Consider the following 62,366-nt stretch of genomic DNA (forward strand, 5'->3'; position numbering starts at 1 on the left):
AAAAAGAGCAAAATCTCCCCTCAGTATGTGTGATAGTTTCTTTCCTGTAAAATCCCGTATATGCAAAAAATAAAAAACTTTGCATTTGTTGGTCAAACAGGTTTAAGGCTCAAAGGCTCAAATAATTCTAGAAGATCTGACCATACATTTTTTAATATGCAAGGCCATCCTGGGTATTACAGGACATCTGGCTGCCAGTAAATGCTGAAAATGTATCCTGCAGACCCATCACTGAGACAGGCAACATGCAATACTCATTGCTGCCCCACCCCCATCACACACACACACACACACACACACACACACACTCACATTTCCTCATGGTCCTTTGCAGGCAATAACACAGGGAGCAAGTGCCCTGAGAGGTTCAGACAACCCCCTGGCAGTCCTCACTTCCCAGCCCCCACTCTTACCCACCCTCACCCCCAGAAACACACTGGTCACAGTGCGGTTCAACCAGGTCCTAAAGGATTAGGGCTTCAAAATTTACCTATTAAAATGCAAATGTTCTTGGCTGGGCTAAGACCTCTTGTTCTTATCAGCTAACAACCTAAAGGAATTCCTTTAAGAGGAGGCTGTTTCCATTTCTTAACTGTGTAATTCTGTAAGAAAGCATAAAATAAACCTGGCCTACACTACATTTGGCTTGACTCTGCAAGACTGGGGTTTCTCTGTCCACAGCCACACCCAGGAATGATCTGAGAGCCGCTCCCCCCCGCCCCCCCCCCCCCCCCCCAGAACACAGTCTCTTAATGCAGGGAGCCCTGTGTGGGAGGCAGGCCCCACCCCACTCACACAACTGCTTCTGCGTGACCTGGTTGCATCCTTTGCAGGATGTACGGACCCACTAGTGGCTTTTCCAGCTTTGGGGTGTTTTTCCTCTGTGGGTTGACCAGGAAGTTGGGGAAGTGGTCTCTTTCTCTTCTATTTTCAAGTCCAAAGCTCTTTATAAAATAATCACAGTCACAGTAACGACTAACATACAAAGTACTAACTATTTGCCAGGCTCTGTTCTAAACGTTTCACTATATTAAATATTTTAATGTTCACAACAGATACTATTGAGACAGGCCGGTAAGCCAGGACAAGTGGAATAGGGAAACTGAGGCAGGCAGCTGAACAAGCTGGCAGAGCAGTTTAGAGGTCACCTCCCTAGAGATAACATGCGTAGGAGGATTTTAAGCGACGGTGGCAAGATTTGTAGGAGCCCTTGGAAAGGCTGCCCCACTTGAGGAGGCACTTCCCCAGCACCACTGCCCCCAGTAGACCGTGCCCAATGTCTCATCCACAACCAGGGGGTTCAGCTCCATCTCACTGCAGAAGAAGTCCAGCTTCCAAGGCTGCAAGCCCACACTTGGGCCCACCAGGCCCAAGATAGTCAACAGGGCCCTGAGCTGTATCACCCCAGCACCCAAGGCTAACCGTGGGCAAGTTACCTAACTTCCCTCTGCCTCATGGCCTATCTGCACGTCCGTCACCAAGACTCAATGACACCTGAGCCGTGGTTGGCACTGCACTCCAGCCCACGTAGCTGCCACCTGGAGGCAGGCCTTTGGCAGGCTTTCATTATATTCCCTGGAGTCAGGCCTTCTTTCAGACTATTCAGTCTCCTTCCTGGCTTTTCCCTGGCATGTGTCCTTATCCTATCTGATCTTCTCCCCAGATTTCCCTAGGTTTTTCTCCTCCCCTTTATGATCACTATTTTGGCTTCCACTGTGCTTGTGCTTAGTGAAAGACATCCTCTGTGCCATCTCTCCCTTCCCCTGTCAATGGGTGGCTGTGAAGCATCTTTCCTGCCTACTCGGATGCCTGGAGTGTCCTTTCCTAGTTAATCCGGCTGGTTCCATGTGCTCCCTTCCTTTTTGTTAACATCTAGCTAACAGCCTACTATACAAGTAGCTCTGGAAAGCCACAACAGAATTTCAGCAATCGCTGGCCATACTCGTGGACATGCATAAAAGGTATATTGTCATGATTAAGGGTTTTCCTCTAGGGTTAGATTTTTAAACGTCTGAATCCCAAATTAGCCATTTAGTATCTACCCTAAGATAAGTTGCTTAACCTCCCTTTGCTTCAGGTTTCCTACCAATAAAATGTAATGAAGGCACCTGCTTCATAGAATTATTGTGGGGAATGAATGCAACATCGCCTGTACCCCACTTTTCTAAGTTGCATTGATAGACAGTTTAAGAATGTCCTCTGACTGTGTATCTGGCCCTGTGACTGTCTTTTACTAGATTCCAGGTATGTCTATGGAGGTGGGGTGGGGAGTACGGAGGTACATATAAAATTGCCCAATCAGGCACCACTCCAAATTTTATCTCCAGGGAAGGAGGCAAACCCAGGCACAGCTGATCAGGTAACCAGATAGGACACAGAAAACACTTCCTTCTCCTTTTCGGTTTTAAGTCTATCTTAAGGCCCTAGACTTCAGCTCAGTCTGTACTTGGAGGCCCTGGGAGAGATGTCCACTTCCATGGGAGGCCCTGCCCTGCTGTGGGTGACGTTGCTGCTCTTTTGTAAGTAGAGGTTCAGTCGTCCCTCTTGCAGCAGCCAAAATGGATCTAGGAAGCAGCTGGGGTGGGATTTCTGGCTTTAGTGCTGTCTTTTCCTAGGCCATGCCCAAAGCTTGGGACATCTCCCAGGGATTCTGTAGTGGAGACAAACTGGAAAGCAGAGGAAAGAGGGCTGAGCAACATCTAAGCAAAAAGCTAGACTGAGAGCCTGGTTACTTCCAATCATTCTGGCATCTCCGGAAGATAAGGCGGGTGGGAGAGAGTAAGAGAAAAAAGAGAATCTCCTTATCTCAGGATCGAATTCCTAGGAAGATGGTTAGCCCTTAAAATTCCATGAATGTAGACGTACATCATCCTACCCCCAGGTCCCCAGTCCTCAGGAGCCTCAGAAGGCTGGGGATGGACACTAATTTATCCTCTCTGACCATTTGCAGCTCCAGATGGCATGCCAGCAGGTGAGTCCTCTGTCCTTGTTCACTCGGTGTTTCAATGTGTCTGGGCGTTGCCTCCCCACACTGTTTCCCTTCATTCCAGCATCTTTGTTTTCTAATGATGATTATAATTTTCCTAATGATTATGAATCTGCAACTCCCTGTTCAACCCACTTCCCATGTCCACCTTGCCTTGTCTTTCTTCTTTTCTCTCACTGAAAAGTATCTCACATACCAATTCATTCTTTCAAGTCACCACCTCCTCTTTTTATGTCAACAACCACTTCTTTTGAACATTTAAATGTCTCAGCTTCTCTTCCAGGCACTATTACATAATCTCATTCAATTCTTACATCATCTTTCTTAATGTTGTTATTTTAGAATTAAGGATGCTGAAGGTCAGGTTTAGTGATTTTCTGGAAGTTACACAGCAAGGAAAGGACTGGATTCTAACATAAGTGCCTTGGATTCAAATCTGGCTCTCTTCCTACTGCATCACCCTTTCTTCATCACCCCGTTACTTCCTTAGCTTCAGTTCAAATTTGTATCACATCTCTTTGTTCTTGGAAGCCTTTTAAGACTGATCCTCTTGGTCTTTCTCATTACCTTTCAGAATTGGCATATATTGTTTGCTGCATAAACACTCACAACAGAGTTATGCATCTGTTACTCACTCATTCATTCACTCCATGTGCCAGCCATTGAGTCAAGCTAGGGTTGAACATGACAGACATTGTCTCTGCCTGAAAAGAGATTGCAGTCCTCAATTACAAATTCTGAAATTGAAATCAAGAAAATTAAATGAGTTATCTTATATCACATGTTAAATTTTTGGTTTGTTTGTTTATTTATTTATTCATTCATTCATTCATTCATTCAATATCCTGCATTTTTGTCCTGTCTTTCCCCCTAAGAAGGGAGCTCCCTGGGACCACACCAGTGTTTCCTCCTTTTTAAAATCCTACCAAACAGGATAGGGTCTTATCAACATCAGTAGAGGGTAGACTGAGCATTGGTTGACTATTAGTATATCTGTATTTTGAAGCCTAGACAATTAATTTTCTATGATGTTTCTCCCTCTATATCTCTTTTCACAATTTGATCTTCTCAAAGCCACCTGGAAGTCTATGGTGTCCTTGAACCCACCCTGGAATAGAATATTTAGAGGAGACAATGTGACTTTTACATGTAACGGGAACAATTCCCTTGACGCTAACTCCACGAAGTGGACCCACAACAATACCGTGCTCGGAGTCACAACTCCAAGTTTGGACATTGTGAATGCCAAATTCCAGGACAGCGGGGAATACAGATGTCAGAGGAGCAAAAACCTTATCCCAAGTCAACCGGTGTATCTAGAAGTCTTCAGTGGTAAGTTCCAAGTCTGTGGAAATACAGACTTTCCCAGGTGAAGAATGGCCTCTCGGATGATGGGGAGCAGTTATTCTAAGGCTTAGGGTACCAGGGTGGAACTCAGGGTCTCTCACTCAAGACCCGTAAGGCTCTCTTCTCACATCTCTACTCCTTCTGCCTGCTTTCAATATTCTGGCCATCTTCCAATGCTATTTGTCCATTTTATCTCACCTCTGACTATCTTTTCTGTATAGATTCAGATGCATATTATTCAGTGATCACTGACATGTTGGATATATGAATATTGCAAAGAGCTATATATCTGAAATAGGATCAAAGGTTTGATTTAAAGATTTGCTCTGCAATATTCATGTGTAATGACCTGAACATTTGGTTGTACTCTTCATTTTGAAAGATACCTGTGTACATTCCTCAAGTCCTCTATTTTTATTTAAGAAAAAAGTTTATGTTCGCTTTTTATCTGTATCACTTTCCTACTGATAATTAGTGAAGCCTGCTTAGGCATATGTGGGTTAGTTAGTAAATGCTGAATGAACAAGCTAATGATTTCATTTGAATGTCTAGGTTATTGTTATATTTTTAAATAGAAATATATTTTAAAGTATAGACACACTTTGTATTTTTCTCTTGAATGAAAGATGTTTTAACATCCATCTGAAAATTTCAAATAAAAATGAAAGGAGTATAGAATAACTTCTTTATTTCCTTAGAGTAGATTCTGTTAAAGTCCTCAAGGATTGCCCATAAATAACATATGTTTGCACAAACTAGCCATATTTCCATTTAACATTTTTCTTTGGTGGCTGCTTTTCAATTTTGTTGTTGTTAATCCTTACCACTGGTGCTCTAAACCACTTAACCACACTGGCTATGGCTGCTTTTCAATTCTTAAAATGACAGTAGTCATGGAACCTAATTTTTCACGGACTCATTATTGAAAAATATTTGTTGAGTACTTATCAACTCCTAGGTCCTGTGTTAGGCACTGGGGATATAATGTAAGGAACAGACATGGCCCCAAACCTCTTGAAGTATAAAGCCAAATAAGGACAAGGATATTAAGTAAATAATTACACAAATAATTAATAAAAGTTGTTATACATGTTTTGAGGAAGCTTTAGGATCAACTATGAGTAACAATAAAACTGCAAGTCCCTATGAAGTAAGAGAAGACAAAATAGACACTGTCCTAGGCTAAGATACCCGAGGCAGAATAGGTTTGCTTCTCACTTAGTGACTAGAACTAACAACAATGGAGCTCAAGGGAATTCTGGGGTTTCAGACCGTCCTTGGATGGGCTCAAAAGAAATGTCAGAGAAATTTTATGGCTCCAGACTTACTCTTCAGGAGAGAAGATTTATCAATATAGAAGTCCAGCTCTAAGCATTATTTTGTTTCCTTTCTATTGACTTTATGAGCCAAGAAATATATTAATGATGAACAATGGCTTCTGACAGACTCAATGCAGGACCTCATTCATTTTATCTACCTGTTATTTATCTATCCCAAATCTATCTGTATAATCTATTTGTTCGCTGTTAAATAAGTAACATAATAAATGCTCTTCAGATTGGCTGCTTCTTCAGTCCTCTTCTGAGGTGGTACTGGAGGGTGAGTCCTTCCTCATCAGGTGTCGCGGTTGGATGAATAGAAATGTCTTCAAGGTGATTTACTACAAGAATGGCCAAGCACTGAAGTACTGGTATGAGAACCACAACCTCTCCATTACCAATGCCACCCTGGAAGATAGCGGCAACTATTACTGCACAGGCAAAATTTGGCAGATGAACTATACCTCTGAATCCCTCAAGATTACTATAAAAAAAGGTGAGTTAGGCCTGGATGGCATGGCTCAGTGGTTGAGCACTCTACCTATGAACCAGGAGGCCACAGTTCGATTCCCAGTGGGCACATGCCTGGGTTACGGGCTCAATCCCCAGTGTGGGGCGTACAGGAGGTAGCCGATCAATGATTCTCTCTCGTCATTGATGTTTCTATCTTTCTCTCCCTCTCCCTTCCTCTCTGAAATCAATAAAAGTACTATTTTAAAAGGTGAGTTAGTACAAGAAAGGAAGGAGCCTATAGCAGAGGGAAAGACGACATCTCAACTTGAAATAGTAACAGCTTGTAAAATGGAGGCAGCCGTGATCCCTTAGAAAATCGACTAAACTTCCAATGGAGAGTCATGGACCACAGTATAGTTCTCAATCTCTGGCTTAGGTTTATTTTTGGTTTAATGGTGATAGTAATACCTGCTCATATTATGGCATTTCTATAAAGATTAAATGTGATAATATTTGTGAAATGGATTTGTAATTTGTTAAGCACTACCCAAGCATAACACATTGCAATTAGTTTTGATCTCAAAGTCACCTGCTGCTCCGTGTGCGACACTTATCTATTGAATTGAAAGAAAGTATCAAAGTTGAAGGAACAAAGGCTGTGAAGAACTTAGTCTATTTTGTCTAGGAGGGCTGGGTAAGAAAACGAATAATTCAGTAGGTGGTGTTTGCCTGTATATTGGGAGAAAAGAGCGAGGGCTTAATGAGGGAAAAAATGGGCAGGTGGGCAGCCAATGAAAAGGATTGCTCTTCCCAAACTTCATATAAAAGAGAGAGCCTTTGAAATATTTGCCTTACAAGGAGGAAATTGGCAAACTTGGCTCATCCTAATGTCTACAAAAGCATGAGTCCAGAAGCTAGAATTAGGTCCTCGTGGCAGCTCTCTGTTAACTAATTTGAGACCTAAATACCATTTAATTGTTCAATATCTTTATCGATAAAATAAAGGGTTGGGTCCAGACTTTATTAGAATCACTTGGAGAAATTGAAAAACAATATTGATGTTCATATCTCATTCTTAGAAATTCTGACTTTGATTAGATAGGGTGTGCACACATCAGTATTTTTAAAAGCTCTTTCAGGTAATGGTAATGAATAGACAGTGTTCAGAGCCACTGATCTAGGTGAGCTCTAAGTAATATCTGGCTTTAATATTCTGAGTCTCTATAATTCTAGAATAATCACCAAAAGCCAAAAGCGGTACTTTGTAAAAAAGAGTAACAGAGTCACAAAATAGTGAAACTGGAAGGAAACTTAAAGATGATTTTGTTCAATATCTTCATTTTACCCAAAAGGCATGCAAGAATGATGATCGATTGATTGTTTGATAAATAAGACACTGATGACCTCCTGACCTCACTCTGTCTCCTTTCTATCCCAAATAATATGTGGATGTTGGTCTTTTCAGTTTCAAGAAAGGGGTTATTTTTTCTATTACCTTCCCCATTGGGCATATTGGCTAGTAGACAGTGGTTCTCAACCTGTGGGTCGCGACCCCTTTGGGGTCAAACGACCCTTTCACAGGGGTCACCTAAGACCATCGGAAAACACATATATAATTACATATTGTTTTTGTGATTAATCACTATGCTTTAATTATGTTCAATTTGTAACATTGAAATTGGGGGTCACCACAACATGAGGAACTGTATGAAAGCATCGTGGCATTAGGAAGGTTGAGAACCACTGGGCTAGAGAAACTGTCAGACAAGGGCTTGGGGAGATAGTCAGGACTCCCTAGGGCTCCAGGGAGCACAGTCTAAGGAACCCAAACTCAGAAGTGTTTTCTCCCTGCCCCCGAGAAGTGCCATGTCATGCTAGAATAAGGAGGCCCATGCCGGTCCCTTCTCTTGGGGAGGATGAAGCTCTGAAACTTGCAGTTCAATTTTTAATATTATTCAATAATGTTGTGTTTCTTGTTGCACCTAGATTCCAGCACATCTCACCAAAGCAGCTACTACTGGCAGCAAATCCTTATCCCAGTTTTGGTGGCGATCCTGTTTGCTGTGGACACGGGGCTGTTTATCTCAACCCAGCAGCAATTTACGTTCCTCTTGAAGATCAGGAGCACCAGAAAAGGCCACAAATGTATGGACCCACAGCCTAAGCCAAACCCCCCGAAGAAGTGACGTCACTGCTCAAGAAACATTCACCACAGCAATTTCCTTCTGGCATCCGCCATTGCTTCTGTTGTCACACCCAACTCACAATGTCCATAGAAAAATCTGTGTTCAGCTGAACTGCTCACTAAACCAACTGACACTGGTTAAGTGGCATGTAATAATAAGCGCTCAATAAATACCTGTTAAATAAGTGAAAGAATGTATAGATTCATTTATACACCTGTTTATACGTTTATTTATATAGTTGTGAAGGAAAAGTACAATTTTAATAAAAGAAATGTGAAATGATATGTTGTTTCCAAGTATCCGAGGCTTGCCAGTTTCTTTCCTCCTCCTCCTCCTCCTCCTCCTCCTCCTCCTCCTCCTCCTTCTCCTCCTCCTCCTCCTCCTCCTCCTCCTCCTCCTCCTCCTCCTCCTCCTCCTCCTTCTCCTTCTTCTTTTGCTTCTGGAGGCAAAAACCATGAAGTTTTAGATTAGACAAGTTGTCTCTTGACCATAGTAAGTATAAGCTAGGAATGAGAAGACATGGTGGAATGCTAGTGAGGCTGATCATTTTTATGTTCTCTCTTCAATTTACTATCCATGAGCTTCTAGGTCTTGGCAGAATCTGGGGCAGTCTTGAGCCATAGAACTTAGGGGTTGAAGCTCAGTCTAAGATTCCCTTGTGATTGTTTCCTCCCTCTAGAATCCCCCAAACATATCTTTATTTTTCTAAATATATTTTATTGATTTTTTTTTTTTTTTTTTACAGAGAGGAAGGGAGAGTGATAGAGAGTTAGAAACATCGATGAGAGAGAAACATCCATCACCTGCCTCCTGCACACCCCCTACTGGTGATGTGCCTACAACCAAGGTACATGTCCTTGAGCGGAATCGAACCTGGGACCCATGAGTCCGCAGGCCGACGCTCTATCCACTGAGCCAAACCAGTTAGGGCCTAAACATATGTCTTTAATACCCTCTTACAGCACCTGAACTAAGCATCTTGTAAAGAAATTCTAGTAAAATAGTAATAATCAGAACTCTCTGCTCTGAATAAAAGTCCAGAACAGAATAAGTCTCAAGCAAAGGATTTAGACATTGTTGGTTTGTTGATTTCTCTTTTCATTTTATGTCTTTATAATATTCATTGGAGTCTCAGGATTCTCTCATGGAATAAATGGGACTAAGTTATAGCCTCTTCTAAGGCCACCCGTTAGAAAGAGACTAAACTAATCATGAGACAATATGGATCTAACAATAATATTGAAATTATTCATAAACAAAATTTTGAAGACAAGGGGATGATTTTTTGTGGATTCTGAGAAAAATTTAGATCTTAATTTTTAACCCGTTTCCAAGAAAATAATACTAAACTGCTGCCAACTGAACTGAGCCACAGCAAATATAGTTCAGTTCATAGGATAAAATTATTTTTTTAAATTAAAATAGAAATAACTGGCCATCTGCCTTAGTTAGCAAATATCAACACTGAAAATTTGGGGCCCCACTTGCCAATTGCTGTTCTAGAAATGGGGCCCTAAAATGTTGTGAATGGAGGCTTCCAGAAACAGACTCTGAAACAGAGATGTGAATGCAACTAGTTTATCAGGGAGTGAGCTCAGCATCAACCCCTGCGTGAGAACGAAGGAAGCAGGACTGGGCAAAAGAAACATGACACAGACACAGCAAAAGCCTCAAAACCCTCAAACCCTGGCGCAGTGGAGAGCCCTGAAACTGGGACAGCCCTTCCTGGTCACCTTACATTGAGGCACGGGCCTGTGTTCAGACCCTGAAATAGCAAGTCATGGAGGCCATCCATGGGGCTTTGGAGGAGGCAGCTCTTCGCAAGGGCCATTCCTGAAGAGGGACTCAGCTGAGAACTGTCAGCCCAGGACACGCCCAGTCGCTGGAGGAATGAATGTGGATCCTCCAGGGGAGCCATCAGCCTAGCGTACTGCAGCCTCAGCTGGAGACCACTTCAAATAGAAGACAGGGTGACACAGGCCATCAGAGCTTTACCTAACCTTTTTATCTACATGAAGCAGATCTACTAAGGAAACAGTTTTTATAATTGTTCTGTGACTACCCTCACAGAAATGCACTGGCTCTATCATTTCTAGAAATCTGGACACAAAGGCAAAGATATCTTTTATCTCTCAGACTTCGAATGCCAGTGTTTTGTGCGAAGTGAGACGTAGTAACTTTACTTAGGGGATTTGTTAACTTCCACTGACCTGTCCCACCCTCAGTGCCCCACAGACTTCATGACACTTTCACAAGCTTTTGCAGGGTCATCGCTTGTACCAGCTGGGCTCTGGGGCCTGGAAAGAGCTGTGTTTGAAACTCGGTCTGGGCTTGATCCTCAATATAGAAGGCCAGAGCGGAGTGGAAGGATGAGAGAAAGCGGATGTTTCCTCGCAGCAGAGCATGTGCGTTCACCTTCTGTGATGCTCACACATGAACTGCTTTTATCAACTGCGGTTTTAAGCTGAAGTATCTAAGGAGACATTTCTGAAGATTAGCATCTGCAGGCTTAGGAACTTACTGGAAATTCTTTTGAAGTCAAGCTTCAGACTTCCGCTCATTAATAAATATTTTCAGAAGTTTTCGTTAACATGCTGACACTTAATACTCTTTCAAAGAGTTTAGCTTTATCTTGCAAAAGAAAGTATATTTTTGCTTGACGCTTTCCAACCTCCATCCTCTTTCACTCCAGAATTGGAATGTGAAAAGCAATGGACTTTTCAGCATGTCCTGCTTTATAATTGGAGTTTTCTCACCTAGACATCTCTGGACTATGAACCACCCACCTTTGGGTCCTCAGTAGCTGGTGGTTTTTGCTTTCCCACATTTGCCCTCCTCATTCCCAGGAATGGTCAGTTAGGGTAGTTCCAGTCACTTGGAAAGTGTGTGTGACATCTTTTGATGATTCTTTAGGCTGTGATAGGATCTTAGCAAGTGGCAAACACATATTACAATAAAGCCTTCAGTGTTCACTGGAAAAGATACGCAGGCATGTCTCCTCACTTAGTTGTTAAAATATTTACAAAAATTACTCCTACACCCATAATTACACACACACACACAAGTCTTTCTAATATGGTTTCTTTTAGCTCTTAAGAACTTTGCTGTATTCTGTGTCTTAATGGAGTTGTATAACTTAACATATTCTCAGGGTGTATATAGGTATGTGCATGTGTGTGTGAGAGAACATGGATATGAATGGCTCAGGCATGTAAATCTTTTTCCTACATTCTTAACTGTATGTGAAGTCATTTTTATCTTATCTGAAGGAGGGTGTTAAAGAACAGTGATTAGTTCAAATGGAAGCCTTCAGTTTTAATACCCAATTAAATTTAGTCTACTATTTTTTTTAATATATATATATTTTATTGATTTCAGAGAGGAAGGAAGAGGGAGAGAGAGATAGAAACATCCATGGTGAGAGAGAATCATGGATCGGCTGCCACCTGCAAGTCCCCCAGTGGGGATCCAGCCCACTACCCCGGCATGTGCCCTTGACTGGAATCAAACCTGGGACCTTTTAGTTCGCAGGCCGACGCTCTGTCCACTGAGCCAAACTGGCTAGGGCAGTCTACTCTTCTTAATCCCATATTTAAAGACATTATTGAAACAGCATTAAGATCAATACATACAAATAAAAGGCCTTCACCACCACTCCGCATTAAGGGGACCGGGGCTTTCGCCCCATGGCTCTGCACAGAGCATCTTTGACCTCCTTGTTCCTCAGGCTGTACACGACAGGATTTAGCAGGGGAGTGATGACGGTGTAGGTCACTGAGATGAGTCTGTCCTGGCCTATGGAACTCTGGGACTTAGGCTTGAGATAGATGATGGAGGCACAGCCATAGTGGATGACTACCACTGTGAGGTGGGAGGCGCAGGTGGCAAAGGCCTTCTTCCGGCCCTCAGCGGAAGAGATCTTGAGGATGGTGGAGATGATGAGGACATACGAGATAAAGACCAGGCTCATGGGCAGAACAAGGACGCAGATGCTGACCACGAAGTTGATGATTTCATTGGCCGTGGTGTCTATGCAGGCCAGCTTCAGCAAGGGTCTCACGTCACAGAAGAAGTGAGAGATAACAAAGGCATCACAGAAGGGGAGGCAAAACACAGAGGCTACTTGAACAGTGGCCATGCCCAGACCAATTCCCAGTGACCCAGATACAAACCGCACACAGGACTCTTTACCCATGATGATGGAGTACCGCAGCGGGTTGCAGATGGCCACATAGCGATCATATCCCATGGCCACGAGCAGAAAGCAGTTGTTGATACCAAAGGTGAGATAGAAGAAGAGCTGAGCGGCACAGCCTTGGACAGCAATGGGTTGATGAGGACTCAGCAGGCCAGAGAGCATCTGGGGAATGATGGCCACAGTATAGCAGGTCTCGGAGATGGACAGCATGCTCAGGAAAAAGTACATGGGAGTATGGAGGTGACGGTCCATGCAAATAATGCTAACAATAATGGCATTGCCCGAGAGAGTCAGCAGATACAAAGTTAGAAAGACAACAAAGAAGACAAGCCTGTGCTGCCACCCGAAGCTGGAGAAACCTTCCAAGAGGAACTCAGTCACAGCCGTGGAGTTTGGTTTTGGCATCGAGGAAGTTCTAGGTCTGGAAGAGCTGGGCAAAGAAATGAAATGTGTGATGAGTCAACTAAAAAAGAGAATAGGCTGGACCAAGGCCTTCATTAAAGGGCTGCCTCTCTTCTGGGCAATGCTCCAGGCCTCGAGGGCTGTCACTGAACAGCCGTTGACTACTTGCTCAGAATCATCACTTTGTCCATCTTCCTGTTTGGTGCTACAGACATGCTACCTTAGGACCCTAGGATTGAGGTCAGAGATAGATCTGAGAGGAAAAGCACAGACAAATTAAAAGACAGACTTTAGCCGACACTGGTCTGGCTCAGTGGATAGAGCGTCGGCCTGCGGACTGAAGGGTCCCGGGTTCGATTCCTGTCAAGGGCATGTACCTGGGTTGTGGGCATATCCCCAGTAGGAGATGTGCAGGAGGGGGCTCATTGATGTTTCTCTCTCATCGATGTTTCTAACTCTCTATCTCTCTCCCTTCCTCTCTGTAAAAAATCAATAAAATATATTAAAAAAAAGAAGACAGACTTTATAGAAATAATTACCCAGCCATTGGAGGAGTGAGTCCAGGTCAAGGAAGAAGCCCAGCTCTAAAGGCTTCCTCAAACACATCTGAATTAACCTCCTAAAGATTCAGTGAGGATCAGTGTCTGAGGTGAAAGATAAAAGATACATGAGGCTGATATCAACAGGACGAATGCACTACTAACAGCAAATGCTCAATGAGGGTCCTAGATTGACTTCTCCTCCTCAAAACCCTAGGTCCTAAGCTTCACTTCCCTATGCCTTGGACCTACAATCCACTGTGATCATGACAGATTAGAGTGGCACAGCAAAAGAAACTATCAACAACATGGAAAGGGATCTGACTGTATGGGAGAACATAGTTGCCAACTATATAGGATGTCCCAAAATTCATGCAAGGTTTGCAATTCAATTCAATTTCAAATCTTGTGTGAATTTTGGGACACCCTATACATCTGATAAGGGGTTACTTTCCAAAATGTGTAAAGAACTCATACAACTTGACAAAAGGAAGACAAACAATCCAATTTAAAAATGGGCAAAGGACGTGAATGGACACTTCTCCAAAGAGGGCGTACAGATGGCCAAGAGACATGAAAAATGCTCAAATCACTAATCATCAGCGAGATGCAAATTAAAATGACAGTGAGGTATCATCTCACACCTGCCAGAATGGCTACCATCAACAAATCAACAAACAAGTGCTGGCCAGGATGTGGAGAAAAGGGAACCCTAGTTCACTGTTCATAGGAATGCAGACTGGTGCAGCTACTTTGGAAAACAGTATGGAGTTTCCTCAAAATATTAAAAATGGAACTGCCATTTGACCCAGTGATCCCACTTCTAGGAATATATCCTAAGAATCCTGAAATACAAATCAGAAAGCATATATGCATCCCTACGTTCAGAGCAGCACTATTACAATGCCTGAGATCTAGAAACAACCCAAGTACCCATCAGTGGATGAATAGATAAAAAAAGCTGTGGCACATTTATACCATGGAATCCTAAGCAGTTTTATACCATTTCCCTTCCAATTGCTCATATGGACTTCTTCATGCTCTTTTAAATCTTTTCACGAGGTGCATTGACTAGAACCAGGCATTGCTACATGTATTATCCCAGTACAGGTGTGGATTAGGTGAGATAAGATTTTTCAGCTCTTCTTCTAATCCTGTTCTTGAAGGTGCCCAACATTTAATTTCTTCCTTAAATCATAGTAGCCTATCCAGCTAATATATATATATATATATATATATATATATATATATATATATATATATTATATTCACGCAAGGTTTGCAATTCAATTCAATTCAATTCAATTATATATAATATGCAGTGACATCTAGATTGTTTTCCTGGGTTATAACTGTTTGAAACCCATCCCTATAAAATTATAGTTTTCATTATATTTGAAAACTTGGATTGAAATTCATCCAAGTCATGCTTATAACTTAATTCCACTTTCTTGGTCAGAAGATCTTATTCATGTCTGTTGCCTAGAATATTTGTTTCCTTCCTCTTCCAACCATTAGTCAGCTCTAAATTGCTAACACCCTAAAACACTATCCCAGCACCATCATTTGAGAGATAACAGATACAGCAAACAGTAAAGGAAAGCAGAGTAGAATGGGGAAAGAAAAAACATAGGCAAGAATAGGATTACTTGTGTACGGTGTAAGAAATGTAATTGAGGAAGGAAAGATGAGAGAAAAATGTAGGGAGGGTACAGGTGAACAGACTATTCAGATAATGCTATTGACCATTTTTTACCACTCTTTCTTTCAAATAAATGACAAAAAACAACAACAAACAAACAAACATTGTGGTACATTAGCACAATGGAATACTATTCAGCTGTAAAACAGAAGGATCTCTTACCCTTTGAGATAACATGGAGGTACCTGGAGATGATTCTGCTAAGCAAAATAAGCCAGTCAGAGAAAGACAAATATCACATGATCTCACTTATATGTGGAATCTAATGAACAAAATAAACTGATGTATAAAATAGAAACAGAGGCATGGACACACTGAGGAATCTGAGAGGAAAGAGACGGTGGGGATTGGAAGAGATTAACCAAAGATCTTATATGCATATGTGCATAGCCCATGGACAGACGATAGGGTGGTGAAGGCCTGGGGTGGGGCAGGAACTGGGTGGAGGTAGGGGCAATGGGGAAAGAAGAGGGGGGCATCTGTAATACTCTCAACAATAAAGATAAAAAATGTTAAATAAAGCCTATCCCTATTCATGAATGAACACTATTTACATTTTTTTCCCAAATAAGAGAACTTATCTCATTGTTCCCTGATTATTTTTAGCCCCCTCTACATAATAAAATGTTAATTCAAATCTAAGCGAAACCATTTCTTCTGTCGTTCAATGTGTTGAGCAGTCACAACGTATAACTACTGTGCTGGTATTAGAAAAACAAAGATGACTATGACATAGATGGGCCATAAGGATCTTATATTTTTGAACAGCCTTTTATATTAAAGGCCCTCGAAGTCATACATCCCTCTTCTTTACATTAGTTTACATACTCACATTTCCAAAATAATAGAAATCACAATAGTATTCTCTATGAGAGGTCTTTCCCCCCTTCTAGAGACTTCACTGACCGTATGACAACTGGCTATGTTAAAATAAACACCCCCCCCCCACCCCGTCCGCACTCATAAGAAAGTGATATTCACCAGTTAGCTTGTTTCTCCGGTCCCCTAGAGAGCTGTGTTCATGCCTGAGAGTCACATCCCCCACGCTGGAAATTTGACTGCCTGCAATACTAGGTTTGGATTAAAAAAAAAAATTCTTTATTGATTAAAGTATTACATATGTTTCCTTTTCCCCCCATTGATCTCTCCCCGGCCACCCCCAACCCCCAGCACTAGGTTTGGATTTTTTTCTAATAGTTGTATAATGTTTCCAAGACCTTCATCAATACCTTTCCTGAAATTATGTAAAACTCATCAGTTATTTGAATTTAAGCCACTTTGTAAAAATATTGCTATTTTATCAAATAGTCTACAAATGTTATCTCAGGGTCACTAATGTCTTACCAGAATTATGGTTTAACAGAAATCCCCCCTCCACTGACTGGCAAGCCTTTGGATCTGACTCGGAATGCGGTCTCTAAAAGAACTAGAGGAAGAAAACAATGCATAGCCCAGCCTTCCGGTGCCTGAGACTAGAACTGAAGGACAGAACAAGCCACATTCATTTCCTTTAGGCTCTGACAGCCCTTCCTGCTGGAAGGAGCTCTTCTTTGAGTTGCAAAGCAGCACCTCAGGCTTGAGGTTTCTTAATAAGGCGTAAATTGTTTACCCCAGACTTCCAGGTCTCTTTCCCCCAAACAGCACTGACTCCCAAGTGATGAACAGCATGAGACACAATCCAAACATCAGAGTGCCCGGGGACCTCATTGCGCAGGCAGCTCATTTTCTAATCCCGAGATGAACATTTTGGAGGGTAGAGTTGCCTTGGGTATTAGGAGAAATGTCTCGGGTGAAAAGGCTGATTGGGCCATGATCCTGCTAAGATACATGTCAGACTTTCTGTCCATTGCTCTGGCACCAAAGGGGGGTGGCTTAAGACCTTATGGAATTGCTCTTCACAAATGAAGAGAAGCAAGAATTTGCAAGTAGGGTCAAGCATGGACCCCTGCTGCCAGGTACACAGAGGGTTGACATTTAGATGATCTGCCACTTGAAGTCAGTTTAAAATCTCAGGGTAGCATCATCAATCCAGTCCCTGAATTCTGTTGTACGAATTTTTATATTTTTTTCTTCTTTTTTTAAATCCTCACTGAGGATATTTTTCCATTAATTTTTAGAGAGAGTGATGGCAGAGAAAAATATCGACGTGAGAGAAACACACCGATTGGTTGGCTCCTGCACGAGCCCCTACCAGAGCCCCAGGCTGTATGTGCCCTTGACCAGAACTGAAGCCAGGACTCTGGTCCACAGGCCTATGCTCTATCCATTGAGCCAAACCACCTGGGGCAGAACTTTTATACTTTTAACTAACTCCTCTCATCTCTGCTCTGTATCATTTTGGATCCTACATCATTTTGGGTCCCCTAGCTCAGTTCCATGCAAGGCATCAGCCTTGCTAGGTCATCTTTTCTGCACTACATCATTTATTATCTATAGCCCACATAGATGCTAATGAATGTCAATAGCCTTAAGATATGTAAAAGTTGGCACTGAATTGCCACAATTTTTAATTATCATTTTATTTGTATTGATCTTACATTCCGAACTTGATTGTAAGCATATTTAGAGAACTCACAGTCATCTTTTGTTCTCAGCGTACTTATAGCTGCTACTACTAATAAAAACAATAGACAATACTTTATTATATATACTTATTATATACTGGGTTCAAAATTATGCCATGTGTATATACTGACTAATTAAATTCTAAGAAAAATATATAAAGTAGCATTATATTCATTTTCAGAATAGAAAATAGGCAGAGAGACATTCTGTAACTTTCTCTAGGACACTGAGCCGATAAAGGAAAACCAGATCTTAAACCCAGGAAATTCAGCTTCAGAAATCAGACTAGTACAATTCTGGACACAAAGTCATCCTCAATAAATATCGGTTATATTGACTTTATTAAAATTGTGTGTGGTACTGCTACTGATAGCAATTTAAGAAGGCACCTTAGTTATAGTGAAAAAGCATGAGACTAGTGACTCTGTTTACTTGGGTTTTAGTTTCCATATTCTCCACTAACTTGGTAAGTGTTTGGATGGACATTTCTCTTCTCTGGGCCTCTGTTTATTCATCTCTGAGTCATGATATGATAATGTGATGATGATGGTGATAGTAATGATGACGATGACAGTAATATCTACCAGATTTTCCTCACTCTGCATCTGTCACATTGTTAGATGTACTCTCCCAAGAACACGATGAAGTACATATATTTTAAATACCATTATCCCCATCTATATATATAAAAGGCCAACCGACCAACTGGCTGGTACACATGACGTGCACTGGCAATTTAAAAATAAACGTTGACTCGCCCATGCGCAATACATATAAAGGTCTCGGAATGGATATTATTGAAATCCCCTGTGAGATGATTTGTAACAGATCTATTATTGAAGCTACCTTTGGAAATAGTATGTCTATATATATAAAAGACTAATATGCTAAGTGTCCGACCATCTGTCCAGTCGCTATAACATGCACTGACCACCAGGGGACAGACGCTCAATGCAGGAGCTGCCGTGACATGCCCTGGCCATTTACAGAGAAACGGCACTGCGGACCTGGCACCCACAAAGGAACACTCGGCTTCCCCCAAGTAAGACACAGGCCCTGCCACCACTGCGGAGCAACACCCCACCAAATCGCAGCTGACGTTGCTGAGACCCCATGGCACAAAATGCGGCCCACAGCCCAGCCCAGCTCAGACATGGTGGCTGTGGGCCCTAGGTAATGATGTCACATAGCAACACCTGGCTTCCTCTCCCTAGCAACTAGACTCCTTGGAGTTTCTTCAGCCCAGGAACATGACAGACTCACTTTATAGCCGGGTGGAAACATTTTACACTTTAACCAAATGTCTGTGAAGTGTTTTCCTGTGCCTCATCTCATTTGATCCTCACAGAAATCCTGGAGTAGATAGATAGGAGACTCAGTGAAATCCTATTTTCTTTTCATTAGCTGGAAAATGGAGATTTAGAAAGCTTAGAAACTTGATACAACTGAAAAGAAGTAAGAAATGGTGGACCTTGAAAATGACTTCAGGTTTTCTCACTGCGCAGAATATAGTCAAACACTGCTGCAGTTAAATATTTTACCCTTTGTTCTTCCTGCGTGATCTACAATAATAATCTGCTTTGTGTTGATATTTACTGCGGTGTTGCTGACAATAACCTGAAAGAGAATTTGGGGTGCTTCACTGAGCTGGAATAAGTTTAGTTACATCAGAAAGCAGGTCTAATTAAGCAAGTTTATCCATATATAGTAGTATAAAGCTCTTGCTGGCTCCAATTGCACGCATGTGTTCCCATCTATAATTGTCAATCATGAATTTGGTTGACACTTCTATTATAGAGAAAGGGTGAATAGCGATATTAAAATATTTCTTCTAATTAATTTCCTTTCAATGTCCACAAATTTGCACACCGGGTCACTAGTCTATAGATAATATTAAAAATATATCTAAACGTGCGATTCTTTGTCTTAAAAATGAGCACATTCATAAATTAAATGAAGAAATTTTGGATATACTCGGTGGAGATTTTCACACCTATTTGAGTGATAATTCCATCGATTCAATGGATGATGCCAAAAAGGAAAATTTTCCCATCGAATTTCTTAATAGTATTACTCCTTCGGGAACGCCGTATCATAAATTAAAATTGAAAGTCGGTGCAATCATCATGCTACTGATAATTCTTAATAATAAATGGGGTCTTTGTAATGGCACTAGATTTATTATTAAAGATTGCAACCTGCCCTAACCGGTTTGGCTCAGTGGATAGAGAGTCAGCCTGTGGACTGAAGGGTCCCAGGTTCGATTCCCGTCAAGGGCCTGTACCTTGGTTGTGGGCATATCCCCAGTAGCGGGTGTGCAGGAGACAGCTGATCGATGTTTCTCTCTCATTGATGTTTCTAGGTCACTATCCCTCTCCCTTCCTCTCTGTAAAAAATCAATAAAATATATTTTAGAAAAAAAAAAAAAAAAGATTGCAACCTAACATAATTGAAGCTGAAGTATTAACAGGATCTGCGGAAAGAGAGGTTATTCTGATTCCAAGAATTGACTTATCCCCATCTGACACTGGCCTCCCATTTAAATTAATTTGAAGGCAGTTTCCTGTGATGCCAGCATTTGCGATGACTATTAATAAACTACAACAACAAACTCCAGACAAAGTAGGAATATTCCTACCTGAACCTGTTTTCGTACATGGTCAGTTGTATGTTGCTTTCTCTCGAGTTCAAAGAGCATGTGACGTTAAAGTTAAAGTTGTAAATACTTAATCACAAGAAAAATTAGTCAAACACTCTGAAAGTGTTTTTACTTTTTTTTTTAAAATATATTTTTATTGATTTTTTACAGAGAGGAAGGGAGAGAGATAGAGAGTCAGAAACATTGATGAGAGAGAAACATCGATCAGCTGCCTGCTGCACATCCCCCACCGGGGATGTGCCCGCAACCCAAGTACATGCCCTTGACCGGAATCGAACCTGGGACCTTTCAGTCCGCAGGCCGACGCTCTATCCACTGAGCCAAACTGGTTTCGGCAAGTGTTTTTACTTTTAATGTGGTATATAGGGAGATATTAGAGTAAGTTTAATCAATTTATCAGTCATTGTTTTTATCAATGTTGTTTTTATATCATGTTTTTGTTATTTATTAATCAATTTGTATATTATTATCATATACATTTTACTGATTTCCTTTCATCTCTGACACTTCTATTATAGAGAAAGGACAAATAGTGATATTAAAATATTTCTTCTAATTAATTTCCTTTCAATGTGCATAAATCCATGCACCGGGCCACTAGTTTTACAAATAAAAAAAACTAAGGTGAAGAGACCAGGAATATGTTACCCTTCCTGGGTTTCTTTATACCAAGCTACTCTTGAAGGGTAGAATTAGTTCTACTTCATTTTTAAAATAATGTTATAATAACTCTAGTATGTAGATATAGCTTCTAAGTCAATGAATAGTTGAGAGGCCAGGATTCCAGAAAGAAAAGATATGTAGAAATGGTAGCCTGACACCCACTTCTTTGCAGTTTCCTCAAGAACTGTAATTCATATTTGTAGCCTTTGATCAAAAGACTAAATAAAAATGAGCAGAGCATGTGGCAGTTTCCATATACTTGAGGGCTACACCCTAGGTGAAGGGTAAAGTAGAAGTAAATTAGCTTTCACATAGACTGAAACCAGCTTTGATTTAGCTTAATTCCCACTTATATCAATATGACCTTGCCCTTAGTCTAACTACCCACCAGGAGGCAAAATAAAATCTTCTCTAGAGGAAGATAATATAATATAGAACCTCAAGTAATCTTTACCTTTTTTTTCTCATAGAGAATAGGAGTAGGCAAACTACAGTCTACTGGCAATGAATCCACCAACAGTTTTTGCAGAACCTGCAAGTTTTTATATTTTTGAATGGTTGGCAAAGCCAAAAGAAGAATGAAATTTTGTGATATAAAAGTTACAAAAATTCAAATTTCAGTGACCATAAATACAATTTTTAAAAACCGTAACCACACTCATTCACTTACATATTACCTATAGTTGCAGTAGAGACATATGGTCCATATATCCTAAATTAGTCTATTCAGTCCCTTCAGAAAAAGTCTGAGGACTCTTAATATAGAGCGTCCAGAAAGCAATAAAAATTTACCAAACATACCAAAAGAAAGACCGAAGGTCTAAAAATCAAGAAGAAAAAATTACTCAATAGAAAAAAGCTATATAAAAATTGCTGTATTAAAGTTATCAGATATAACCTATACTAATAAAAAGGTAATATGCTAATTAGACTGGGAGACCTTCCAGACATCCTTCCAGACAAAGCCATGGTGGTGGGGCTGAGGCAGAGGCGATTAGGGGCGATCAGGCCAGGAGGGGGGGGCAGTTGGGGGCAATTAGGCTGGCGGGGGAGCAGTTGGGGGTGAGCAGGCTGGCAGGGGGGGCAGTTGGGGGCAAGCAGGCCAGCAGGCAGAGTGATTAGGGGCGATCAGGTAGGCAGGCAGGTGAGCGGTTAGGAGCCAGTGGTCCAGGATTGTGAGAGGGATGTCCGACTGCCGGTTTAGGCCTGGTGGTATCGGGCCTAAACTGGCAGTCAGACATCCCCCAAGGGGTCCCAGATTGGAGAGGGTGCAGACCGAACTGAGGCTCCCCCCACCCCCCCGTGCATGAATTTTGTGCACCAGGCCACTAGTGTTAAGATAAATAGGTTGTGACAGATGCACCCAAAGGTGACTCTCAGCAAGTCACATCCATGTAGAATCCTCTCCTCTTGAGTGTGGGCAGAACTGTGACTTGCCTCTACTCAATAGAATTCAGCAAAGATAATGGGATGTCTCTCCCATGCTCACATTATATTATACAAAAAACAATCCATCTTAGCAGACAGGACCAAGAGATCCCTCCCACCCCCCACCCCGCTGGCTTTAAAGAAGTAAGCTGGCATGTTTTGAGAGGGCTTGTAAGAGGGCTGCGTGGCAAGGAATGTAGTCTAGTTCTAGGAACTGAAAGCAATCTCTGTTGACAGCCAGTTAGAAAATACAATCTCAGTCCTATAACCACAAGGAACTAAATCTGCCAACAACCACCTGAGTTTGGAAGAGGACTTCAAGCTCCTCTTCTGTGAGGCTCTGAGCTGAGGACCCACGTAAGCCATGCCCAGGCTACCTGACCCATGGAAATTATAATATAGTAAATGTGTATTGTTTTAAGCTTTTCAATTGTGGTGATCTACTTTATATAAGAAAAGGACTGAAATATGCTATATATTTTTAAATTTTGGTGATTGGTTATGAAGCAATAGGTGATTATAATTTCTACTGTATTGAAGAAAATAGATGACAAATTATAGAGCCACAACTGAGAATTGGGAAAAAAATGTATTTTTAAAATACAGTAAAGACATCAGAAGTCAAAATCACAATGACTGAAATTAAGCACTTAAAATGTTTTAACAGCACATTAGAAACAACTAGAGGTAAAGGCCAGGTTTGGGGAGGGCTGAATGGAGGAGGGCAAAGGAGGAGAAAATGGGGAATATCTGTAATAGTGTCAACAATAAAAAAATCAGTGAGTTAAAAGCATCTCAGTAGAAATATCCAAACTGAAATACAAAGAGAAAAACATTGCAGAATATGTAAAAGAGCAGACAGACCCCAGTGAAAAGGTCTAGCATATGTGCATTTGGAGTTCCGGGTGGATAGAATAAATAGAAAGCATCAGAATCAGTATATGAATAAACAATTGCCAGTTTTCTAAACCTGAGGAAAACCAAGACACAGATTCCAAAATCACTCTGAATTACAAAGCAGGGTATATAGACATACATTCCACACAAATGCATGTAAGCATATCACGTAAAATGGCTAAAAAATAAAAATTTAAAAGTGTCTTAAAAGTAGAGAAAAAAGAGATGCATTATTTTCAAGAAATAATAATAACATTTTAAACCGACTTCTTAGTGGCAATAATGGGAAACAGAAATCAATGAAATGACATCTTCAAAGTGCTGAAAGAAAATAATTGCCAAACTAGAATTCTATACTCAGGGAAAATATCTTTTATTAAGAAAGGCAAAACAAAAACAGTTTCAGACACAGAAAAAAATGAAAGAATTCACTACCAGCAGACCTGCAGTAAAGAAATATGTAATGGAGTTGTCCAGGTAAAAGGAAAATTCATCTTAGATGAAAACAAAAATTTTAAATAATTAAAATGAATATAAAAGAAAAAAGAAATACACAAGCAAATGTAAATTAATATTATACTTAATTGATATTATTCAATAATTAGTGAGTGTCTTGTGATTTTAAAAAATTTATAGAATTAAAATAAACAACAATAATAACATTAGAGTAAGACAAATATAATGTGAGATACTTTTATTGTACCATTTCATCTTTCTCTTAAAATGTAACTGTAAAATAACCATTAAAATGATATATGAGTAACAAATGGAGAGGACAAAATAAAAATAATTGATTGCTTTAAAATAAGACAAAAAGATGAAAGAAAATGTACACACACATAAAAGAAAAAAAATAGAAAACAAATCCCAACATGGTATATTTAAACCCAAGTATATCAGTAATTTCATTAAATTTAAAATGTCCATTTTATTATATGTAAAATAAGAATCCAATTAGTAGATAAAGATTGTCAGACTGGATAAGAAAACAAAATCTGTTTATAGGGACACACCTTACTTATCAGCAAGATGGAAAAGAGTGGAAAATACTAGTATATCATGCAACCACTAACCAAAAGAAATGTATGGCTTTACTAGTATGTTAATAAGATTTCAATTTTAAAGAATTTATTGAGGCTATTTTGTGACCTAACATATAATCTAGCCTGAAGAATGTTTCATATATACTTGAAAAGAATGTGTATTCTGCTTTTTATGTGTATTTTCCATAAATGTCAGGTCAAGTTGGTTGATACTATATTTCAAGCATTCTGTCTCCTTACAGATTCTCTGTCTAGTTGTTTTATATATTACTGAAACATATTTCTTGAACTCCAGCTATAAGATGAATTGTCAATTTCTCCTTTCAATTCTGTCATTTTTACTTCATGGACCTTGGGGCTCCATTGTAAGGTTCATATACATTTATAATTTTATATCTTCCTAATATATGGGCTCTTTTATCATAATTAAATATTTTCCCTGTTTCTAGTAATATCCCTTGTCTGAAAGTTTATTTTGTATAATATTAATATAGCCACTTCAGATCTCTTATGGCTATTGTTTGCATGGTATACATATTTATAAACCTTTACTTTCAAAGTATCAAAAATAGAAGACAACTCCCAATTGTCTTTGATTTTAAAGTATATACCCTGTAGACATCATATAGTTTGATCTTGCTTTTTAAAATCCAATCTGACAATTTTCCCCTTTTGATCAGAAGATCTAATGCATTCACTTTACTATAAATGATGATGTGATTGGATTAATGTTTTCCATTTTGCTCTTTGTTTTCTGTTTCATGTCTCATTCCATTGTTTCCTTTTTTACTGCTTTCTTTTCTGTTAAAAGATACTTTTATTGTACCATATTCATCTTTCTCTTGATTTTATAGACAAAAATTTTAGCAGTTGTTTCATGTATATTTAAATTATCACAATCTAGTTCAGGTTTATACTGATTTTACTTCAATGAATATAACAACTTTACCCCAATACGACACCATTTCCTTCTCTCTCTCCTGGTGTTATCATATATATTACATCATCATTTGTTATGAATAAAAAATACAGTGTTTTAATTACATAACTGCTTTAAACAATGTTATGCTTTGTTAAAAAATTAAGGAAAGAAAATACACTCCTATTATCCTCATATGTTTCATAGGTAGCATATTTTATTTTCTTCATTCTTTCCTGTGGATCTGAGTTACTGTTGATCATAATTTCCTTTTAGCCTGAAAAACTTCATCTTGTATTTCTAGTATGGAAGCTCAGCTCATAACAAATTCTTTCAATCTCTGTTTATCTGAATACACCTTTATTTGCCTTCACTTCTTGAAGGATCTTGTTGCTGACTATAGAACTTTTTGTTAAAACATTTTATTTTTATTTTGCCAATTTAAATTTTTTCACTGTATTCTAGCTTCAATTTCCTTCTGCTAAGAAGTCAGCTGTTAATCATTTTGTTTTTCCTCTGTACATGATAAGTCAAATTTCTCTATTTGTTTCCAAGATTTTATCTTTGTATTTGGCTTTCAGCAGTTTGATTCTGATGGGTCTACACAGGGCTCTCTTTTCATTTATCCTACTCAAGATGCATTGAGCTTGTTGGATCTACTAAGTTAATGTTTTTCATTGAAGTTGAAAAGTTTTCAGCTATTATTTATTCATTTTTTCTGCCCCTTTATTTCTCTTTTCCTGGGAATCCCAATATACTTAAGTTGAAAAACTTACTTTGTCCTACAGGTCTCTGAGTGTCTTCATTATTTTTTTGTGTGTCTGTTCTTCAGACAATTTCTATTGACTGATTTTCAAGTTCACTGATTCTTTCTTCTATCTCAAATCTTCTGTTGATATCACCATTTCAGCTACCATAATTTTCAACTCTAGAATTTGCTTCTTTTTTATAGTTTCTATTTCTCTTTTGAGATTCTCTATTTGCAGGGCCAGTGCCATCAGATTTTCCTTTTTGAACATAGTGTCCTGTAATTCTTTCAGTATATTTATAAAATCTGCTTTTGTGACTGTTTATTAAAGCCAATATTCAGCCTGTTCAGAACCAACTTCTATGAACTGCTTTTTTCCCTGAGTTTGGGTCACACTTTTGTTTCTTTACCTGACTTTTAATATTGGGTCAATAACTGAGTATATTGTAGCAACTCCGGAAAATTTATATTTTTCAAATGTCATCATTGTTCTTGTACTTTTTAAATTGCTTTTTTCAACTTAATGCGGAACCTGCTGTGTATGGATGCTGATGTCTGCTCAGTTCCCATTGTTTTTATTGCTTAGCCTGGCTTCCCAGGAGTTTCCCTCTGACTCCACAGCTTAGTGGTTAGCCAAGGCTTTAGCAGAGACGGTATGTAAACATGTAGAGCCCATAAGGTTTGACCTTGTGCTGATCAACCTGTGTCAGATTGTGGGATGCATTCAAAGTGCCAGCCAGTTCTCACTCAGCTCTCCCTTAGCCAAGTGTTCTCAGGTCTCCCTTGTGCATTCGCGTAGTCTCTCTGCAGCCAGAAATGTGCGGGGAGCTTATCTCAGCCTTCCTATAGCTCTCTTATCTCCAGGACCTTCCAGTTAAATTCATGGCTTATTTGCTGCTTGGCCAGAACCAGGACAACATCATAGAGGCAGAACTGTGGGTTTTCTCTCTCCCTTTCCAATGGGCTCTGCCACATTGAGCCAGCAGAGCTGTAGGTTTTTGCCCAAGCACCACTGCAAATATAGACTGACCTCTCTGGCACAACAGCTGCTGGTTAACACCGCCAACCCTGAGCTGACTGTTTCTACCCACTGCACTGTGGGTGGGAGAGGGTGTGGGAGCTATGATGGCGGCACCCCAAGACTAAAAGGCTACAGACTCTTGCTTGTTACTTATGCTCTAGCAATTTTCTGAACATACATTTTTCTTAATTGGTTATCTCCTTTCAGTCAATTTCTGGTACCCTGAATATATCCTTTATTTCTCTACCTTTTTTTTTCAGAAGGACCTTGAAAATGTGTGTAGGAATATATCCTAAATTTGTTAGAGGAGGAAGAAATATATTGTTCAGATAGAGGCAACACTTAACCAGATGTGTGCACTTAACCAGAGATTCCAGGCTTTAATGTATCTGTTCAAAGATATGAGAGTAGCTCTGACAGTCTGCTCAGTTGGTTAATTAAAGTATGGACTCAACAGTTAAGAGGGTCTGCTCTCTGCAGCCGCTGATTGAATTGGGAAGGGATAGAGGAAACCTACAGTTCTGCCTCTCTGATGTTGTCTTGGTTCTGGCCACGCAGCAAATAAGCCATAAATTTAACTGGGAGATCCTGAAGATAAGAGAGCTGTAGAAAGGCTGAGATGAGGCCATTGAATTGATTAAGTAGGGAGTGACATGGGTAACAGCAGTAATCAGAATTGCTTGCTCTCGGAGCTCTTCAGTGCACCCAGTTGAACATGGCCTTGGTAAGACTGAAATAGAAAGGCAACTGAATCTGTATAACAGTAATGATACATTTTTTAAAATCTCTAGGTCTTGACTTGAGTCACACCCCATGGAGAATCATGGTCCCTCACCTAATGCCTAGTCTAGAGCCAGTTCACATCCCAGAACTCCTTAAACGGCCATATCCCACTGAGGGTTTAGTCTGTGGCTTTGCCACAAAGACATATTATAAATGTTCTTTGTAGGCTCTCTTAAAGGAACCTTCACTTATTTGATGGACACTACCCTGATCTGACACTCATCCTCTCCATAGTAAATAACATAGATACAATGTACTCAATGAGAGTCCATTTTTAATAGAGATTGAGAATTACAATATGTATATGTGGCAATGTCAACGGGTCTGTCCTCACAGACACACGACTACCCCTTTGTTTAAGGGCTCTAGTCAGAGAACTGTTAGAGGCAGCGATGATTCTCCATTATGGTGAATCAAGTCAGAACTCTGTCATGACCCCATGGAGGATCACAGTGCAGAATCCTCAGATTTCAGTAAAAGAACAAAACCAACACTTTGAGAAATGGCATCTAAATTACTTCTGAGTCATGGTAAAAGCAGGTCACTTGACCATGTGTCCTGGATGCCTACTGTGAATTGGTCTGACAGGTACCAGCAAGCCCAATCATCTCCATGTCCACCACCCTCGTTCCAGCTCCTACGGGGTTTCCACTGGAGTGCTGCAGCCACCTTTCAATTGACCTTTCTGCTTCCAAACTCGCTCTTCTCCAATTCACTTTCCGCATTTCAATACAACATTTTGAAAAGCACATAGGATTGTGCACAGTCTCATCCTCTATTACCTTCTAATGTCATCTCTTCCTTGAATTCTCAAGGTGCCGTCTGGCTTTCTTTCAGTTCTTGCTTAAGTTATTATCATTAATGTATGAAGTCCTTCACTCATGTGTTTTTCTCCCTGCCTTAAATTCTCTTCCTGAAATTCTCCTAGTTGACTCATATTTATCTTAAAGATCCAAGCATCATTCCTCAGAAACAACATTTAGATTTATCGGACTAGCAAAACGGGCCCCCTTTTATTATTTGCACTCATAAGAGTTTTATCCTTGTAGTATTTGTTTTTGTTTGTAATAATGTATTTATTTATGAAGTCATTTGTTTGAAAACTATATGGTGTGCTGGCTGTGCAATGCACAAGGACGCCTAATCAAGAAGAAGAGTAATGGATGAAATCCAGCCCACAGACCACTGACAGGTCATACAGTGTGGTATGGAGCTCTATTTATCCATATGAAGAGATGCCCTTTTACTAACTGCAAAAAAATATGTTGTTTACTCACCAAATGGTATGCACATCTACCTAAAGGAGGTTCCTTTTCCTAATTTGCACAAAGATACCCAATGGATTTGCTATAGCTCTATGTGCTCCTTCCTTGATAAACCCTGTGAGAGCAATCACCATTTTAGTTTCTACCATGCAAGCTGCTCTTGGGAGTGAGTAACCAAAGGCAAAGTTTTGTTCTACTAAATGCCCAAGTTCCTAATCAGGACCCTGGGATATAGCCTCAAGTGATTTCTCTGATGCTTGTTGTACCCTGGAGTAATTCTCAAGGAGAAGTCCCTAGAGTTCTGGATCAAATGGGTCCTGTGCTCTTTCAGAAATAAACAGACAGAGTTCCTGGAATGGGGGTTTCAAGAGGTCTCAGCTCTGAAGGAAGAGCCTCTCAGACCAGAATAGTCGATGATCTGATCCTTGTGTTGGTCACCACACCCTGAGCTTCCTTCTGGCACTTTGGATATGCCAAACTGCTAGCTTGAGGTTTTCAGATTCTGCCTTCTAAGCCTCTTAGAGAGAGTCCTATCTCTGTTCTTCTTCTCCTTTTTTTTTAAGTTTTGATGCACCGGCAATTCGGATAATTAACACACATTTATCATAGACGCTTTGGAAAATTCAGGAGACAGTGGAAATTTACTCATAATTATGCAAAATCATGCACTTAGCATTTTTAAAATATCTTCCTAACGAAGGCATATCAACTTCTGTGTACCAGGGCTACATGCATCGGTATCTCAGTTGAGATAGAAAGAATATTTCCAACCCCTATTGAGTTATTTCAAGAGCAAGGCCAAAGTGAAGAGGCTGGGTTCCTGAGTTAGCTCTGCCATGAACTAAATGTGTGATACTAGGCAACTCCTTTGTCCTTTTCTGGAATTAAGTTTCATCACACTCCTAAAACATATTTTTGAGTGGTAGATGTATTAAGACTTTAAAGAATGAAACCATGAAATGAAAAAAATATATAGAATTTCTACCATCTTTTTAGAAAAAAGAGCTATTCACCAAAAAGTCAGGTTAAGGATTACAAAACCATATTAATTATCTATGTCCCTTCTTACTGATAATGGCTTGGCAATATTTATTTCATTCATCATGTCTTTCTGTGCTGTTCATTTATGTCCTTTTTCCTCTGGCAGTCTCTCAATTTCTGCAACTTAATGAACTTTATCGACTTGATCCTTTCCCATCTACCTGTATGCCAGATTTTCTCTTTCCTTTGTTTGAGTGTTTCATATGCTCCATTTGCCTGAAAATAAAATGAATAAGAACTTCGGATGACAGGACACAGATTATGAACAGATTTTTAACATTGTCAGTAGCCTGGGATAAAATAAGACCATAGACTACAAGTTAAGACCATACCCACCAAATTGCAAAAAATTCAGGGTATCTTAGATATAGTACAATGGAAACTCCAGTTTCTTACTGGAGAGAGAATATGTTGATACAATCATTTTGGAAAACACGTTGACATTACCTGCTAAAGTGAGCATGCTTTATGAACCAGCAATTTTTTCATTAGATATGTAACCCAGAAAAATGAAAGAGACACATGCAAGAGGTTTAAAACAGCTTTGTTTATAGTAGAAAAATGAAACTGAAATAAACCAAATGTTCTTCAAAAGCAGAACGAATATTTAAATTGAAGTCAATGCTCATGATGAAGTATTTTAGAGCATTAAATGAATTAATTATAAAGCCGGGATAGGCAAACTACATCCATAGGCCAACTACCTGTTTTTATAAACAACTATTTATTGATTACCCATTTGTTTATGGGATATATGTTTACATACTGTTTATGGCTGCTGTTGCACTATATCAGCAGAGTTGATTAGTTGCAACAGAGACTGTGTGGCCTGAAAACACTAGAATGTTTTGTAATGTTTCTTCCAATCAACACTATCATGAACACTTTTTTTGAGGTGTAATATTAAAATTTTTATTGCAAAATGTCATACATTAAAAAGAGTATATAAAAATGTACATTTTAAGAAAAAAAAATAGCTCATGCCCAGGCTAAGAAATAGTACAGCACCATAAATCTAGAAACCTCATATATCCTCCTTTCAAATATTTCAAATATATGACAAATATCACTATCATCAATTTTAAGTTAAAGCATTTGCATGTTTTTTAAAAAACAGATTACCCCTAAACAATAAATTATTTATTAGTGCCTTCTTTTGAACGTTATATAAATGGGACACATACATACGTGTGTGTGTGTATGTGTGTGTATGTGTGTGTATCTGTTTGTGTGTTTTCTTTTTTTTTAATATATTTTATTGATTTTTTACAGAGAGGAAGGGAGAGAGATAGAGAGTTAGAAACATCGATGAGAAACATCGATCAGCTGCCTCCTGCACATCTCCTACTGGGGATGTGCCCGCAACCCAGGTACATGCCCTTGATCGGAATCGAACCTGGGACCCTTCAGTCCGCAGGCCGACGCTCTATCCACTGAGCCAAACCGGTTTCGGCAAGTTTTGTGTGTTTTCTATTACTCAGCAGTATGATTTAGAATTTGTGCCATGTTTATTTCTAGAAATGTAAGTATTCCCTTTAATCTGTAACATGAGTCAGAAACCCAGGTACATGCCCTTGACCGGGAAGCAAATCCTTTGATGAGTGGGCTGATGCTCTAACCATTGAGACACCAGCCAGGGTGGGTAAGTGATTTTTAATAGAAATGTATTTGTTTCACAGAAGTTTTAAACTGTATTGAGATTTTTAAAGTGTATTCAGATAAAGTTGTTCATAATATTTTGTGTCTGAAATTATGTCCCTTTATTAATTTATAATAAAGATTATTTATGTTTTCACTTGCTTTTCTTGGTCAGTATTACTAACAGTTTACCTAAAGTTTATAAACTTTTACATTTGTGAATCTTCTCTATCTTTGCCTCTCTTTTACATGTCATTAGCATATGTTTCATCACTATTTATTATTGCTTTTTCCCTTCTACTTTCTTTTCTATCTTGTTTTGATAACTTCTTAGGATGAGTGCTCAACTTACAACTTTTTAGCCTCTTTATAAAATAACAAACAAGCACTTTAAATTATAAACTTCCTTCTAATAATGTTCTAAATACATTGTGTACTTTTTAATACTGTGAATCTTTTATTACTGTTTAGTTCTAAATATTTCATAATATCCATTATAAGTTCCTCTTTGAACTATCAGTTAGATTATCAAACACTTGCAATTTTTCAAGTTATCATTTTTGGTGACAATTTCTAACTTAGTCACACTGTGACCTCAGAATGTGGTCTATATTTTAAGAAAATACAGTTCTAAGAAATTTTTGAGACCAACTTCATAAACCATATGGAGATGGCCATTTTTCTTTTAATGACTCAGGTATACTTGAAAAGAATGGTTTACCTCAAACTTTTACATCATATTGCTCAAACTTTCTGTACCTTTACTTCAAGTTCTAGGACTAGTCTTCCAAATCACTTGATTCATGAAGTTTTGAACTGGGTCTTTGTGATACTGGATCCTTGTTCTGGAGAGTGTTCACCATAGATCAGGGAAGTCTCGGGTGCAAGAGAAGGTATTGACCTCTTTATCTTTCAGCCCTGAGATCCTCAATGAAGAAAGTCAACCAGACAGAAGTAAGAGTTTGATTTTCAAGGTCTCTCCAACTTCCAAGAACATCAACTCAACATTCTTTGTGGTGTTTCTTGCCTTGTATATCTTTTATTTATTTATTATTTTTTAAAATAAATCTTTATTGTTCATATTACAGTTGTTCCTCTTCCCCCCCCATAGATCCCCTCCACCCAGTTCCCACCCCACCCTCTGCCCTTACCCCCCACACTGTCCTCATCCATAGGTGTACGATTTTTTTCCGGTCTCTTCCCACACCCCCCACGCCCCTATTCCCCCCAGAGAATTGTCAGTCCACTCCCTTTCTATGCCCCTGATTCTATTATATTCACCAGTTTACTCTGTTCATCATATTTTTTATTCACTTGATTTTTAGATTCACTTGTTGATAGATATGTATTTGTTGTTCATAATTTTTTATCTTTACCTTTTTCTTCTTCCTCTTCTTAAAGAATACCTTTCAGCATTTCATATAATACTGGTTTGGTGGTGATGAACTCCTTTAGCTTTTTCTTATCAGTGAAGCTCTTTATCTGACCTTCAATTCTGAATGATAGCTTTGCTGGATAAAGTAATCTTGGTTGTAGGTTCTTGCTATTCATCACTTTGAATATTTCTTGCCACTCCCTTCTGGCCTGCATGGTTTCTGTTGAGAAATCAGCTGACAGTCGTATGGGTACTCCCTTGTAGGTAACTGACTGTTTTTCTCTTGCTGCTTTTAAGATTTTCTCTTTGTCTTTTGCCCTTGGCAATTTAATTATGATGTGTCTTGGTGAGGTCCTCTTTGGATTCCTTTTGTTTGGGGTTCTCTGCGCTTCCTGGACTTGGAAGTCTATTTCTTTCACCAGATAGGGGAAGTTTTCTGTCATTATTTCTCCAAATAGGTTTTCAATATCTTGCTCTCTCTCTTCTTCTGGCACCCCCATAATTCGGATGTTGGGATGCTTGCAGTTGTCTCAGAGGCTCCTTACACTACCTTCATATTTTTGGATTCTTTTTTCTTTTTGCTTTTCCGGTTGGGTATTTTTTACTTCTTCGTATTTCAAATCTTTGACTTGATTCTTGGGATCCTCTTGTCTGCTGTTGGATCTCTGTATATTATTCTTTATTTCAGTCAGTGTATGCTTAATTTCTAGTTGGTCCTTTTTCATATCCTCGAGGGTCTCACTAAATTTATCAGCGGTTTCTAGAAAATTCTTGAAAAACCTTATAACAGTGGTTTTGAACTCTATATCCAGTTGTTTGCTTTCCTCCATTTCTGTCATTTGTGTCCTGTTTCTTTGTCTCCACATTTGTTATGCTTCCCTGTGTTGATAGAGTGGCTTTGCGTGCTAGGTGTCCTATAGGGCCCAGTGGCTCAGCCTCCCCAATTAGCTGGGGTGGACACTCTTGGTGCACACCTTTGTGGGCTGTGTGCACAGTTTTGTTGTAGTTAAGCCTTGATTGTAGTTGGTATCACTGGGAGGAATTGACCTCCAGGCCAATTGGCAGTGAGAATCAGCTGTGTCTACAGTGGGAGAACTTCTGTTCTGGAGACACCCTTCTGGGGCAAGACTTGCTTCAGTGGGGCTTTGGTGCTCACTGAGTCTGCCCTCCGAGTGTGTCCCTTATGGATCTGAGGAGTTGTAATCTGGATGGTCCCAATCTGACCACTGGGTACATAGGCTCTTGGATCTCTAAGGAGGTGCTAATTTAGCCTCTGCTTGAGGCTACCCAGCAGGAGCTATGGAGAGATCTGCAGATTCCTCTTTCTTGTTTGGGTTTTGGAGGTTCCCAGATGAGGCCCAGCTGTGAAGCTGCTGTGGGGCCTTGGACCTTCTTTTGGATGTTCTTGGTCTTTCTGACCCAGGTGCAGTTTGTTAGGTAATTTTAGATCTCAAAGGGCCAGCCCATTCATATGCAAAAGCCTCTGCACACAGCTTGGGTGGGGCGGGGGTCTCAGGGAATCAACAGGGCGGAGCAAACAGCTATGGCTGATCCTCAGTCCTGCCCTAAGGGACCCCAGGTCTCAGTGTCCTGGTAATCGCTGCAAGCACCTCTGAGAGAAAGCCACCCTCGAGTTCCGCCTGCTGCCAGACAGTCCAGTTTCTCCCCGTATGAGTCTGGGTCCCCAGAGACTCGCCCGGAACTGGAGTCAGGGCCGTCAGGAGCTTGAGACTCCCTCCCGATTGCAAAAGACACCTGCGTCCTCCGTTGTCAGCCCTTTTCGCGTGCGCCTCCGTACCTCTGCACTTTACTTCCGCACCTCCTCTGAGTCTCAGTGTGCTTTTCTCTTTCCTTCTAGTTGTAGAATTTCCACTCAGCCAGCCTTCCTGTGGTTCTGGATGATGTCTGTTTTGTCTTTTAGTTGTATTTTTGAAGTGGTTGTGCGAGGCAGCAATTTCAGGTGTTTACCTATGCCGCCATCTTGCTTTCTCTTGCCTTGTATATCTTAACTCTGGCTGGCAATGCCATTAGGGTGACTATTACCTGTATTGAGCATCACCTCCACATCCCCATGTAATTCTTTCTAAGTGTCTTCTCCACATCAGGGACTTTCTACTCCCTGGTCATTATCTCCCACATGCTTGCCAGTCTCATAGGCCTGAGCCAATCCATCTCTCTGGAGGGCTGTGGGTCAGCTCTTTTTCTTCCTTGGTTTTGCTATCACGAACTGCCTTCTGCTAGCATTAATGGGGCATGACTGCTACGTGGCCATCTGCAACCCAATTTCCTTAGTCATCATCATGAACTTAGTCTGTGCCATAATGACACCCTCAGTCTGTGCCACAGGGTTCTGGCTGTGGCTATTTTCAGTCTACCCCTTTGCAACACATAGATGGAGCATTTCTTCTGTGGTGTTCGACCTGTGCTGGATTTGGCCTGTGCTACCCCAGTCACCAATGATATCCTGACCTTAATTATCAGCCTCTTGGCCATCACAGTTCCTGCCACATTCCTCTTTATCTCTTATGTCCTCATTATTTCCGCCATTCTCAAGATTGCCTCAGTGGAAAGCTGGAAGAAGACCATTAATACCTGCACCTCACACCTCATATGGCTGTGTCTCCATTGCCTACTTCAAGCCCAAGTCAGGAAACACCAAAGGTCAAGATCAGATAATCTCAGGGATCTACTCTGTCACACCTTTGCTGAATCCTGTTGTGTGTATTATGAGAAACAAATATGTTCAGGATGCTCTGTACAGAGTGGTGGCCAGGAAATCCCTTTCCTAAGATGAAATTCCTACCCAAACAGGCATTCATGTCTTCCAAACGAAAGCTTTAGGTAAAGTTACAAAGCCCGGTTTTCAAGAGATTGGTGAAGTCTCATATATTATAATCAGGGCCAGGGCAAAAGTGAAGCTGGGGTAGCCTCTAATAATTCACTCTCACTTCCTCAATTGTTTTGTTAACAAAATACAGATCTGAAGACAAACACCCACAGACCTTATTCCAGGAGATGGTGACAAGGTCAGAGTGTGAGCTAGTGTTCATCTAAAGCTTACATTTAAAGTGACGGTCCACTTTGCTGAAGTATAAATCACATTAAAATTGCAACTCACTGAATCTTCTTTTAACATAAACTCAAAGTTTGAACAAGTGGTTACTAGAAAGGAAATTGTGCAAAAATCTAATTGCCTTGTGTTTTAATAAGATAAGCAAAGCAAAAATATAGATATGTTTTAGGAAATGGGTTTAGAATGAGCTAAAAACCTTCTAGAGAGAACATTTTCAAACAACCCACTGCAAGTCTCCTGTCACATGTGGATTCCAGAGGAAAGGGAATTAGGGAGTAGGCATGGGGATAAGGGGAGTTAGTGGAGCTCTGGCCATGTGAATACAGCTCACATGACTTGGTCTGAATCTTTGCTTCTGCTGGCTGAGGATAAGCCACATGAAGAAGTCCTTGTAGGGCTAAATGTCTCCCTCATGGACATGACCCCCTGTGGCCATCTTTGTTGGCATCCATTGAGATTATTCCGGTCTTGTTGTGTTATTAATTAACGTGGTCTCTGCACTTCATCTTCCTTGTGACTGCTCTAAGTACACTTGCTTTCTTTCAGCTACTTCTTGAGGTCACTTGTACATTCAACTGCATCTGTGGCTCCGTAATGGAGAGAGCTATCCACCCAGATGCTTCACGTACCCTTTTCTGCTCCACCATGATTTAAGCCTTTCATAAGAGTCTCTTCTGGAAACTGAGAGGCATACCCCTTTGCTTTTATCAGCTTCCTCTGCCTTTCTTACAGTGGTATTTAGCTGGGAGGTGTTAGATTAGGCCTTCTATATCCAACTATCTGTAATGTTGTCTTCTCCACAATGCTCATGCCTTATTTATTTATTTATTTTGATTTGGCAGAAAACCTAAATTCTTCAAACTCTATATTTTATATTATGCATATAATCCCATGCAAAGTACTTTAGTATTTAGGTTTTAGATATATATATATATATATATATTCACTCTTTATAAACTAAAAGAAGCTTTCCTCTGTAGAAAAACTTACTAAGGTTAAAAAATATTTCAGCTTTTAAGACAAATGTCTTACCTATGAGCTAAGCTTGGGAATTGTTTAAAGCCAAAAGAGGAGGAGATCACTAGGTTGTAAGTGTAAATACGGAAGTGTGTGGCTGGACCTAGAGGTTCTCCAACATCATGAGTGACAAAAAGCGGAAAGAGAGATGACACTGGGAGGGGAAAAGTAAAAAGTATAAAAACTATGAGAGGATGTGTCTTGCCTCTTGGTTTCCAAAAAAGAACAATTATTATTTGGGTTAAATGTTACCAATATGGCAAGCACAATGCTTCACAATCGACCATTAATTTTGGCAGTTTTGACTCACAAAAATATCCTTTCTTTAATGTAATTTTATTTCTTTAATGTGACCTTTCTTCCTTTCTTTCATTCGTCCACCCACCTCTCTCTCCCTTGCATGTCCACTCCCTTGATCATTGAGCCCTTAGGACATCAGATTCTGGTCAGCATCAAACTGTCTTAAGAACAAAGCCTCATGTGTCTTAACCGCTGAAACAGAGATTTGGTCAAGCAAGAGACAACATCTTGACTTCAGTTGTGTGTCACCCGCAGGCTCATGAAAGCAGAATGACCTGTAGACCACGACCTCATGATACCAGGCAGAACAATGACATGGCTGGCATCCTTACCCTAGCCCTAATCAATCAATAGAGCCCCAACCCCAACTCCTTTAGCCACTATGATTAACTTTTCCCCTACAGAACCCAAACCCTGAAAGCCATTAGGGAGCCAGGTCTTTGAGCATTAGCTTACTTGTGACTCCCAGCTTGGCACCATTTTCTCAACTAATAAACCTCTACTTTCTCTCCTGCAAACTTCTATTTCCAACTTGTTGGGCTTTGATGCTCACAGGTAAATGGACCCTTTCAGTGTGGTAACAATTTTGGCACCTAGTGTAAGGCTCCCTTTGCCCGGGGGGTTGGGAAACCCCAGCCCAGGGCTTGCCTCCAGGCCCCTGCCTGCCAGCTACCTGACCTGTTGTCTCAGAGGCAGAGACTGGACTGTGGCTCATGACTGGGCGCCCCCTGACTTACAGTGCATTTGTTTGCAGCATAATAAACAAAGTATGTTCATTATGGTTTTCGAAATCAAGGATTTCTTCTGTAAGGTTTTGTGAGTGATAAAGCCCCAAATAAACCTGAATGGGAACAGGGAGAGAAACAGTTCCTGAGAAATCTTAGCTAGTTTGTTTGATCTCATGGGGAAACCCAGCAAGAAAGATTATTTGTCTAGGTTCCCTCTTCCAGACTCGGGGAAACTTGGCGGGAACCAAGAGGAAGAAATCTTGTAAATTTGTTTTGCTAGTCTCTCTCTCTCTCTCTCTCTCTCTCTCTCTCTCTCTCTCTCTCTCTCTCTCTCTCTCTCTCTCTCTCTCTCTCCCTCCCTCCCTCCCTCCCTCCCAGAATCGAGGAAACTTGGTGGAACCAAGAGGTCTTGTTTATTAGTTTGCTTATTTGTTATTTGTCTGAGTCTCATGTTCTGGGAACGGGGCCAATCTGACAGCATTTCAGCAAACCTGGAAGGAGTTGGCAGCAGAAGCTTGTCCCAGCCTAATTCGAGGCAGCTGTTTGTCTCCTAGCCACCAAACTGAGTGGGCCTCGTGTTTGTCTCCTCTGAGTAAATAATACTCAGGGTATGAGACGTAGCACAAGTTTAGGCCACACAACTTTCCTGCTCTCTCTCTCTCTCTCATTTTTTTTATATTTTGTTTTATTGCTTAAAGTATTAGAAAGAGTATTACATATGTCTTCTTTTTTTTTTCCCCCTTGACATTCCCCCGGCCCCTGCTCTCTTGTCTATTGTGTCTGACTTGTTGCTGTTCAACTTGTAGAATGTACAACTCTCTACTCACTAGCAACTATCTAATCCTAGAACTTATCCAACATTCCTCGAGCTAAAATAAGTAAATGTTTTTGTTCTAGGCCTTAATGATATGGGTAACTCCACCTCTGTAACTCGATGTAGCCCCCAGGGCTATATATTACAGAACTGGGAAACATTTAGCTATGGGACCATGAAGAGAAAAGGTACAATTTTTTTATGCAGACTAGCATGACCACAGTATTCCTTAGACTCAGAGGAACACTCGCCAGAGGATAAACACAGCTAGAGATCTCATATCTCCAGGCATCCATGTTAATGTATCAGAACAGACCTCTTCAGAGAAAATGTAAAAATTTGGTACAAAAGACAGGGAAATCAACTGAGCCTATTCTGTTGGATATGAAGCAATTGATTTCAGCATCAGTTTTTGCCACCTCACCTCCCCCCTGCCCCCTATTGGGAATAACAAAGTTGCAGTGCAGGCAACACCCCCTTCCCTTCTGTGGGTATTCCAAAACTATAAATACAGGAATGGCTTCCCCTTTCCATACCAAAAGGGGTACCCAATTTGGTCAGGAAACTTCCCCAATCCAGGCATGGCAATACTCTTCAAGACAGATGCCAATAAGAGAGCAGAATGCAAATAGCCACCCAGCAAGAATGCTTTGGGTATACATTTCTTTCTCCTCCTCACACCTCACTAGCTGGAGAAATACTGTGCTGCATACAGAGAGGAAAGTCTCTTTAAGAATGGGAAGTCTCTTTGCTTCTATCTTTACTTCTCATAGACCAGCCTGGATAGACATTCAGCATGCTACTCTCCTGACTGCTGAAGAAGACAAACCATTTTAGAAAAAGCTAGACAGGGGGCTAATCATCTACACCAAGCATGTCAATCTCACGGCCCGTGGGCCGCATGTGGCCCACAACAAATATTTTTGTGGCCCAGCCAATATACCAGTATGTAAGGAACATTTTAATAAAAATTTCTTAACTTATTTTTTACAATATCCTGTTATACATAATCTCTTTATATAAAACCCTAGTGACCATTATGACCGAACAACCAGAACGACTAGAAAAACCGGAACTACCGGTAGACCAGTCACTATGATGAGCACTGATCACCAGGGGGCAGACACTCAACATAGGAGCTGTCCCCTAATAGTCAGTGTACTCCCACAATAAGAGCACCACTCAGCTGACCGACCTGTCCCAGTGGTCCACTCCCTCAGTAGTCCTGCAGGTCCAATTTCCAAAGAACAGGCCAGGCACCGACAGACCAGCGCCGCTGGCATGATCCTGACAGTGCTGCCGACCTCCTGGAAGTCAGCCTCGGGCACCGTGGCCACGTCCCCACCCTAGATGCTACGCAAGGAAGAAAGGATATAAAAGCGGCCCCCAGGAGGCTCCCGACAACCAGCGTGAACATCAGCAGGATGGATCCGGATCCCAGACCAGCAAGAGCATTCCACCACCTGCCCGGAGGGCTGATCATATCCTGCCCTCCCAACCCCCTTCAGGACCTCACCCATGCACAAATTCGTGCACCAGGACTCTAGTTACTAATAACGAACTACAACATTTGCTATTGACTGATTACTATAATTGTGTTGCATTCATTTCCCTTATGGGCCTTATGCACAGGCGCCTCATTTCTCTCCACTAATACTAGCGGCGAATATTTTAGCAGCTGATTGCCACGTCATTAGTCTTGTATTGACTTGTTTGGTGTGCGCAACAGGAAATATTTCACTTTTGAAGAACATGAAAAATAGGTTTATTTGCATAACGCTTATTAATTTGTGCAGCTATTCAGTATCTGGTAAGTTAATGTTCAAGAAAAAATATTAATTTTTATTAAAATGTTCTATTATTTTATGTTAACGATGACTCATTTGTTTCAGCCCTTTGTATTCAGCATGTCTCTATCGAAATAAACCTGTTTCTATGAAAACTGAAGCTTTTGTTATTTTTTGTGACCCACATAAACTTAAACCTTATTTATTTGCCCTGTGTTAGCCTTTGAGTTTGACATGCTTGATCTACACAATAAAAACCCTCAATATTTGATTAGGGCTGAAGCCTCTACAGCCATTTCTACAATTGACCCCTGATGGAACGCTAATGATGATACTTAACAAAACTGGCCTAAGAAGGGGGTACCTAAACAAACAAAACTTTCAGTAAAGTTCAAATGCTCAACCACTGAGCTGAGGCAAACCCTTCGGAATTCTCGGAGTGGATTTGTGCAGCCTACCGTTAGTACACTGACCTAGAGTCCACTGCTCCTGAAAACGTAATCATCATTACCATGACCTTTATCACTCAGATTGCATCAGATATCCATAGGGAACTTCAAAAGGTTGAGGGTGCTTATGGGATGCCAACTTCACGATCGGTAGAAATTTCTTTCATGGTCTTCAAGAGCCAAAACCAGGCTTCAAAGAGGGAAAAAAAAGGCAAGAAATAAAGCTACATGCCTAAATGCTGGCTACAGCTCTGAAACCAGGAAGACATGAGATGACAAACAAGGTCAGGCCCGCCCCGCAACCTAAAGTGTTCAACTCTAGAGGATGCCCCAAACTAGGTCCAAATCGATGTGCCCGTTGCAAACAGGAAGGACACTGGGAAAAGAATTGCCCAATTCTGAGCCAGGGTCCAGGACACTCAAAATCCAATTGAAATGCCCTGCAAACACACCAGACTGCAGACAGTGTCCGGGAATGCTGAGGTCCAGGGGCTCCAGTATAAAGCAACAGCTCTTTTAACGTCAACCACATGGACCCCCAGGTCACCCTAGAAGTGAAAAACCAATTTTTTGATTTCTTAATCAACACAGCAGGCGCTCACTCTGTGTTAAATACACGATGAACAGAACGATCACAGGAGAGGATGCTAATAATGGGGGCCTTGGGGAATCCCCAGCAAAAGCTGTTCCTCCAAACATTGAACTTCAAAATGGGAGAAACATGTACCTAAGGCAGAGCTTCCTGGATGTGCCTGAGTGCCCGATTCCACGCCTAGGATCAGATTTACGGACCAAACTGAATGCAAGGGTAATCATTGCCCTTGACTGAATAGACATTAAAATTTTTTCCAGAAAATGCCTGTGCTTTACAGGTGGCCTTATTAAGCTCTGGGAGCAAGACCATCCCTAAGAAAATCCCAGATATTATCTTGAGAGTAGTTAACTTTGAAGGTTTGAGCCTAAGACAGGCCAAGACAAGTCAAGACAGCTGTCCCAGTGCAGATCTATCCACAGGAAAAGGCCATTATTTCTCATTTGAAACAAGAGCTAAACGAACAAGCAAAGAAAGGAATTTAGCTCTTGACAATGACATTCTTCCTGTACAGAAGCCAGGCCCTAGTGAGTACTGATTTGTTCAGACTTACAAGCTATAGGCCAAATAGTAGAGGACATATATCTGGTGATCCCCAAACCTTACAGACGACTAACCACCTTATCTGGGGTGTTTTTCTGGCTTACAGTATTGGTTTTGAAAGATGCTTTCTTCTGTATACCCTTAAGTCCTGTATCATAGGAATGCTTTTGCCTTTGAATGGGAAGACCCAACCTCCAATACAAAAACAAAACAAAAACCCTTTTGCTGAATAGTGCTTCCTCGGGGATTTAAAAACTCCCACACACTATCTGGAAAAATTTCAGCTGGAGACTTGAGAGACTGTAACTGGCTAAAGGAACTCTGTATGTTGATGACACTTTTATTGCCAGCCTAGATGAGGGGGCCTGTAACAAGAACACCATGTTAACTCTGAACTTTCTAGCAGATCTAAGATACAAAGTCTCCCAGAAAAAGGCTCAGATATCCCAGCCCAGTGTAAGTACTTGGGATTTGAGATCGCCCAAGGACAGAGAAGTTTACCCCCAGACAGGAGGGACCCTACCTTTCAGGTAGCCATAGCAGCCACCCATCATCTAAGATTTTGCAGGATACAGATCCCCAACTTTGAACTGATTGAAAAACCGCTTTATGTGGCTTTAAAGTGAACAGACCTAGAGTCCCTAGACTGGAACAACGACTCCTCCTACTCCTCCTCCTCCTCCTCCTCCTTAATGTTTTTATTGATTTTACAACAGAGTAAGGCAGAGGGAGAGAAACAGTGATCGGTTGCCTCCCACATGAACCCACAACCTGGGTAGGTGTCCTGACCAGGAATCAAACCAGCGACCTTTTGGTACACAGATGACGTTCAACCACTGAGCCACACTGGCCAGGACCCAAAAGGCCTTCCTAACTATTAAAGAGAAACTCATGACTGCTCCTGCTCTGGGTCTCCCCTCCCTAAGAAAGCCATTTGTGCTTTATCATACGCTACGACCTTTTATTTAATGTATTATTTTTCATTTTTTACTGAATCTTACCTTCCTCTTCCTGTGAGCTGCAAAGAAATTCTTTCCATTTATTTTCATTAACTTCATATCTTTACAACTTTGAGGAGTGTACACATTCTCATTAAGATAAATAACCATATATCCTTTATTACCAAACTCTAATCTACCCATATTAGATAAAAGTTTTTAATTATTTTAATGGCTCAAATTTTAGAGATAGAGCCTTTCCAAGTTTTTGAAACCAAAATTAAATTATTTCTTTAATGTATATAGCAAATGGTTCATCTAGGCTTTTAAAGAATACATTCCCCTTATAAAAGCCATGCTGTTTTCTCCCATATGTGGTGCTCAATGTACCTATACTTTATGATTGAAGCCAACATTTACCCCCACCCACTGCAACACAGAGCACAGCATCCTTCCCCATGAGACTTTGCTGTACATGTTTGACCTGTGACTTCTCCTTGGGGCTCTTGTATTCTGCATGTCTTGTGAGCAGAGGCTCTGATTGCTACTGCTCCAGATGGTTATTGCAAGAATATTTGTATAGTTAACAGCCTTAGAACACAGAGATGGTGTCTTCCTCTGAAGCAAAGAATAGGCACGTTTAATGAACATTACAGCAGATTCAAGTTCCCCAGAGTCAGAGCCCCACGTTTCTAATGCAAGTCACTGCATATTAAGATGTTTCCAGGCTCCCTCTGTGTGCTTCTGTAAGAACTGGTGCAAATGACAATACTATTGCTGTGAGTAATAATGCCTCCTGTCTCAGACCCAGGAGTGTCATGCCTTCTGCCTGAGCTTGTGAAAAAGTGGAAGGCAAAATTGTAAGGCTGCAAGTAAGGTAAATCTCAGGCACTTCACAGCTCTTGACGATGGCTTTATTCCAATTTTCTTAATTCTCTAAATGTGGTTCTTCCAGAATATATAGAGTGGAGGTTTCATTCTTACTCTGCATAGTAAGGTCAATGTCTTTGTCACATTCAAGTAAAATACTGGAGATTTATATTTTCCAGAGATATTTGCAGAACTGAAGGGAAATGCTAGTAGAAAATAAAATAATAAAGAAATATTTTATATATGAAGCAGAGAGACTTTCTTCCCAGTCTCCTTTTCCTCCTTTGACTCTTACAATCCTGCAACAAGGTGTTCAGAAATTAGAAAGAATATTAGAGAAATGCTGCATATATATATATATGTATGTATATATATATATATATATAATCCTTTAAGGGATAAAGGAATAGAGTGCATCAATAAAATAAAAACAGGCTTCAATAACAATAAATATTTTTAAAAAGACAATTTATTTAATTAATAAATTCAAAGATTGGAAGAGAATGTTGAGGAAATCTTCCAGAAAATGTAGTAAAGAAGAAAACAGATAATAAAAGAGAGAAAATAGAAAATGTCAGGATTGATAGAAGAAGTTTAATGTACAACAAATATGAGTTCCAAATGAATAGAGAAAATAAAAGAAAGAAAACATCAATAAAAATTATATTTCAAAATATGGAAGATCATGAATTTCCAGATTGAGTGACTAGCACACTGGGGGGGGGGGGGAGTGTTTACACATTGAAGAGTATCATCTTCTAACACCCAAACTCTAAGGATAAAGAAAAATTCCAGAACAAACTGAGTACTGTTAAATGAGTGTGGCGTAAGTGGGAGCTGGTTGAAAAAGATGGATGAAGGGATTAAAAAACTGCAAAATAGTGATGGGATGTAAAGTACAGCATAGGAATTATAGTCAATAATTTTGTAATAACTATGTAGGTACCAGGTGGGTACTAGAATTATCAGGGGGTTCAATTTGTAAATTATATAATTGTCTAACCACTATGTTATGCACCTAAACAAATATAAAATAACATTGAATGCCAAATATAATTGAAAAGTTAGAAAAAAATAAATATGAAATTAAAAAATTACTAACTAGCAGGCCAACTAACTACAATAGATAGATAGATAGATAGATAGATAGATAGATAGATAGATAAAAATGACTTGAGAATATTACCGGACATGTTTGACTATGATAAACTATATATAAAAGGTTTTACTATTCTGGTGAAAGATTTGAAGCTTGATTAATTATAGATACCTGAAAACTAAATAAGTAAAAAGGTTTAATTACTAAAATTTAGTGAGAGAACAAAAATTGCACTGAAAGATATACACACATTGTATGCTGCATGGCTCAGTTATAAAAATTTGCATATTATAATAATACTAGAGGCCCAGTGCACAAAATTCATACACTGGGGGGGGGGGGGAGAAGGGGGTTGTGGTTCCTCAGCCTGGCCTGTGCCCTCTCGCAGTCCGGGCTCTCACAGTCCAGAACCCCTTGCTCCTTATCACCTGCCTGCAGAGGAGGCAGGAGAGGCTCCCGCCACCACTGCTGCTCTAACCAGCAGTGAGCCTGGCTTCTGGCTGAGTGGCGCTCTCCCTGTGGGAGTGCACTTACCACCAAGGCAGCTCCTGCATTGAGTGTCTGCCCCCTGGTGATCAATGTGCATCAAGCGACCAGTGGTTCCACCATTGGATTGATTTGCATATTAGGGTTTTATTATATAGGATATGTTCTGAACACTGATTTAATTTTGACTGGGAAAATGACAATAGAAGTATGTGATATTTGTGCTTATGTGTATATAGATATTGTTATAAGTGAGCTAGAAAGGCGAGAGATAATGCCTAGAATTTAGGGAGTAAAAAATACTGTCATATGCATTTACATATAATACGGCAGAAATATGCAGGTAAGTAACATGAAAAACAGGTAAAAGAGTTCAAAGCAATTGCTTCTAAGAAGCAAGAATCTTGGGTAAATAGAGAATTGCATGTTTTAATAATGTAGTACTGTTTTGTACTTTTATATCTAGATTTGGATTACTTACCAAAAATAAAATTAAATTGTTAACATTAAGGTTTACTGTTGTATAAATAGAAATGGTGTATATATAACTTTCTAAATAAAAAATAAAACAGAAAAATTTGGTCAAACTGAAAACTGGCCAAGAAACAAATAGGGTAAGAAATTTTAGTAAATAGAAAATAAAAATAAGAATATATCTAACAATTTCTAGAATTATAATAAATGAAATAAATTAAGCTAATCAATTGAAATACAGAAGCTTTGAGAATAAATTTTAATAATCTGACACTACACAATTAATATAATATGCTAGAGAAAGTTTGAAAATAAAGAGTATAAAGTGGTATCCAGGAAAATGCTGACAAAAAAGTTGTAATATTATTAATATTAGACAAAATATTATTCTAAGTGAAAACCACTAAGGAACTTACAATATTGACTAACCCTATAATTTACCAGGAAGACATTCCATTAATAAATTTATAAGATCCTAACAGCATAGCTTCAACATCCTATCTAATAAAAGAGAAAAATGGTAATTGGCGTACGATGGTACCCTTTTCATTGGCTAATCAGGGCTATATGCAAATTAACTGCCCACTAAGATTGGCAGTTAACTGCCAACTAAGATTGACAGTTAACTGCCAACAAGATGGTGGCTAATTTGCATATGTAGGCACAATGCAGGGAGGCGAAAGGGAAAGCAGGAAGAAGCCCCCTGCCACTGACAGTGATCAGAAACCCAGGGGGGAGCTAAGAGCTGGGGGGCAGGGCAAAGGCGGCCCTGGGGCCGCCTTTGCCCTGCCCCCAAGCCATGATCGGAGAATCAGGTGCCTTTGCCGCCCTGGCCAATGATAGCAGGAAGTAGGGGTGGAGCCAGCGATGGGAGCTGGACACGGTCGAAGCTGGCAGTCCCGGGAGCTAGGGGTCCCTTGCCTGGGCCTAAAGCGGAGCCCACGATCGCGGGGCCGCTGCAGCTGCAGGTCCCCGCTGCCCGGGCCGGACGCCTAGGCCAGAGGCGTTAGGCCTGGGCAGGGGCGGAGCCTGCAACCGCGAGGAGCTGGGGGTCCCCTGCCCAGGCCTGACACCTCTGCCGGAGGCCTCAGGCCTGGTCAAGGGGCCGATCCGGTGATTGGTGATTTGAGGGTGATGAGGGTCAACTCTTCTGGCCGAGGCATCAGGCCTGGGCGGGGGGCGGAGCCAGGGATTGGGGGGATATGATGGTCCCCTTGCCCAGGCCTGAAGCCTGGGTCAGAGGCGTCAGGCTTGGGCGGGGGGTGGAGCAAGCGATCAGAGGGAGATGGGGGTCCCCTGCCCAGGCATGATTCCTGGGCCAGAGGCCTCAGGCCTGGGTGGGGGCCAGAGCCAGTGATCGGGGGGAGATGGGGGTCAATGCCTGAGGGCTCCCAGTATGTGAGAGGGGGCAGACTGGGCTGAGGGACACTCCCCTCCCCCCCCCCACACACACCCAGTGCACGAATTTCGTGCACCGGGCCCCTAGTGTATTATAAAAAAAAACCCCGACAGCCCAGTTGGTGTGACTTGCTCGACCTGTGAACCAAGAGGTTGTGGTTCAATTCCAAGTCAGGTCACACACCCAGGTCATGGGCTGGATCCCCAGTGGGGGTATACAGGAGGCAGCTGATCGATGATTCTTTCTCATCATTGATGTTTCTGTCTCTCTCTGCCTCTCTGAAATCAATAAAAATACAAAACAAAAAATCTTTTTTAAAGAACTGATAAAACAATAGGGAGAAATTAGAAACACCAATAGCAGGAGACATTAGCATATTTTTCTTGGATACTGACTAATAAAACAATCTATGGGTTAAGAGAGCTAAAAAAAAGTTACAAGTAAGAAGCCTAATCTGAAACTCTAACCTTCATACAGAGAAGGTTCACTAATTTGACCTCAGAGGATGCCTCAACAAATTCCGAAACACTGGTGTCATATAAATAATTTTAATGAGCCACGATGTCATGAAATAAGAAGTCAACTGCCCGAGTAGCCAAAACCTTCATTACCCTCAGCACTTCATGAAGTACTGAACATTTACTTCATAAACACTTACATATACTTACTCTAATATGCCAGCCATTATCCTAAGCACATTCAGTATTGACTCCTTCATTCTTTACAGCAATTGTTTGAGGGAAGCACTATTATTCTCCACTTTTTACAAATAAAGAAATTGAGCCACGGAAGCATTAAGCAACTTGCCCAAGGCAGATAATAAGTGGCCAAGTGGGGCATAATCCAGGCATGCTTGTCCTAGGACCTGAGCTCTTGACTTTTGTATCAAGTTTATTCCCTTAACATAAAAATCTAAAGAAACCATTAGTTTAAAAAGAAATAAAAATAAAATTTTAAAAATATATGCCACAGCTTAACAAAAGCACTACACAACAAAAAAATCGAGGACCATCTGAAGTCGTTCTGAGAAAGAAACCTAAAGTTATGTATTTACTATAAAATAAGAGGGGAAATAAATAAATAAAAAGAGCTTGAATTAGAATAACAAAACATTCCCAAATAAGGTAGAAACAAGTAATAATACGTAGAAATTATTTAAAACAGAAAAGTAAATATAAAATAATAGAAATTATTTTTAAATTTGGAACTTTGGAAAAATTAATTTAAAAATAAAACCTCCAGCAGCTGTGATGAATCAGAACAAAACTAAACAAAACCAGGAGGCTTTCCCTCGGGGGGTGGAGCAGGTAAGTGCAGTACACATGCCTCCCAAGAACACATCAGAATAACAGCAAACAACAGAGCCACCGCCATCCAGAACCACCTGAACTCTAGCTGAAGAGGAGTCCCATAACCAAGGAGATACAGAAGCCACATTGAGGCTGATAGAAATGGAAATGCTGGCACAGAAATAGAATGTTGGGGACCAGCTATAATGGTTAGAAATATGAATTATGCTCTGTTAACCGTGATTGTTCTGTTCTGTTTAAAGAAGGCGCATTCTAACCTGGCTGGGAGTTGCACGTGGGGCCTGGGAGCTCCCCTGGAAATGCGACCCATCCTCTCCATCTGGAGCTGCCTGTTACCCTGGAAAGATGGGCAGCCTCGTTTCAGAAATCAGAGGCGCCAGCCCTTTGCAAACACCCAGCCACATTGCCTGTAAACTGCCCATTTTGCATACCCGTTCTTATCCCCTTTGCCTGCTTCCCCACGCAATCTTTGCCCTTCTACCCAATATAAGCAAGTGGCTTATGGTGGGGGCAGATTTTTGTGGATGACTTGCTGCTCTCCCATACTGCGGGCATTATTGGAATAAACGCTCATATATGATTCAACCATGTCTCATAACAGGCAGTTACTCTAGACCAGTGATGGTGAACCTTTTGAGCTCGGCGTGTCAGCATTTTGAAAAACCCTAACTTAACTCTGGTGCCGTGTCACATATAGAAATTTTTTTGATATTTGCAACCATAGTAAAACAAAGACTTATATTTTTGATATTTATTTTATATATTTAAATGCCATTTAACAAAGAAAAATCAACCAAAAAAATGAGTTCGCGTGTCACCTCTGACACGCGTGTCATAGGTTCGCCATCACTGGTCTAGACCCATTGATTGTCCGGTTTCAGAAACACGGAAAAGGCTGGTCCTGCACTCCTGTGTGGCAATTAAAAATCAGGAGGAATATCTCAGCTGTGATGGTCTCCCCTGAAAAGTGAGAGGCCCCAGGCCCACACCAGGCTCCCCAGCCCAGTGTTCTAGTGCTGGGAGGAGAAGCCCCTGTAACTTCTGGCTGTGAAAAGCAGCGGGGCCTGCGGCTGAGGGAGGTGGAGGCTGCTGGAATCCCAGGCTGCCTCAGAAAGGTCCTGTGCAGATTACTTAGACTCCATCGCTTTAAGTTCCAACACCGGGGTGACAACCCCAGGTACCAGGGACATGCGGAGAGGCAATGAACTGTCTGTCTTTGAGGGAAGGGTTGGGTGAACAGATTTCTCCCAGACAGAAGTGCTGGCCATTGTTTCTTGACTGAGCCCTCCCCCCACAGAGCCAGCAGGCAGGCACCGCATCTGAATCTCCATCAACACTATTTGCCTTAAGAGGTGATTCCCTGAGAGCCCTGCCCCAGGGAACTGGTGGGCCCCCCAACGCTGTTTCCAGGCGCCTTTTCATACAAGTGGCCTGTCTTTGCTCGTGCTGTGGACTTTTCCAAAATCTTTCACAAATTAACAAATCCCAAATAAATAGCTTCTAGCCTCAAGGTGCCCCCTGCCACTAGCTAAGAGGCCCCAGGCAGGGCCTCAGTGCACAACTTGGCCTCTCCCAGACACCTCCAAGCCCAGCACAAGTGCCAACTATCTGCAGATCACTGTGCTTTGTACCAAGTGTAAATGGGCAGGGCAAAGGCAGTGGCAACCTTGGCCTGCACCTCCTAGGAGGCCCCAGCGCCAGCATACCTGCTGGATGGATGGTTTCACATGGAAGGACCACCCAACCACATCCACGAGTGACACATTGAAGGGGTAAAACTCATTAGGCACCAGAGAGCCCTGCTGAGACAAGTCCTGCTCCAAGGGGATTAGTAATATAATCAAATCAGTAATAAAAAAAAACTCCTAATAAGTAAAAGTGCTGGATCTGAGAGCTTCACAGATGAATTTTACCAAACATTCAAAGAAGAATTAACACCTATCTTTTTCAAACTACTTCCAGAATTGAGCAAGGTCAGCATTACTTGATACCACAACCAAAGGCCTTACAGAAAAATTACAGGCCAATATTCCTGATGAATATAGATACAAAAATTTTCAACAAAATATTAGCCAACCTAATTCAGCAATGCATTAAAAAGATCATATATCATGATCAAGTGGGTTTTATTCCTGGAATGCAAGGTTGGATCAATATCTACAAATCAATTAATGTGATAAACCACATAAACAAAATGAAGGGTAAAAACTATATGATCATATCAATAGATGCAGATAAAGCACTTGACAAAACCCAATGTCCATTTATGATAAAAACTCTCAGCAAAGTGTAAATAGAGGGAACACACCTCAGCATAATCAAGTCCACAGTTAAGGTTATACTCAATGGGGAAAAGCTAAAAAGTGTTTTCCATAAGATCAGGAACAAGACAAGGATATTAGTTTTCACCACTTTTTTTTCAACACAGTGTGGATGAAAAGGGGCCACATGCTAACCTGACTAGCTCGGGAAAGGCCTGCATGGCGGTCTTGCAAACTCAGACCTAAAGTAACCACAAAGGATGGTCTGAAATTAAAATGTTTTCATTAAAAAGCAGCCTGTGGTGGGTAGTCATGTCCTAGGCCGGTATCTTCCCTGACAAAGATCAACTTTGATTTTAACTGAGCCTATTGTCTTTTTGCATCTAGATAACATACCTTTGGAATATCGGGGTAACTTGTAACCTCCCTTTTTCCGGACCTCTCAGGGCACAACCAATGTACCAGGGTGTCAGGGCAGAGATGACAAATTCCTTTATTGTTATTGTTATCGTGCTAATTGTTGGCTGTAAACTATCCTATGCCCACATATGTAAAAGAAGCATGTGTCTATCATTTTACTTTTTATCCAATCCCAGAGGTTTCCCTGCTTTGATTTCTCCCACCTTCCTAATCCATCACCAATCAATTTCATGTAACCTATTTATGTCTCCTCCTTTGATGGTAATTTATAAAAATAGGTGAAAGACCACCATTCCCTGGCATATTGTCTCAATGCATTGAGATTCTACTTCCTGGCAATTGTCAACAGTTTGGCTAGAATAAACTCACAAAAATTCTTTACAGGTTTGACTGTGTTTTTTAAGTTAACAATAGTATTGGAAATCCTAGCCACATCAAACAAGAAAAGGAAATAAAAGGCATTCAAGTTGGAAAGGAAGAAGTAAAACTGCCATTATTTGCAGATGACATGATACTATAAATAGAGATTCCTAAAGATTCCACTGGAAAAAAATTAAAAATGATAAATTAGTTCAGTAAAGTAACAGGATACAAAATTAATATTCATAAATCAGTTGTCTTTTTGTACAGCAAAAACCTGATACTATCAATAAATCAACAAACAACAAATGGTGGAGAGGATGTAGAGAAAGGGAACTCTGTTGGCGGGAACGAAGATTGGTGTAGCCATTAGGGGAAAAAAATTAAAAATGGAACTGCCTTATGACCCAGAGATTCCACTTCTGGGTATTTATTCAAAGAACTCCAAAACACCAATTTGAAAGAATATGTGCACCCTTATGCTCATTGCAGCATTATTTACAATAATTCAGATATGGTAGCAACCTAAGCATACTTCAATGAGTAGATAAAGAATAAGTGATACATATATAACAGACTATTACTTGGCCATAAAAAAGAATGAAATCTTACCATTTGTGAAAACATAAATGGACTTGGAAGGTATCATGCTAAGTGAAGTAAATCAGACAGAGAAAGAAAAATCCCATATGCTTTCACTTATATGTGGAATCTAAAGAAAAAAGAAATGAATGAACAAGCCAAACAGAAACAAATCATAAATATAGAGAACAAAATGTAGGTTGCCAGATGGGAGGGAGGTTGAGGGGCTGGGTGAAAAAAGTAAAGGGGTTAAGATGTATAAATAGTTACAAAATTGTCACAGGAAGTAGAGTATAGCATAGGGAATATAGTCAATAATATTCTAATAACTACGCATCATGTTAGGTGGATACTAGACTTATGGAGGGGATCACCTCATCCTATATAACAAAAGGCTAATATGCAAATCAACTGAATGGCAGAAAGACCGGTCGCTATGATGTGCACTGACCACCAGAGGGCAGATGCTCAATGCAGGAGCTGCCCCCTGGTGGTCAGTGCACTTTCACAGGGGGAACACCGCTCAGCCAGAAGCCCTGAGTTGGGCAGCAGCCTCTCCTGCCTCCACGGCAGCGCTAAGGATGTCTGACTGATGGCTTAGGCCCACTCCCCATGAGGGCTCCTGGACTGCAAGAGGGCGGAGGCTGGGCTGAGGGACCCCACCCCCAAAAGTGCACAAATTTTGTGCACCAGGCCTCTAGTAAGTTATATAAATGTCTAACCCAGGGGTGGGCAAACTTTTTGACTCGAGGGCCACAATGGGTTCTTAAACTGGACCGGAGGGCCGGAACAAAAGCATGGATGGAGTGTTTGTGTGAATATAAATTCAAAGTAAACATCATTACATAAAAGGGTACGGTCTTTTTTTTCAATAGTTTTATTCATTTCAAACGGGCCGGATCCAGCCCGCGGGCCATAGTTTGCCCACGGCTGAAACCACTGTGTTGTATACTTGAAACTATATAATATTGAATGTCAACTGTAATTGCAAAATAATTTTTTACTTTGGAAAAAGACCAAAATGCTTATAATAACTGTAGTATTTTATATTGTATTATAGTTCATGACTAAATGTAAAAGATCAAGAGAGGTGAGATATTAAAAAATATATCAGATGGAAAATACAAAATTGCCAAAAGACATAGATTATGCAATCCTCAATATATTTTCTCTTTTCAGAAAAACTAAAATCATCTACTCCAGACACTTTTTTTTCAGTCTTTTTCAGAGAAGTTTTTAAAAACTCAGTTATTTTCAGTTTGTAATTTCAATATTATGGTTTCCTTTCCTTTCTCATGGGTTGGAACTCCCTTCTACTTCTAAGGTCAAATAGCTACCCATTTTAATAAAGCTACCAGAAAATCTGCAAGGAACCCGGCCAGCATGGCTCAATGGTTGAGCACTGACCTATGAACCAGTAGATCACAGTTTGATTCCTGGTCAGGGCACATTTCTGGGTTGTGGGCTTGATCCCCAGTGCGGGGTGTGCAGGAGGCAGCCAATCAATGATTCTCTCCCATCATTGATGTTTCTATCTCTCTCTCCCTCTCCCTTCCTCTCTGAAATCAATAAACATATATTAAAAAAAGAAAAAGAAAAAAAGAAAGAAAATCTGCAAACGGGTATCCACAAATAAGGCTTAAGATTAACTGATTATTATAAGACCTGCTGCCCAGTTTTCAAGCCTTCCTTTAACTGCTCCCTAAGGATTTCAAAGAGTTCTAATGAGGTTATGTACTGCCTGTTCCCAAGCACTGATAAATATACTACATATCTACCTCTTAGCTTTGGGTCTCTGGCTCCTAATAGCATATGAGCCTGAGTATTTCTCTTTTCTTAAGTTTATTTTTTATTGTGGACATTATTACAGATGTCCCCTATTTTTACTCCACTTCCCCCCTTCACCCAGCCCTTGCCCCACCCCAGGTCTTCACCACACTATTGTCTGTGTCCTTGAGGTATGCATATAAATTCTTTGATCAATCTCTTCCTGTCCCCCCACTCCCCTCCCCTCTGAGATTTCTCAGTCTGTTCCATGCCTCTAAACCTGTTTTGTTTGTCAGCTTATTCTGTTCATTAGATTCCACATATAAGTGAGATCATGTGATAATCTGACTGGTTTATTCCACTTAGCATATTGGTCTCCAGGTCCATCCACGCTGTTGCAAAGGGTAAGAGACCCTTCTTTTTCACAGCCACATAGTATTTCATTGTGTAAATGTACCACAGCTTCTTTATCCACTACCTCCTGATGGTGCTTCGGCTGTTTCCAGACCTTAACTATTGTAAATAACACTGCTATGAACATCTCTCATCTATAAAATGGGGACAATACCACTGACTTAACAGGGTCATTAGAGGGATTACGTAAGAAAAGAAAAAAAAAACTTGTTAAGTGTTCAGTCAATGCTAGTTGACTCTGAATACCTCTTCTTTTTCCCCAGGTACCACATTTTTGTACCACCTACCCAGTGCCCCATTTCCAAAATCTAACGTCCCAAAGTAATGGCATCATAAAATGTTGAGCTATCTTGCTCAACTCCATTCCTTTCTTATTGAGATCCTATAGCCACCAATCATATCTAATGATAGACTATTTGATATAGAGATCATTTTGTTTGACTTATCTGTTAAAATAGGAAGCTATGCATATTTGTGAACAATTAGGGAGTTGAACTTGATAAGAATAGTTTATAAAATTATTGGTTTCTTCTCCCCTGATCCACACATCGATTCAGTTACAAGCCCTATTGATTTACCTCAAATGTCTCTAACATCTGTCTCTCTCTGGGCCACTGCCATTCCTCCAGGTTAATTCAAATTGATTTCTGGCCTGATTCGTTATATCAGCAGTCTCCCTGCCTCTTCTCACCAACCTTAATCCATCTTCACGCAGCTGCCCAATCAATCTACTGAGTCCCAGTGCTGAAGTGTGTCGTTTCCCCACAGAGAAGCACAATCACCAGGTAGTCAGGAAGAGGGTTCAAGGTAGCTGGTTGTAAGGCTGGTGGTCCTTGTGAGGTCAGAGGACAAGGGACTTTGAAGACTATGAACAGGAGGGGTAAAGTGAAATCACCTGAGAGGCCCTTAAAAGTGGTAAAGTGTAATTACTCTAAATACTTTTATAGCTCGACCTTACTTTACCTACAGAATTATTTTCTATAATCAATTTGAGTCTAATCAAGGGCCATCTCCTCACCACCCCACTGACACATGGTATTTATTTCAGTTTATTATAATGTCTATCACCTACCACCAAACAGTGATCTCCTCAAAGGCTAATGAGCATCTCATCATTTCTGCCTTCCCAGCAGCTAGCACAGGCCCAGCACATGCTGAGTGCTTGAAGAGCGAATGGCCACAGGTAAGCGCTGCCTATGAGACTAAGAAAACACTAAAGAAGCAATAAACTAACTCATGAAAAGTCTCCAAGGGAAGTGTAGACTCTCAAATAAAGGAGAGCAGGTAATTCTGGGTAAACAGAGCAGAGTGATCAGAAGTTCCTCTCTGTTTCCTGGCCCCCAAGAGAGGACCCTGGGGCTAAAGACTGTGTCCTTTGGATTCTGAATGCCAGAAGGGCAGAAAGACAGGCAGCACAAACTGGCCCCTGCACCACCATGGCCATATTGGACTACTTTTATTCCAAACAGAAAACCAGATTTTTAAACTGGGTAGAGTTCCTGTCTATATAAGAAAAAGGGCTTAACCTTGCTAAGATCAAGGTATAATGGCTCTGTGCTTAAGCTGCCAAGATTTGTAAACTACAAATTTTCAAGGCACAAATGAAAAGCTACCACAGTGTGTTTATTCAAGCAAATGAAATTCACCTAAATAAACCACCGTAGAGCCTCTAGTGCTGTTTCTTCTTGAAGTACAACTTCCCTCAGGCTCCCAAAATGCTAAACCTGGGGTTGGGCAAATGAACCCCACATAATGAGTTCCCCAGGTGCCTGCTGTTTGCATCCTCCCAGCCCCGGGGTGGCTCTCAGGTGGCCTTCAGAGAGTGAGAACCAGGATCCCCACTGGCTGCTCCTGAGAGAGCATCTTCTCTGGCTTCAAGGACTTCACACAGAGGGGCTGTCCAGGACTCCGGCACCTCCCAAGCCTGACCCCCTTCCTGCTGGAGGGCATGCATCTGCTGCCTGCTCAGCCTCAGGCCCTGCCATAGACTCTGTGGACCCCCTTGCTTTTCCCTGTGCATGCATACTGTGGCCAAGCGCGCCCACCATGTCAAGCTTCACTTCTCGGACTCCTCCAGCCAGCGCTCCTGCTCTGCCTCAGCACTAGACAGACACACGTGTTTCTTAGAAAGGAAAGGAAATGGTTTGTATTGGTCATGGGCTGGCTTTACTTTATTGTTGCATAACAGCTCTTATCACAGTTGGAAACGGTCTTCATAAGGTCTGTTCTTCCTTCCCTTGATTTCCTTAGAAGGATATGTTCCCAAGGGTGGAGAATGCTAACCAGGTCATAGCAGACATTCTATATCAAAGACCAGTAGACTTCAACCAGATCAGATGATTCTTTTTCTTTTTTCTTTATTGATTAAGGTATTACATATGTGTCCGTATCCTCCCATTGCTCCCCCACCCTCATTTGTGCCCTCACCTCCCTAGTGTCTGTGTCCATTGGTTAGGCTTATATGCATGCATACAAGTCAGCCGTGGGCAAACTACGGCCCGCAGGCCGGATTCAGCCCGTTTGAAATGAATAAAATTAAAAAAAAAAAAAAAAGATCGTACCCTTTTATGTAATGATGTTTACTTTGAATTTATATTAGTTCACACAAACACTCCATCCATGCTTGTGTTCCGGCCCATTGTGGCCCTCAAGTCAAAAAGTTTGCCCACCCCTGATACAAGTCCTTTGGTTGATCTCTCCCCACCCCTCCCCTCCCCTGCCTTCCCGCTAAGGTTTGAAGGTCTGATCGATGCTTCTCTCTCTCTGGATCTGTATTTGTTCATCAGTTTATGTTATTCATTATCAGATCAGATGATTCTTTAGCTCCAACATGGAAAGGAAACTCTGGACTCTGACTCCGGTTCTAGCTTTCCTGAAGGGCTGTAATTCCACAGAAAGCACGTGTTCTACCATGTCTAATCCTCCAGGGGGGCCTTCGGGAATGCTTACTCCAGAGGCACTCCAAGAACCCACTCCCACTAGCAATGGAGAAAGACCACCCATGCTTTTCTCTGAAAACAGATAGCAAATCAGGAACTGATAAAAAAAATACAGGGAGGCCCTAGCCAGTTTGGCTCAGTGGATAGAGCTGTGGACTGGAGGGTCCTGGGTTCAATTTCCAGTCAAGGGCATGTACCTCTGTTGCAGCTCCATCCCGGGCCAGGGTGCATGCAGGAGGAAACCAATCAATATTTCTCTCTGTCTCTCCCCCTCCCTTACACACTCTCTCTGAAAATCCATGGAAAAATATCCTCGGGCTAGGATTAACCAAAAATAATACAGAGGGGATTGAAGGAGGAAAACCTCTTTTTTCTTTTTTAATTTTTTTTTTTTTTTTATCTCCCTGGCTGCACTTGGGCTGCACTGGGAAGGACAAAAACCTGACCTGGATTCTGGTGACATGAAGCCTCCCCTCCCTCAGCTGGGGGTTCCATTTCCTGATCTCAGCCCTGCACTGCCTTTGGCCCTGCAGGCTCAGGTGTGCCCACCCCAGCTCTGGCGCCCGGGCACACAGAATCTGGCATTGTGGGGAGGGAGGGGATGGCCACAGGAGATGCCTTCTTGCAGGGGGCACCAAAGACGTCCCTGCTGCTGAGCCCTGGGAAGTTGGGGAGGTGCGGGGGGGGGGGGGGGGGGGGAGCTTAAAGGAGACTCACGGCCTGGCCACTCCAGCCTCTTGCTTCCCTCAGCCTCCCATCTTCCCTCTGTTCTGCCCTGACAGTGCTCAGTCTCCACAGGCTTGCACTTCGAGGGCACACAGCGCTGGGGATGGGCGTGGGGGGTGCAGGGATGGGCACCGGCTGAAGCTGCTGCTGCGAGCGCAGAGTTCTGACCCCTGCAAATTCCCGAGCCAAAGTGCCCCTCAGCCCTGGTGGCCGTGTGCTGGGGAGGGGGAGGGCGCCGATTAGATGCTTCGTCCAAATGAACTTTCCCGGCCGGCAGAGAACAGCCAGGCAGGGCCCCGCCCCTGCAAGCCCGCCCTGCAGGCTGCCACCACCGGTCCCCTCTGCTGGTTGCTAAGAGGAGGGGAACACAACGTTGCCATGCCTGCTTAGTCAGCTTTGGCAGCCATTTTGCTTGAGGGCAGAAGGTGTCCCTGTAGCCACCTGGGCAGCCATTTTTCTTGAGGGCAGTTGTCATTGTGCCGCCTTGGCAGCCACTTCGCTTGCGGATGGAAGTTCCGCCCCTGGCAGCCATAATGCACGGGAAGCTGTAACCAGGCAAAGGGACTGAACTGTTGAAAATCTTTTTTACCTGTACTTGTTAGTAATACTGTTCTCTCTCTCTCTCTCTCTCTCTCTCTCTCTCTCTCTCTCTCTCTCTCTCTCTATATATATATATATATATATATATATATAAATCTTTATTATTGAAAATATTACATATGTCCCTTTTTTTTCTCCCATTGACCCCCTCTAGCCTGCCCCCCCACCCTGCCCCAGGCCTTCAGCACCCTCATAACTGCTATATTTTAATCCATGTAAATGTTGCCTCTTGTCATTTAATGCTTCTTCCACAGCTATAGTTAATACAGAAAAAAACCCCTCAAAATTAAATTCCTGTCCAGCCAAATTAACAGGCAATGCTCATTCCCCACTTATGGGGAGCTGTCTCACACTGCCAAGCCTCTTATGGGGCCCAGGCTGTTAGAAAGAATAAGAGACAGCAACCGGCTGCTAACCCAACTCTTAGAGGCAAGTTAAAGAGGCCAGACTTTTTTTTATCCCAAGACAGTAAAGAGTAAAAGCCTCCAGTAAGGTCAGAGACCATCAGAATCACCTGTGGGGAAAAGAATAAACCCAACTGAACAGTGTCTAATCAACACTGATGGTCCGTAAACTCCACACCTGGGGAGAATTGTGTTGCTGCTTTAGGAAAGGTCTCTTTCCCGGGTGTGGGAGAGGCTTCGGACTGTGGGCAAATGCAGTCCCCCAGTCCGCTAAGATTGGACGGGTTGTGGTACGCCATGGCTGGGAGACAGGGATCTAGGGAGCAGAGAGCACCTTCATACTTCCCCAACTATCGAATCTCCTTCTTTTAAGAAATAAAAAAGGAAGAAAAGTTATTTATTTTAGGTTTTTCTTCCCCAAATCAATGGTAACACAGTCTCTATTCCTCAAGAGTACTTATTCTGGCAAGGAATTTTATTCTGGGTTTGTCAAAGAAGGACTGTCTGCCTCTAAAATGCTAATACCTCGTCTCAAAGAAATCTTATCGGTGCCATCTGTTAGAATGCTCATTCTAAGAAACAGATCTTATCTGAGCCTAAACTATCCAGTGGTTCTCAACTTTGGCTGCACATTAGAATCACCTGGGAATCTTTTTAAAATCCTGATTTCTGGGCCTCATCCTCTGGAAATTCTGTTTCTTTGTTACTAATGTTGTGGCCCCACCCCATAACAAAGAAACAGAATTTCCGAAGGATGAGGCCCAGAAATCAGGATTTTAAAAAGATTCCCAGGTGATTTTAATGTGCAGCCAAGGTTGAGAACCACTGAAAGCCAATCAGTTTAATTCAGTTCACTTTGAACATTTTCTCCTTATCTGTTCCCTCCAAAATTTGGCATTTCTTCATGAGTGAGTCATGGTTATATATTTCTTTGCATAAATCCTATAAGACCAGTTACAAACTCTGTCGTCTTATTGACCAGGACTTTGACTGGAATGTCTAAGAGAGACATGCCTAGACCCTGGATATTACCAGAAAGCTTAAGGAATTGAGACTGACTCTTGAAACTAATCAAAGCCAATGTAAGCCACCTGGCCTGATACCTTGCTTGGCCAAGTGCTTCATGACAAATTTTCCAGGGAAGGAACAAAGTTTGCTTTCCTGAAAGATGAAAAAAGAAACCTCAGGACACCTGGGGGGACCTCGAGGACTTGAGGACTTGACCCAAGCCGACAGGTACTGCAGGCAAAGCCTGATGGAGCTGTGGCTTGGCTTCCACCTTGAGAGGCTGACTGCTCGCTAAAGGCCAGTCTAAAGATTCCTTATGAACATTCCAGCCAAGCAGATTTGAAAAAGCCTATGTGATCTATTTGATCAGTTGCTATCTTTGTTGGGTTTGTGTGAGAAATCTGACCAAACTAAAACTTAATGCAGTATCTAAAAATGACCAAATGACAATTACTACGCACTATCAATAATCACTTTAATTGTAAATGGATCAAAAGACATAGCGTAACTGAATGAATAAGAAAACAAAGCCCATACATATGATGTTCACCAGAGACCCACTTCAAATGCAAGACACACAGAGACAGAACATAAAGGGATGGAAAAGTTATTTCATGCAAATTGAAAAGAAAATTGTTAGCAATTCTTATGTAAGATAAAATAGACTTTACAACAAAGTCTATGATAAGAGACAAAAGAGGGCATTAAATAATGATGAAAGGACCAATCCAACAATAAGATGTAACCCTTCTAAACATTTATGCACCCAACATAGCACAAAAATATATAGAACAAATAATGATAAACATAAAGAGAATGAGCAATAGTAACACAGTCACTATGGGGACTTTAACACCACATTCACATCGATGAATAGAACATCCAGAGAGAAAATCAACAACAAACAGCAGCCTTATATGACATACTAGACCAGATGAATTTAATTGATATTTTTAGAATAGTTGACCCCAAAGCAGCAGAACATATATTTTTTTCAAATGCACATGGAACATTTTCTAAGATAGAATACATTAGGCCACAAAACAAGGGTCAAATAATTTAATAAGATATACATCATATCAAGCATCTATTCTGACCATGGTGGTATGAAACTACAAATCAATTACAAGAAAAAAATTAAAAACACACAAACATATTGAGGCTAAATAACATGTCACTAAACAATGAATGAACTGACAATAAGATCAAGAAAGAAATCAAAAGATATCTTGAGACAAATGAAAGTGAAAACACAACCAAAAATATATAGGACACATCAAAAGCAGTCCTAAGAGGAAAATTCATAGCAATACAAGCCTACCTCATAAAACAAGAAAAAAATCAAATAAATAATCTAACCTTATACTAAAGGAACTAGAAAAAGAACACAAACAAAGCCCAAAGGGAGTAAAAGGGAAAAAAAGTATCACATTAAAAACAAATGAAATAGAATCTTAAAAAGTATTTAAAAATCAAGGAAACCAAGAGCTGGTTCTTTGAAATGATAAACCTTTAACTAGATCAGTGATGGCGAACCTTTTGAGCTCGGCGTGTCAGCATTTTGAAAAACCCTAACTTAACTCTGGTGCTGTGTCACAAATAGAAATTTTTTGATATTTGCAACCATGGTAAAACAAAGACTTATATTTTTGATATTTATTCTATATATTTAAATGCCATTTAACAAAGAAAAATCAACCAAAAAAATGAGTTCGCATGTCACCTCTGACACGCGTGTCATAGGTTCGCCATCATTGAACTAGACTCATTAAGAAAAAAGGAGAGGAACCAAATAAATAAAATCAGAAAAAACAAGAGGAAAAGGGACA

At 40.9% G+C, this 62,366-nt stretch overlaps 2 protein-coding genes and 1 pseudogene across 5 annotated transcripts; 2 read left to right on the forward strand and 1 right to left on the reverse strand.

Moving 5' to 3' along the window:
• The first annotated feature begins 2,410 nt into the window (after window positions 1–2,410).
• On the forward strand, window positions 2,411–8,522 carry FCER1A (Fc epsilon receptor Ia). 4 transcript variants are annotated; one of them, XM_059673641.1, is made up of 5 exons: window positions 2,411–2,519; window positions 2,951–2,971; window positions 4,061–4,318; window positions 5,891–6,152; window positions 8,114–8,521. In XM_059673641.1, the coding sequence occupies exons 1-5, from the start codon at window positions 2,465–2,467 to the stop codon at window positions 8,289–8,291; spliced, it is 774 nt and encodes a 257-aa protein (XP_059529624.1). In that variant the 5' UTR covers window positions 2,411–2,464; the 3' UTR covers window positions 8,292–8,521. The 4 variants fall into 4 exon arrangements, with proteins under 4 accessions (XP_059529624.1, XP_059529625.1, XP_059529623.1 ...); XM_059673642.1 differs by having other exon boundaries at window positions 2,882–2,971; window positions 5,891–6,148; window positions 8,092–8,519; XM_059673640.1 differs by having other exon boundaries at window positions 5,891–6,148; window positions 8,092–8,519.
• Window positions 8,523–11,952: 3,430 nt separating this feature from the next.
• Window positions 11,953–12,894, reverse strand: LOC132220492 (olfactory receptor 10J3-like). The gene has a single exon (XM_059673639.1). It carries the CDS (start codon window positions 12,892–12,894, stop codon window positions 11,953–11,955), a length of 942 nt encoding a protein of 313 aa, XP_059529622.1.
• A 22,252-nt stretch (window positions 12,895–35,146) lies between these two features.
• LOC132221075 (olfactory receptor 10J1-like) lies at window positions 35,147–35,966 on the forward strand (annotated as a pseudogene).
• Window positions 35,967–62,366: the final 26,400 nt, after the last annotated feature.

This window comes from Myotis daubentonii, chromosome 18, assembly GCF_963259705.1.
Source record: "Myotis daubentonii chromosome 18, mMyoDau2.1, whole genome shotgun sequence".
Lineage (NCBI taxonomy): Eukaryota > Metazoa > Chordata > Mammalia > Chiroptera > Vespertilionidae > Myotis > Myotis daubentonii.

What these genes read in the sequence shown, in the direction of transcription:
- LOC132220492 (XM_059673639.1), bottom strand. Translation starts at nt 12,894, where the DNA reads ATGCCAAAACCAAACTCCACGGCTGTGACTGAGTTCCTCTTGGAAGGT.
- FCER1A (XM_059673640.1), top strand. Translation starts at nt 2,465, where the DNA reads ATGTCCACTTCCATGGGAGGCCCTGCCCTGCTGTGGGTGACGTTGCTG. An exon ending in TCCAGATGGCATGCCAGCAG is followed by an intron (nt 2,972 to 4,060) that starts GTGAGTCCTCTG and finishes ATCTTCTCAAAG; the next exon opens with CCACCTGGAAGTCTATGGTG. An exon ending in CAAGATTACTATAAAAAAAG is followed by an intron (nt 6,149 to 8,091) that starts GTGAGTTAGGCC and finishes TGTTGCACCTAG; the next exon opens with ATTCCAGCACATCTCACCAA.